Below are 72089 nucleotides of genomic sequence, written 5' to 3' on the forward strand. Positions count from 1 at the left end.
TTTATTTTCATTTAAATTCAAGTTAGTTAACATATAGTGTAGTACTGGTTTCAGGAATAGAATCTGATGACTCGTCACTTACATAAATACCCAGTACCAACAAGTACCCTCCTTCCTGCCCATCACTCTGTTACCACACCCCCTCAGTTTGTCCTCTATACTTAAGACTCACTTATGGTTTGCCTCCCTCTCTGTTTTTATATTATTTTATTTTTCCTTCCCTTCCCCTATGTTCATCTGTTTTTCCTTGAACTCTGTTTTCATCCCCTAGCACACCTTCACATCACTTCTAACAGGCCCTCCACAAAACCAAACAGACGGGTGGGAAGGGGAGGAAAGAGTCATATGAACTTGGGCACCACAGGGCCTCTGAAATCTGATCCCATTTCTGTCACTAGCGGTGAGACCCTAAAAAAGTCCCTCCATGTCCCTGAGCGCCAGTGACCACCAGAAGGCTTAGTGGCCAGAATCTGAGGTAGGGGCTCTATGAGCAAGGAAATCTCTCTTGACTCAGGATCCACTGGCTCCTTGAAGGATCTTCTCTCTCACCTTGTGGAATAAAAGGCTCTGTGGGGTTGAGTGGGGCTGAACCTGCACTTTTCTCAAAGTTGGCCAGAGAGGCCCTGGTGAGGGGCCCTGGTCAGACTGCCCTTCTTGGGGCTAGGCAGTAAGCACTGACCCTGAGTGCCCAAAAACTAGGCATCCTGGACCCGTTTGGTGTGTCCTCCCCTCCCAGGCTTCCCATTCCACCTTCTTTGGACCTCGAAAATCAGATAGATAGATAGAGAGAGAGAGACAGACAGACAGAAAGAAAGAAGATAGGGAATGATTCCACCCAGTGCAGAAGAAGGTGAATCTACCCCAGCCCCAGCCACTAAAATCCTCAGGGCTGAGCAGTGCTGAGGTCCAAAAGCTGATGTTAAGATGCTGAGAATCCCACATACCTTCCTGACTTCTCAGCGAGCTGTGAACTCATTGATTCAATCACCTGCTTGCACATTAAAGGCATCTCAAGTTTTGCCTAAACAAAACTGAAGTCCTCATTTTCACACCCACCTTCCCCTGATCAAGTAATTCCCCTCCCAGTTTTCTACCTTGGTAAGCCACATGGTGTCACCCAAAAACACAGAGTCACCTGTGATTCCTCAGCCCCGCCATCCACCCTTGCCTCCATCCAGCCCCCTCAGCAAAGCCAGAGGGATATTTAAAAAACCACCTCAAACTCGAGTTCTCTCAGTGGGCCCCACACCCTATTACACCTGCCCTTGCCTGTCTCGTCACCTGGCTGCACAGAGCAGTCTCAGGAAGTGTGCAGGGACCGTGAGGAGCGAGCCCGGCAGGGTGGGAGGGGCCTCAGGGGTGGAGGGCAGGGAGCAGTGTTGGAGCCCTGATGGCACAGGCATCCTGCCCATTTGCCACTTCCAGGCTGTGATCCCAGCCTCCACGTTGCTGTCTCCTCTCACCCCTCAGTCAGATCTCCCTTGCTCTCATTCAGTTTGCGGGATGCCCGGCACGCTCCTTTCCTCACCATTCCCCATGGAACTGAGGGCAGCGGCAGCTGCAGGGACTTCAATCTGAAGGAACAATCAGAGTTTAGTGTGTGTCCCGGAGACTCAGTCCCTGAGACCGTGTGTAGAGACACTGCCACCAAAAGAGGTTACTTCATGGGATGGGATTCTGGGGGACTGTGTGGTGTATCTTCTGTCGCCCTCCAGAAGTCTTTTGTCTGCCCCGGGGTCCGATGCTGGGCCAGCACTGCTATCTACATCGCCAGCGGGAAATGAAGATGTTGAGAGAGGTAGGCTCAGGATTCCATTCCCTGGAACCTTCAGACCGGGTCAGTCCTGGTTTCTGAAGGTTGTAGCTCTGTCCAGGGGTACCCCCTGAAGTGACTGTTCCCTCTCCCTGCTCAGAGGTTGGCGACCCTTTGTCCTGCCTGCGCCTTTGTAAGGAGTCTCCTTATTAACTTCTTCTGAAAGGATGCTCACGTGAGCATGCCATCTGTTCTCTGCTGGGACCCCGATCGCTACACTTACTTCCCCGTTTTCAGATTCCGTTTTCCCATGATGTCTGCATTCTGTCTAACAAGCCCGGGTTACTGTTTAGTACAAGTCAACTGCAAAGATAATGAACAAGGAAAGGCAGCATTCGGGCTGCTGCACGGTCAGGGGCTGCTCCCTGGTCAGGGGCTGCTCCCTGGCTTGGCTCCCTCGGGGCCGAGTTTCAACCCCAACAGGGACACAGAGCTGACCCCGCCCCGGCATCTGTGCATAAAACTACTCAGAGGTGAATTCTAACTCAGTAGTTAGGATGACACCAAAAGGATTTGCTGAGCATGACTCGATCCCCACTCCCAAGTGAGATGTTTAAACTGTAGTCTGCGTTACTTCTACAGTTAGACCTGGGCAGACCTGAGTTACAGGCAGACTTGGCCTGTGTGACCCCAGACAGGTCACCTAAACTCTCCATGTCCCAACCTTGTCATTGACAAAAGTATTGCCCTGTGGAGAGAAATAAATGAGATAATGTATTTAAAATGTTTAGCATAATAAGCAACCAAGAAGTGCTAAAAATTCAGAGATAATTTTCATTGTAATTATAAATGCTACTCTATAGAGAGAGCAATAAATGAGCCCAGAAAGGAGGTTATGGTATGCCCACTCCAGTTTCTTTTTCACAGGGCAAGTGTGCCCAGGGGGGCTTTGTGTCGCAGGCTGGCCTGGGCTCTTCTCATGGTCTTCAGGGTTTATTGTGTCCATCCTCTCCTGTGTGGCCCAGGCTGCCTGAGGCCCCACTTGCTCTGCCTTGGGGTAGTGAAGGCCTCTTACCCAGGTCCTTGTCTCTGTTCACAGAAAATCTGGAGTCTGGGGATCTGCAGTCAAATTTCACCCCACGTACAGAGACATTACCACTTGATGTCTGAGGAAGAAAGATCCCTTCTTGGGTCCCCAGGGTATCAGTTTCCAGCCTGGGGCAGGGGGTCCATGTGGGACAAGCATCTTGCTGTAGGTCACCTGAGGGCCCTGTGACTGGCTCAGGGTGGTGTTGGGACCCTTTTAAATGCTTGCTATTCAGGATGAATCTTTTCTTGAATGAGATTCAGCCCCTTCCATTGGGCCCCTACATGGACAATTGCCCCATGATAGTACTTTGTTCTTGCTGCCCACCTAACCACTCTGTCCACCACCGGAGACTCTACTAAAGCCTTTGTGAGTCCCCACAGTGAGGTGGACACCCCAGGAAGGGCACCAACAGATATGAAGGTAGGAAAGTGCCAGAAGCTATATGTGCCCTGGCGTGAAAGACCGAAGACAAACATCGTCCATCCCAGACGGGCCAGGAGCGAACGCTTGCAGGGGAGGCTTTCAGGACAAGACCCGAGGGACAGCTGGAGCACCTCAGACTTTGCCCCCTCTCGCATCCGTCCACTCTCTTCTGCTCACGGGCAACCCAAGTCCACAGGAAAAGCAAGAAGATCACATTTGCAGCATCTGTGTAGCTCAGGCTCAGTTCCATGGTATCTACTACATGGCCCCAGCTCTAGCTACATGACGTGTGATGAACAACAGGGTTCCCGAAGGCATCACATCTTCTACCCAGCCCCGCTGGGTGGTCAAGAGCTCCTGCCAGCTCGTTTGATCTTTAAAACATAAATTCTTTCAAACCTTTTTCCCCAAGTAAAATTCTCCGTGTGTGTGTGTATGTGTGTGTGTGTATGTGTGTCCAGAGCCCACAGGCCCAAGGAGTTCTGCCTCTGGTTACCTTCCAGTGGTCACCCAAACCACTTTCTCCCCATTTCGTGCCATCCAGCCTCCCCAGCATCTTCTGTGTTCCTTGGCCAAGCCCAGCTTGCTCCTGCCTCAGGACGTTTGCATTGACTGTCTCCTTTGCCTGGAGCACTTTCCCCTCATCTTCCCACAGCTGCCCCCTCTTCATCCTCAACTTAAGGAAACCCCCTCAGAGAGGTCTTCCGGATCACACCAGGCAGACTACCTTCTCCAGGTCCAGCCCTTTCCCCATACCGTTTAGGCAATTTGCGTGCAAAGGCATTTCTTTGATAATTTGGTTTTTTTTTAATTCATTGTCTGTTTGTGGACATAAATGTATAAGGACAGAGCCTTATCATTTTCCATTGGTGTCACAAGGGCCCTAGAACACCAGTGCAGAGCACATAGTAGGTATGTCATGAATGTGTGAGGTCTGGATGAATGAATGATTGCCCAGTGTAGAGATGCGGGGTCCTAGCTCCAGGACAGAGGAGCCGGAAGGCCACGCCACCATGTTACCCAGTGGACAGCTCATAGAGACAGAAATGCCCGCACAGCCTCCTGTCAAGTGCAGGCCCAGGGTCTGAAAGCCACACATGCTCAGAAGCATTCAGGTGTGGGGAGCATGGGGGAGGCACCGGCACTGAGGAATACAGCAGGCCTGGGATCAAGGAGAAGAGGCTGGGCTTGACACCAACTGGTGGGACCTTGGACTTTGGAGCTAGGCGGCTTGTCCAGGCCACAGCTGGCTGGGCTCTGCCGGGCCTCCCCAGGGAAGGAGAGCTGTATAAACAGGAAGTCCACTGTCTTTGATAAGCCCTAAGTCCTTGTAGGTCTCTTTGTCCCAACATTACTCTCTACTAGTTTGAAGCCTCAGTTCTGATACAGGAAAATGAATTTCATACTTGCCTCCTTCCTGACTCAGTCACCATGCAGGAGAGGGGCAGGAGAAGAGACCGAAAGAGATACAGCAGAAAGGGGAGGAACAGAAATATAAAAGAGAAAAAGGTAAGAAATGGAACAAAAGGAGAGGGACGGGAAGGAGAGGGTGACACGTAGAAGAAGAAACAAAGAACTGAGTGATTATAAAATTCTCTAAAGTCAACCAACTATGCAAGAATGGAACTTTTGAAATCTAGAGGTATTTTGAAGGCACTAACCAATAAAGTTTCATAATTTGGAACTTCTGTGCACTCCTTGCTTGCAAAATGCCCAAGTCAGAAACACTGTCCTTCTGATGAAACAGGTCTAATCAGAAATTCCCTCTTCTACCACATGCTATCCTCCCAGGAAGGTGGCCAGAGCTTGGAGCACTGGGAGGGTGGTCAGGGAATGTCGTGTCCCTTGTACTCCAGGAACCAGCACATGGTCCTCTGGGCATCCACAGCAGCCCACCCTGGGCCCTCAGAACACAGAGACCAGGTTAGGAGTTTCCGCCACGCTGGGCCAGTCATGCTGTGGTTCACGTGGGGCCTGGCAACCCTGTTCTCTGAGGGAAGGCAGTGTTGAAGAACAGAAATGAGACCACGCTGTGAGCAGCTAGCCACGTGGCCTCCAGCAGGGCCTTCGGTATTTCAAACCCCAGTTTTTCCATCTGTAAAATGGGGAGAATGAGGGTATCAACCTCTCAGGGTTATTGACAAATCTCAGGAAGAACAAGACAAAGGCAAGTTATCTGTGAGCGGAATGCACAGGCCCATGGGGAAATCAGACAACACAGCTGTGTACCTTACCTGGCAATGGTAAGTGGGCAGGTGGGTAAGGTCAAGGCTAGTAGGTCTAAGGAAACCTGCGTGCTCCCCGCACAGACTTCCCACTTGTTCCAAGCACCCAGCACAGGGCAAAGATGTACCTTCCACTTTTCTGAGACAGATTTGTTGAACATAAATGAGGCATTTGCTAGCACATGCTGGGGCCTGAGCTGCGTGCAGGGGCTTGCTGAGATGAGTAACAACAGCCATTGATTATCAACCACTTGCTTTATACATCTGCCTCCTTTATTCTTCCCACAGTCCCTCATGGTCAGTGTTATTCCCATTTTACAGATGGAGCACCTGAGGCTCAGTGAAGTTGAGTCAAGTCCAAAGGCCATTTAGTCCTTAGATGGCAGAGCTCACTAGCATCTGCTGATGCGCCAGCCTTTGCCCATAACCACCATGCAAAGCTGCCTCACAGTAAGGACTTGCCCTTTACTTTGAGGACTTTGGGGAAGGAGTAGAAAACAGACACGAAAAGGAGCAAGATGTTGTGCAATGAAACTGTGGGAGTAGGAGAAGAGCATAGTGTCCCGCCTGCACAACCACTCATGCCATGGGAAAGCCCCATGGAGGCTTGACCACTGGGGGAGAGAGGTTCAAGGAGCAAGGGAGGGACAGCCCTGGCTCTTTTCGGGAGAGACAGAGAATTCGAAGTGGCAGAAGTGGGATTCATAAAAAGTGGTGCTGGGGAGATAGGCCAACCTGTGCACCGAAGTATCCCCCACTTACTGACCTTAGGGACCCCTCAAATGACCCTACATTAGTGCATGCACAGCTGTAATCCAGTATATTGGCAACTCCCCCCACATCTCCACTAGGATGATGGGAGCGAACGAAGCCTGCTCATGCTTGTCCAGTACAGACGTGTGTCAGCACTTGTCTCAGCACTTTACCGAGTAGCCCTTTCCATTGTCCCAACAACTGTAGGAAGAGGGTTCGATTATTAGTCCCTTTCGCATACAAGGAAATGGAAATTGTGATTGTTAATTTTAGTTGTTAACCTGATGGTCCCCATTTGTTTGGTCCCCATTTGTTGCTGTGAAAGTATTTTTGGGGTGTGATTAACGTTTAAATCAGTAAACTAAATAGAACACATTATTCTCCATAATGTGGGTGGGTCTTATCTAATCAGTTGAAGAACTTTAAGAGAAAAGATTGAGGTCCTCTGAAGAGGAAAGCGTCTGTCTCCAGGTTGTCTTTGAACTCAAGACTGCCACACCAACTCCTATGGGAATTTCCATTCTGCCGGCCCGTCTTGTATATTTTGGACTTGCCAGCCCCAATTATGCTCGCCAGAACAAACTTCCCTTCCCACGGGCCCTAAGAAGAAAGCTGGTTACATTTGCCATGGATCAGGAAAATAACCCAGAAGCTTCTTCCTCTGGGGAGCTGAGAGCTGGCCCTCACTCAGCTGTGATGCAGAACCCTCAGGTGAGGTGTCTGGTGGAGGGGTATTTGCCACTGGTCCAGGCTCCCTAGGGAGACCACAGAAACCCTCCTCTACTCGGGGTCAGAGGCTGCAGGGCCTGTGTCCTAGGTCTGTGACTCTCTCTTCCCCTCTGCCCAGGTCACGAAGCTTCCAGGGTGCCCAGGGGATGTCCTGGGTCCTAGCAGCCCACCCAGGACGACCAGCTTTCTGGGGAGGACAATACTGATCTCTACGCGGCATTTGCATGACTGACTTGGTCTTGCAGAATGACTCAGAGGTTGGCAGAGGCTGGGGGTTCTATAAGAAGGGAATCAGAAAGACACTGAGTGAATGAGGCCATGGCATTTGTCAAATCATGCCTCAATGAATTTAAAAGATCTGCTTGAACATGACTGCCTCCCAGGAGCACAGACTTTCCTTGTGGATTCTCTAGAAGGCTCACATACTGCTTCCCAAAAGCTCAGACTGCTTCAGGTCTTCCTGGAGGCCTCAGTGCCTGGGCCACTGAGGGCCTTTGATCCTTGGCTCCACCCAGGGTCCTGGGTGCCTATGAAGACCTCCTTGGATATTCTCAGTGAATGTTGCTGTTTTCAGATATCCTGGCATCATTCCCCCTTCCTAAAAGCACAGAGACCCTGTTTGGCAGGATCTTCTCTCTCCTTCCCTGATCCCACCTGTGGCATCTTTACTGGGGTCGGGGTTGGGAGGGTGGGAGGTCTAGGAATTGAGGGCTTCCTTCCCAAGCTGGGCCAAGGGACACCCTATGGGAGATGTGACCTTCAGGTGCAGAGAGGCAAGGACGGAAAATGTAATGGGACAGGACTCCTTCTGGTGCAGCTAGTATCTAGAAGAGAAAGCGGGGAGCTGCTGAACCAATGCTGCTCCTTGTTCTGCTTTTTTTTTTTTTTTTTTTGGTCCTGAACTGTTCTCCATTGCTCTTTCCAGCTATACATCTAACACAAACAGTTTTGGTCGATGTGCCCGTTGCCTGAGCAGGGTGGAGAGGGGTGGGGATAGAGGATACACGTTTCTAGTTGGAGTCCTGAATGACTTTGAACATGGATACTAACAGAACCTCGAAGTCAACCAATATATACGCCGGGGATTACATGCATTTAAACACACAGGTGTGTTTTGTTTAAAAATTAAGAAAATTATTTAATTAAAATAATTAAGATAATTACTTTGGCGGCTTCCAAGCAGGGAAACGTGTGTGGGCCATGGCTGGATAGACAGCTTAGAGCTGCCGAGACTGAGGGTGTTTGCAGAGGAGATCCTCCCAGGAGGGCCCGTTCAGCCCACTGGGCCAACTGAGAGTGGCTGCTGGCCCGCAGAGCAGGGCGCTGTCCTGTCCCTTCACGGAGCTGCACGTGAAGCTGGAGAAGAGAATAAAGGGTTTAGTCCCAACCTTGACTGTCTCTGCAGCCCTCTTCTCCCTCCTCCCTCCTCTTTCCACCTTTCAGGGCTCAGCTACTGCATTCAGTCCACGTGTGTCTCTTAAATCTGCTCTCTGGCCCCATTTCACTTCCAGTATCCCGTCTTACATTTTCTACTGCCACCTCGAGCCCCATCCCCCGTGACACCGCAGACTTACTAAAATCTGGCCTTTGTTCACTGAGCCATCTACAGAGATAGAGAGGAATGGATCAAAGGTCAGAAACAAGAAAATTGCTTTGGAGAAGCACTGTTTTGTTTCTGCGGCATACCCCGGTCTCCCTACCCATCACTTGGTTCTTGGCATGCAGGAGGCGCTCAGTGGCTACTTGCCCACAGAATGAGTTGACCACAGACGGCACCCCCCACCTGCTGGCCATCACGTGGCTGTGAAGCCAGGAGCCCCAGCTCCACCATCCTGCCTGCTCTCCCTGCCGCCCTACCTGAGCCTCACCTTCCTTGGACCACATCTACTGTAGTAGCTTCATTGTCCCCCCTTCAGTCTTTCCCTTCAGTTCCCCTTTGCCTGTTAAATCTTTCTCAACTCTGAAAAACAACCTGAGGGTTTTGAAGGGGCAGGGGGTGGGAGGTTGGGGGAACCAGGTGGTGGGTATTATGGAGGGCACGCATTGCATGGAGCACTGGGTGTGGTGCAAAAACAATGAATTCTGGTACGCTGAAAAGAAATAAATTTTTTTAAAAAGATGCAAAGTATGCAAAAATTTAAAAAAAAAAGTTAAAAAAAAATCTTTCCCAAGCCAAGGTTTTCTATTATTTGACAGGTACACACAGGTCCTACTGTGTGTGCCTGGTCTGGTGCTTATGTGAGAATGCCCCCACCGCCTCCCAGAAAACCCTTACATGCACCTCACACACATCAGCTCATGTGCTGTTCCAGGTCACCAAGGGAGGCAGGGACTCTTCCCTCCCCCACCCCCCACTCCATCCCCTCCCCCCACCCCAGGCTGCAGACCGGGGAAGCGGGAGGCAGGGAGCAGATGCCCAATCACTGTTCTGTTCTCTTGGACTCTCCCCTAAACGCTATTAATTGCTCCCCAAACCGGAAAACATAATGACAGGTCCTTTGATCCGACATTCTAGGACTTTCCCAGTCGGTGCACAGTCCTCTCTCCAGGTGGATCTACCCCTTGTCTTGTGGTTTGAGTCTTCCCAGTGTCAGTCCCACAGGCTCCCCTTTGCTCTTCCCCCAACTGAGGAGTGATTTCTCCACGCGTTCAAATCCCATTGTTGAGGGCCCAGGTCATGTAATACTTGAACCTCTTTTTGAAAACACCACCATGTGCTTTCATTGTGCGCCCAGTACTCAGCCCTTGCCCAGAGAGCAGCATTCCTGGAGAAGCCCCTCTGGCAGCACCAGGGAGCCTCAGCCAGGCCTGTGGCTGCTTTTGCTGGGGGGGGGGGGGGCGCTTTGCAGAGAGGAATATCCACCCTCCTCCTGTGATCCAATTGCAGGAGACCTCCAGCAACTCCCCCCTCTCACCCTGTGCCCCCATTCCCACTGCCTTCCCCCCAGCATCCAGATCAATGTCTAAAAGACAAATCTTCCTCAGACCTCACTATGAACATTCCTTAAAAGAGAAGGGTCTTTAGGGAGAAGAGCACACCTCACCAGCCCCTGTCCCGAGGTCCCGAGGGCCAAGATCTTTTTCATAAGAAACCCAGAGCAGAAATCAATAATTGCCTTTCGAATGTGCACTGTGCCTTTATTCCCAGTTAAGCAATTTTGGTATTTTCAAACCTTGGATCCATTACCTTAGCTCATTAAAAATAATCGTGAGTTTCAACATTCAATACAATAAGTAAGAGTTCACAGGCAGGTTCCTGCCATTTCCTTTAAGTCCCTGAAATCCAAGTTCCCTCCTTCCCCGGTTTATTGAAATGTGAAAGCATGTCCTGTTCTGTCAGGTTCCAGGTGACTCTGTGTTAAAAAGCCAGTTTTTCAACCCAGAAGGTAGATAGGTGGTATGCATCTGACTCTAAGAATGATTGATTCATTACAAAAAAAAAAAAAAAAGAAGGGTTGGACATGTGTTTTTTAATCATTGAGAGTGCTCCCACCCCCTCCAAAAAAACTGTTAGGATTCTTTCCCCTAAGAGCCCCAGAGACAACTCAACAATGTGTAGGAAATTCAGAGGAATCGGTGTTAGTTCGGTGTTTCTGAGCCCTCCCTTGAAGGAAAAAAAAGTCAGAAAGTTAAATGCAAAAACAAAAAAAAACTTAAAAAAAAAAACCCGAAACAAAAAATAAAACCCAAAAACAAGTTATGCCCTAAAACTGAGCTAATAGCTAAGACAGGAGAGATGGTAGGTCTGACTGGGAAGCTAGGTCTGGGCAGCTCTTATGCCTGGGTGCACGCCCTTGGGCTCAGGCTGCCCTGTTCCCCTCCACTGGGACCTACCGTCCCTGTGGGTGTGGAAGTGCTGGTCCCTGAGCAGCGTGGAGGAGAACCCACATGCATTTACAGGCCTACAGTGGATCTACATACCCCAGGTTCTCAGAACCTTCCAGGCAACCCTCAGAGGCATGGTTGATGGATACCTAAGGCTTTCAAGTTCTCTCTAATCTCCTCCGCAGGAGGGGCTGGGAGCCAGGTTCAATCCCAAGGTCTTCTCTTTGCATTTTCATTTTGTTAAATTCTTCCCATTTTTCTGGGTCAGTGGAGTTAATTTGGGGATCTTGGTTCTGTCACCCAAGGCATTTGAAATTCCTCCCAGCTTTATGCACTCAACATCTCGATCAGAGTATCTACGCCCTTTCCACAGCTTGCCCTTCTGCCTATCTTAGCAAATGGCACCAAGAGTCCAGTCTGGACCAGAACTTGGGTCTCTGTGATCCACCCAGAGAAAAAAGTAGAGTCAGGGTTCCCCTTCCTGAAATCCATTTGACAGTCACCCCTGCTTCTCTCAGCTGGATTGTGACTCGTTTATGCCCAACTAGAAAGGAGCATTACTTTGCCTACTGCATTTTTTCAATTATTTCATTGAAGTTTTCATATGTTAGATACACCAAGATTGTAATGACAGTTTTCTAAGCGCATTTCCTAGAAACACTTAAAGAGAGGGCCTAGGTGAACCCTTCTGTGTCAGAATTTAGAGAGCCAGGTTTTCTATCCGTACCCTCCCTTTCTTTCCGTAAAGGTTCTTTACACCAGCCCGGACAGTAGGAACTGGGAAACAAACAGCCTCTTGCATTTTCTTTCCTTCCTACAGAAATGCATTTCCCTCCAAAGCAATCTTATTATTTTTATACGTTCCCAGTGTCCTTCATTACAGGTGGGCTCTGGGCCAGCTCAGGGCTGACTGTGAAATTCACAAGAGAGCCCTAGTAGAGGGAAAGAATCCCTCACTAACTCCAATAATTATGACATCTCTTTCTTTTCATTAATAGAGCAACACACAGCATGTTCTCTGCTGAGTTATTTATCACATAAAGATTCTATAGACTTTCCCTAATTGGATCCTTTAAGCTTTAAACTGATCCATCCTACAGACCTGGTTTGTGGAGGGTTCAACAGCGCATAAGCAAATGAGATGAGGGGGACTGGGGAGTTAATGCTTGACAATTGAGATCTCTTGGGATGGTTCAGAGAAGGCTGGATTTCTGAGTAAGAAAAATAAAGAAAGATGAAACAGGAGGAGATGAGAAGCCTTAGGATTCAGTTTAGTGAGGACTGTTTGGGGAGCTGTGGCTTTCAGCAATACGAACAAAATCCCCCCTTAGCTAATTTGAGGGTTACATCAGAATTTTCCTCCTAAAGATTTTAGTATTCCAGTTATGTGTTACTCTCTAGCAATCAACCCCAAAATGCAGTGATATGAAACCCACCCCCATTTTGCTATCTCATACATTACATAGGTTGTGTTTGAACAGGGCAAAAGGGAGTCACTTTTCTCCCCTTCATGATCTCTGGAGCCACAGCCTAGAAGACCTGAAGCTGGGGGCTAGATTGGGCTCATCTGGAGGTGCCTTCACTCAATGTCTGACCCCTGAGCTGGGTTACTGACAGGCAGGATCTGCTGTGCCAGCTGACCACGGTGCCTCGTCGTCACCATGTGGTTTGGGTGGCTTGCAGCAGGGAAGCTGGATCGCAGGAGAGAGTGCCTGTGATGGTTAATTTTATGTGTCAACCTGACTAAGCCACCATGCACAGATATTTTGTCAAATGCTAATCTAGATGTCACTGAATGGTGGGTTTTTTTTTTCCTTTAGATGAGATTAACATTTAAATCAGTAAACTGAATAAAGCAAAGTACCCTCCATAATGTGGGTGGGTCACATCTCATCGGTTGAAGGTCTCGAGAGGAAAAAAAAAGAATGACCCTTCCCCACCCCCACACACACACCCACAAAGAAGGAATTCTGCCTTCTAACTGCCCTGAAACTCAAGAGTGCAACATCAATTCTTCCCTGGGTCTTCAGCCTGCTAGTCTACTCTGATTTTGGATTTGCCAGCCTTTGCAATAGTGTGAGCCAGTTCCTTAACATTACATCTCTCTCTATATATATATATTTATGTGTCTACATATATGTCTATATATCTAGTCCTTTTTCTCTAGAAAATCCTAATATGTAGGGACCAGAGAAGGATAACCTTAAGGGAGTTTACTGGAAGAGATGAAGGCTAAAGTTCCAGACCTTCTTTGGCTGAGCCCCAGAAGTCAGAGGGCATCACTTCCCTGCTCGATGGTCAGATCCAGATTCATGGTGGGAGGTGTCAAGAAGTATGGGCCCATGTCCTGCAACTGCACACTGTGAAATCTGTGATGGCACTTTGAGAAGTAGGATCACAGACAGGGTAGTTTCCTGACAATTGTCTAGGAACCTGGATGAAGAAGCACATCTGTGCCCAGAGCCCTGATACCATGGCACTGCCTCTGCAGACATTTCCCTCCTAGAGATAAGACGGGCACAGTCAAGGTCATGTTTGTCCTAGGTCTCCAGTAGGACCAACTGCCAAATGAACTGCTGCCTTGCCCTGAGCTTAAGAGAAGCCTGGAGCACGTGGACCATGGATCTAAACATCTGGTCAACCCAGGCAATTTGGAAGAGCACATATGGGCAAACCCTGAAATTCTAATGTGGGTATGATTGGTGGGATGGTCAAGCCCATCAGCCACAGGATGACTCCTTTCAGTGTGTTTACTGTATGCTGGGTCATACTCAAAATTCTTTCTTTGTCTCCTTTAACTTTTAAAATAAGCACATAAAGTAGTCATCTGCTGTCGCTGCACAAATCCCTCTAAACCTAGGGGCATGAAGCAACGCCAGTCATTGCATCACTCATTCTTGTGGTGCTGGGAGCCCAGGCACAGCTAAGAGGGTAGGAGTCACCTTGAGGGTCACTGTCCGGCTATTGATGAGGGACTGGATAGGACCTCAGCTGAGCTGTCAGTTGGAACATCTGTATTGGCTTGCTCATGAAAGGTGGCTGGATTCCAAGAGAAAACCTCCCACGAGAACCCGGCAGAAGCTGTATGGCCTCTCATGACATCATTTCGGAACCATGTAGCATCATTTCCACTGTATTCAATTTGCTACAAGTGGGGTACTGAGACCAGACCATATACCTATAAGAGGTGTGTCAGCACATTTTCAGGCAGGTCTAGAAACCACTGCACACTGTATTTCTTTTTCTCATCCTACAAATGAGGAACCCAAGGCCTTCATAGGCTGAGCTGACCACAGTGGTTCACACAGATAGTGGGTAGCAGAAGAGAGACTTGAACACAGCTTAGCCAGCGTCCAAAGCCTGTGCATTCAATCAGCGTGCCACCCAGCCTCTGTGGGAGCCTACATTCTAGCAGGGCACAAGAGACAGGATATGTAGGGACAGAAGTTTTACAAGTGCCAGAAAAAAGGGGCTGATAGGCTATTCCAAAAGCAAGGAAGGAATGAACATGTCCTGCTGAGAGGGCTTTCTGGAGCAGGTGGACTGGGGTGGATCTGTGTAAGATGAGAGTGGACAGAGACGGGCACCTGGCTGGCTCAGTCAGCTGAGCGTTCGATTCTTGATTTTGGCTCAGGTCATGATCTCAGGGTCCTGGAGGAAGGTGGAGGGGTAGAGGCATTCCTGGCAGGCACAGGACGAGTGGATATGCAGGCAGCCCCGATTAACAGCAGCTGAATGTGCAGAAAGAGATGCTTGGAAGAAATGCGGGAGACATGGACAGCCCCCTAATTAAGAGTATGCTCAAATGTCAGGTGGAGGCCATTTGCTTTCACTTAGAGTCATGCTTTGCAAAGGGCATTCTCTGGTCCCATAGCATGGAAGGCATCAGCATAACCTGGGAACTTACAAGAAATACAAATTCTTCTTCCCACCCCAGCCTTACTGAATCAGAAACTCTGGGCATGGGGCCCAGCAACCTGTGTTTTAACAAGCCCGGTAGGCGATTCCAGGGCAGGCTTGGGTTTGAGACCCTCCCAGCTCTCTGGGATTCTCGAGGCAGGTTTGAGCGGAGTGTGCTATGATCTGTGCTGCTCTTAGAATGGATCACCCCGGTTGTGGTATCCTGAGCAGGCTGGAATGAGAGAGCAGACACTTGTCTCCAGGACGGAGGTAATGCACACCAGGATTAGGGTAGGAGGAGAGCTCTCCCTCACAGCCTCCCCTACAGACCTCACAGGCACAGTTAGTGACTTAGAATTTCTGTAAATATTTGAACCACGTGGCCCAAGAATCTGAGTACAAACCGAGGACCCAGGGGTTAAGTTACAGACGCGGTTTCCTGTTACGCAATCAAGCTACTCTCCACAGTTTGCCGAAGGAAGAGCATTGCTTGGTCAAGCATTTTCTCTTGGCTTCCCATGCTTCATTACAAGGTCTCTTGGCTCTGCCTGAAGCCCGTTGATTTTTCTAAACCACCTCTGCCGAGGGATTTAATAATATGATGTATCACATATGGTTGAACCCTAAATGAGATAATTCCTGCATGCTCAAATATATTAGCTATTTTTATTATTATCATCCTTGTTAGCACCAGCATCATTTTAAATCCTGAATTTAGTCAAGATACATCTACTGTGTACCTACCACATAGAGGGCAGTGAGAACACAGCGGTGAGTTAGACAATCGCTGGCTCCTCTCTATCCTCCACTGTCCATTTGTCTCTGAGACAGACCAGAACATGGAGCTCAGCATTTAAAGAATTGGCTTTGAGCTCTAAGGTTCAGGAAGCATTCACTCGATCATCTTGGAAAAACTACATCTCTAGGCCTGTTTATTTGTCTGCAAATGCAATGAAGAGACTACTCTGGCCTCACCAGATGGTGTGAAGATCAAATGAGGAAAAGGATGGGAAGACTTTTCTTGACTCTTTGTGACTAGTAAAGGCTAGTATCCTCGGGCACTAAGAAACAAATGCCTCTCCCTCCTTCCTACCCTGCTCTCTCCTGGCGCTGCTCTCTCCTATCTCTAGGCCCCACTCCCCACTGCAGCCTTGCAGATCTCTTGGTCTCTTTCTTTGGGCTGCGCCTAGCTTCTCCTCCACTGCAGGAAAAGCCAGTTACATAATGAATCAATTTTCCTCATGACTAATTCAGTGAACATATCAAACACAGATTTGTCAGCAATGTGTTCCTTTGGGCTCTTGATAGTGTGTTTGGCAGTTCTTACAGCACGTGATGATTTTATCAGTTTATCAATAGCATCAGGGATGTTCCATTTGTGCCACGGTGGGGATCCTGGAGGGGACTGTGGTGCGGAGCAAATCTCCAACGGAGGAATATGAAGGGATGCTCAGCACATGGTCCCACCACATGACTCACAGAGGGAAGGACTGGAGGTAGCAGGAAAGTATGGAGACCCTGGGTCCCTGGAGCCCCAACTCCTACATCCCCTTTAGGCCCTGCCCATCCATCCAATATAAGTCACTGAAGGCTTCAGTAAATAATTTTTTTTAAAGCTTTTGGTAAATCTGCAAGTTGGTCATTGAAAACTAAGCTGTTCTAGTACCAAATGATCCAGGCACCAATCAGCATGAAGTCCTATGGCCTTTAAGGACTCATTGAGGCCCAGAAAGACCCTTCCAAGTGGATTCCCAACCACTTAGGCAGAGCCTGGTCTTTAATGCACTGTGATCAGAGTCATCTCTGACAGCTGCCGCCCTGTGACCTGAACTGGAAGCCCCACACATTTACTAGGGTCCCACACAGGCCACCAAGTGAATCGGACAAGAGCTGCTTTCCAGAATCCCAGGTATGAGACTCTGTGCCGCCTGAAAGGGTCTGGCCTGGAAACGTCTTAGGTAACATCTCTATTTTTTCTCTCTAACCTTCCTCAAAGTTACCATTTTCCCTACCCATTTCAAAAATTTTTCTTTTCTGAGCCAAGAATGAAGGTCAAAGAACTTTCCCCATTAGCAGTTGTCCTCTGCATATGCTTAGCTTCCAGGGGGGCCAGAGTGGCGGGATGGTTGACCTTCCCCTCCTTTCTCCGCTGTGCACCTGTGGCTGAGCTAGCCATCCCCAGAGGCCTGCACCTGCATGGTGCTTCAGCTGAGGGTCCCCCGAGCATGCATGCCCTGGTGCTGGGGCATCCCTCCACCGGGAAGAAGGTGGGGTTCCCAGAGCGGAAGTGACCACCATCGCATCCTCCCCCTGCACTTCCTTAGAAGAGAGGGAAGTTCCCTGCTGGGGTTCTGTCCTCACATTCCACAGGCTAACTCTGTGTTGGGACCCTGCTCTCTCAGAGTTGTGGGCCATGAAGGCAACACCTCCTGGTTCTGTTAGGAGGAACTTGCCTAAGGCGCCCGTCAGGAAGAGACAAAGCTGGAAGCGGAGCCCTTCCTGTGGGATTCTGAACCGCTCCACTCTGTGGGCGGCAGCTGGGTCTCTCTGTTGGGTCTCTCTAGGCCCATTGCCCCAGCAGGGGAATCGGCTGAAACTCAAACCAGCTCAGATGTCTCGGGCCCCACATCCCATTCCAGAATCCCTGTCCCGAAGACAATTCCCAAAGTCCCCAGTTTTGCACATATGGCCTTCATTATTGGAGTTCTGCCTGTGTCTAATGCCTAACCACCTACTCTGGTATTTCACTAAACCACAACACCACGTGCATGCTCTCTTACAGGCTGGGGACCTTGGACAAATGGCCTTTCTCTTGTCTTGGGGCTGCCTCTCTCCAAGAGCATGAGGACTGCCATAACAAAACACCATGGTCTGGGGCGGAGGCTTAAACAAGAGATATATTTATTGTCTCACAGTTCTGAAGGCTGGAAAGACCGAGATCGAGGGGTGGGCAAGGTTGGGTCCCTCAGAGAGCTGTGAGGAGAGAGTCTGTCCCAGGTCTCTGTGCTTGGCTTCGAGATGGCTGCCTTCTCCCAGTGTCATCACATGTGGTCTCCTGCGTGTGTACTGTGTCCCGACCTCCTTGTCTTATAAGGACACTGGTCATTTTGGCCTAGGGTCTAACCCTAAGAACCTTACTTCGGTTATTTCTTTAAAGACCTTATCTCTAACACAACCACATTCTAAGGTACTGGGAGCTAGAAGTTCAATGTAGGAATTTAGGGGGACACAATTCAGTCCATAACACCAAGCCCCAAGTAGGGAGAGTCATTGTCCTGGTTTGAAGGTGTCTGAGGGTTTTCTCCACAATGTGGGACTTGGGATGCTAAAGCTGGGTCAATACTGAGCCAACACAGACAGTTGGTCCCGTGGCCTGAAGCCCCTGCAGGCTTCGGTATGACAGTGTGATTCCATGGCGCCCTCTGCCCCCTGTTCTCCTGAGTCTCTGCCTGCTTTGTAGGAACTCCTTGAATGGAGGGGCCATTGCTCACTTATCTCCACATGCACCTAGCATTTATTAGGTGCTCGTATATGCAAAGGAATGAATAAATATTCCCTGAGTATGTTCTGGATCCTTCCTCTCCTCGTGCCTCTTCCTGGAATGCCCTTCCCCCTTCCCTTTACTTGAAGTTTTTTATGTCTGACCCCCAACAAAAGCCCAGCTAGAACTCAGAAAACCATTCCAGATTCTTCCCCCAGAGCTGATAGGGAAGGTTTCTCCATCCCTTATGCCTGGCCCTCCTAACCCATTGTCCTCCGCCTAGGGCTTAGTAATGCGGGAGAAAACCGGTTTGGCTGAGATTGTGTCTCACCCTCTCATGAGGCTTGAGAGCAAGAAGCTCACACAGCCCTTCCCCAGGGAGACATGCTCACTTCAGTTAAATCAATGCCTCCCGAAAAGCTCTCCCTTGTCTTGGTTCACTTCAAGTACTCTCAGAATCCGAGTGTGAGGTCCAGAGCAGTCAGGGGGTGAAGACGAAGCAGGGAGGTTGTTTTTCGGGTTGCAAATCTGCCATGCTGGCTGGACTCCCCTGAGCACCGAGCCTGCCCGTGTCTGGCCCACCGGCTCCTCCTGCCTTGCGTCTTGCTTTCCCATGGGCACCCTGTGAAGCCCTTCCTAGCCCAGGGGCCACAGCGGGTGGGGTCGCCAGCGCCACTGTTCATTGTTCATGGTCTGGGCACAGTGCGGGCAAGATCTCCCTCGTGTCTCCTGGCTGATTTTGGTCACCTGCTCTGTGCCCGTCGGTGACAGGAAGTCACAGCAACTATTCCAAGAACAAGAGAACTGTAGGCTCTTGGACTATTGCTAAAGACCTTCACAGACAGCTCTAAATTGAAATTGTGTGCATCACGGTAATCACGACAGTTAATATTTCTTCTGTGCCAGATCGTTTTCAACAGACTACCATCCCGTCAGGCCAGTTCTCTTATCACAATGAAGAAACTGAGTCACATGGAAGGTTAGATTACCTCCTCAAAGACCAAGCATGCTGGATTCAAAGTGACACCCACATCACCTCTCCAGCTGGCTCACAGCAGATCTTAACATCTGAGTTCCACTCTAAACCAGAATTGGGATAGGAACCCTCCAACTGAGAGTTTACAAACACACACACCTCCAGGACAGGGCCACCTAAGCCTGTCCCGTGCAGGCGCCCTGGATGCGCCCGGCCAGGAGCTCGCACGGACGGAAAGTGTGGTGCAGATCAGGCACAGCTGAGCACGGCCACCCTCATGCCTCCCCTCAGCCTGCTCCCTGCCTGTCCTCCCTCCCCCTGCACGATCCCTCTATTCCGTGGTCATGCCGGCTGCCCTGGGGCCTGTCTTCACCACAGCTGTGGCCAGGGCCGTGGGATTTAGCAAGGAATTAGTCTCTAATTGTATCCTGTGAGTCATGAACATCTCCCGGCTAATAATAACTAGAGCTAACCCCTGCACAAGACCTCGCAAGTCTCAGAGCTCTTTTACCCGGGAAAACCCAATTGATCCTTCGCATGGCCTCATCGGGAAAGCAGGTGGTTTTGTGGATTCCCGTCTTTTGGTAATCCAAGGGCCAGCCAAAAGGACAGAGAGTGGTGGCTCCTTTGCGGGGTGACTGGAAACCCGGCCCCCATTCAGTGTGGGGCAGAGCCCCAGAATCTGAGTGCAGCAGCTGCCTCTGGGCTTTCCGAGAGAACACAGATGGGAAAGACGCTCACCCCAGAGCATGGGTTAGGGCAGAAGGGACAGAACGGAGTCCCTGGAAAAGAATCCATGAAGAGACAGAGGAAAGAGACAAAATGCAGAAAGTAGGCGGCACTCATCAGCGGGCACATGGAAGTGATTGGAGCCTTAGGGGATCACCTTACACCCCCCTCCTCCCCACGGGGAAATCAAGCAGGTGGTGGTGCTCTGGGCTCCAGCGGGGCTGAAAATAATTATCCCCGGTTTATTATTCAGAATGGCGTTGTTCATAGCTGAACAAGAAGAAAGTAAATCCCCCCTTTCTGATCTTTGGCCTCCTTGACAACACCAACATTAGGAGCCGGACTGTAACCTGGGTGGTGAAGGTAGCTGGATCAGACACTTGGGTCCAGGAGAAAGGCACGCATGCTGCAAGGAAGGCTGCAAATCTTTTTCCAAGAGAATCTCATAGCTGTGAGACAGCGCAAGAGTGTCTCAGGGTCTTAATTTGCCATATGCAGAATGGACATTTGAGACTCTGAGGGTTAGGAACTGGCTCCCAGTCATCACACAGATGTAGGGGCAGGGCTGGGCATGATACCTGGAGGCGGGCCTCCCAGCCCAGGACCCCTGCAGACTGCGAAGAACTCCTCATCTTGAAACGCCCTTGGGGCGGGGGCCGACTTGACCTTGAGCCTCTGAGCTCAGCCTTTCTTGGACAACCTGGCACACATCTTTCTCCCCAACCCAACCTGTGATCTGCCTGCATAATGCAGGACGTAAGAAAAGATTTTTTCCCTTTCTGAAGAACAACATCAGGCTTTGTTGATCTATTTTCCTTTTTCTCCTCCTTGTTTCTTTCTCTGTTTCTTCCCTTAAAACAGATCAGCAGCTGATTATGGAATGAATACAAGTTCAGTTGTAGGAAGTCTTGAAAATATAGAAAAGTGTAAAGTGGAAAATATAGAAAAGGGTAAAGCAGAAAATTAAATGTCTCTAAATTTCCACAATTTAGATAAATACATGTTAACATGAAAGCATATCTTCTTTTAATCGTTAGTAGAAGCATACTTTGTCGTGCATCCCTGGGAATTTCTTTAGGGCCCTTCCTAGAAAGCAAGAGAGTGGGGCAAAGGGCATAAGCTGCTTGGGGTTCCCTGTGCACCCTGCACCCCCAGACAGTCCCGAAGACATTGCAGGTGGATTTCTCTGACTCGCTCACTACTCTGTAGCTTGAGACCACTTTGGGCATGAGTACTTAGCAATCTCTGCCTCTGCATCATTAAAAATGTCATAAAATGATTAAAGGAAAGTGGAACAAAAACGTGGAATGCAAGGGAGGACAAAGGCAAAGAGCACCCATCCAGAGTCTGGCTTAAGGGCAATGAGCACTTTGTCAAAGCTGTGGTCCTCAAAGGACAGAGACAAGCAGGCACGCCCGGAGTGCCCCAGCGGCCACCTATGTACTCAGTGCCCCTAGAAGGTGGCCTGTCTCGCTGTAGCCTGCTCAGCTCAGTAAGCATTGAGTCGTGGCTCTCCACTGCTTGGAAAATGCCTATGGTTTTCACGCCCATCAGGTGCAAGTGCCAGTGTCTCAAACCTCCGGTCTGAGTTTATCTTTCAGGCATTATTTTTCACTTACCCGCTTGTGCAAGTTTCAGACTCCAGCTGAGAGAAATCTTTTTGTGATCTGTCCCCCACCCCTTTACCTTTCTGACCTTTGTGGGGCCAACTCCTTGCCCCTAGAAGGCCACTTCCTTCCAGAGTTCCGCTAACTTCCTCTGGCAGCTCGATTTTCTCCAAATCTGGGAGTTACTCAAGAGTTCTGGTTTTAAAAGCCTTACGTGGGGGCCTCTACCACGTCAAGAATCAATGGATCAGGGGAGCACCAAGCTGTCACACATCTAACCCATCCTCTAGTACCAGAAGAAAGGCACAAATAGAGAGCATCCTATGTCCCCGTTTCATTGAGAAGCGAACAAGGGGCAAGGATACCTCACACTGAAGGACTGAGCGGGATAAGTTAGCCTCACTTCACCTGGGCTTCTGTGTCCCAGGATGAAGCAAGGCCCACACCACAGACAGCTTCTCTTTCTTCTGATGAGAATGCACCTCAATACAGCTGAGAAACGAGACTTATAAGGAGTGACATTCAGCATTTGGATCTGGGTACCCCCACACTGCACTTTTGTCCAATCTGACCCAGTCCCACATGGCAGCAGCAGCACCCACAGAGAAGCCCACGCACTCTCGGACTTCTCTGAGCAGAGTGTGGAGAGCTGGAGGAAGCTAATTGGTTGAGCTGATTTCTTTCCTGTGGAGGAGGAGCCCTGGAAACCTGGGTCTAACAAGGGGTGACAGGCCGTGAAAGCTCAGGCCAGGCTGGGGAGCAGAGACTATTTGGACATTCTGACCAAAGTGTTCACCACAGAGCCGCATCCAGAAGGCAGGGGCCCAGCTCTATGCCAAAGAATAGATGCTGGGGAGAAAAGATCAGAGCAGAAGTTTCAAATGGGAATAGGGAGAGTTAGTGGAGGGGCAATGGGGTGGGGAATCCCAGAGATGTCAGGGAACCTGGAGCTAGCTTGCTTATTCCTTTGCATATTTTAAGGGAAAAGTTCAAAGCAAAGGTCTAAAAATCGAAAAGTAAACACATTCCTATGATCCAAGATTAACAACTGTTTTCAATATTCTTTTGTTTTTAAGGAGAGCAGATATTCTCAAATAAACTATTGTTTTAAAGATTTATTATTTTAGAGAGAGAGAAAGAGAGAGAGCACAGGGAGACGGTCAGAGGGAGAGAGAGAATTTCAAGCAGACTCCCCGCTGAGTGGGGAGCCCAACTTAGGGCTCGATCTCAAGACGCTGAGATCATGACCTGAGCCAAAACCGAGTCAGATGCTCAACCGACTGCACCACCCAGGTGCCCCCTAAACTAAAATATTTTTTAACCACTCATCTCTGTCTTACTTCTTTACCCTTTGTCGGTGGCAACCATTGCTATGAGCGTGGTGTGTTTTCCAGTCATTGCTTTTTATATTCTTACAAACATATAGCTTCATGACCAATATATACTATTGGGGTCTCTATGTGTGGGTAATTTAAACAATATTGTTCCGTAAGCTTTATTCTTCCTCTCGCCTGTTGTCTCAGAAATATTTTTGAGATCTATCCATATGGACACATATGGGGTAGTTCATTTCACTTAATATCTGTGTCTAAGTTCTATCATAGAATGTCACACATAGATTTATAAAGTGATTTATACGAATTTATACTCCTACCAGTAGTGAAAGAGATGCCAAGTTGTTCCACATTCTATCCAACCTCTGGTACGTATATCTCACTGTGGTTTTTATTTGCACTTGTCTGGTGGCTAATGCTGTTGACAGTTTGTGTATGTTTGTCATTTGGATATTCTCTTTTGTGAAGTATCTGTTCAAGTTTTATGCCCTTTTTTGGTGTGTTCTATCCTTATTTCTTACTAATTTGTATATACTGATATGAGCCTTTTTCTGTTTTGTTTTATGGCCAACTATCTGCTTCTGTTCCATGATTTGCCCTTTCATTTTCCTAATTGTACGTTGCAATGAGCAGGCATTCTTAAATTGCATGAGGTCCTATTTATCATACCAGTCTTTTACTTTATGACTGGTACTTTTAGCTCCCATTTAAGGAATATTTGCATCTCCAAAATTATGTGATATTATCTTTTCTTATCACCTGAAGACTTTATTTCTTATATCTATAGCCATAATCCACCTGGGAAGTATTTGTGTGTGTGTGTGTTTGTGTGTTTGTGTGTGTGTGTCTATGATCTAAGGTAGGGATCAAGGTTTGTTTCGCCCCCCAAAGGACCTGCCAGTAGATCTGGCACCATTACATGAAAAGGCATTCTTTTTTTTATTTTTTTAAGATTTTACTTATTTATTTGACAGACAGAGATCACAAGTAGGCAGAGAGACATGCAGAGAGAGAGAGAGAGAGAGAGAGAGGAAGCAGGCTCCCTGCTAAGCAGAGAGCCCAATGCAGGGCTTGATCCCAGGACCCTGGGACTGTGACCTGAGCTTTAACCCACTGAGACACCCAGGCGCCCCTGAAAAGGCATTCTTTACCATTGCTCCGCAACTCCACTTTATCATAAATTAAGTACCCATATTTACTTGAGTCTATTTGTGAACTATTTTTCCATTTATCTTTTGTATATTATCCCCTAATATGACAAATTCTTACTTACTGAAGTTTTGTAAGACGTGATACTTAGGGATTCCTCCCACTTGGTTCTTGTATTAAAATTACCTTGGCTACTCTTGGCCTTCTTGCATTTTCATATAAATTTTCTTTCAACTTGTGAATTTCCATCAGAAACCCTACTTGGTTTTTGTAGATTGTCTTAAATTGTAGGTCAATTCAAAAGAGAAGTAGAATCTTTATGATACGAGTCTTCTAATCCATGAACAAGGTAGAACTTTCCATTTATTTACATGTTATGTAAATTTCTCCCTGTAACATTTTAGGGATTTTTGCATAGAGGTTTTGTACATCTTTTATTAGAATTATTACCAGACTTGTGGCATATATTGGTTAAATGGTTTGTTTTTATATTTAATTATCAAACTTTATTGTTACACATAGATATATAATTATTTTTTAATCTTAGCTATTTCAGGACATCTGGGTGGCTCAGTTGGTTAAGCATCTGCCTTTGGCTCAGGTCATGATCCCAAGGTCCTAGAATTAAGCCCCACATCGGGCTCCCTGCTGAGTGGGGAGCCTGCTTCTCTCCCTCTCACTGCTGCTTGTACTCTCTCTCTCTCTGTCAAATAAATAAATAAAATCTTAAAAAAAAAATCTTAACTGTTTGTCTTTTATCATGTCAACACCACTGTATTTGTTTCCTAGGTTTGTCATAACAAAATACCATAGACTGAGGGGCTTAAACTACTGAGATTTATTTTCTCATAGTTCTGGAGGCTACAGATCCAAGATCAAGGTTAAGCAGGTTTGGTTTCTCCTGACACATTTCTCCTTGACTTATAGATGACTACGTACTTGCTGTGTCTTTGCATGGCATCTCCTCTGTGTGCACACATCCCTAGTGTCTCTTCATGTGTGTCCAGTTTCCTCTTCTTGTAATGAAACCAGTCAGGTTTTAAGGACAACAATCAGATTATTCTTCTTGTAAGGAGACCATTCTAACAGTCTCATCTTAACTTAATCACCTCTTTATAGGCTCTATCTATAAATACAGTTCAAGTACTAAGAGTTTAGGACTTCAACATAGGAATTTGGGAGGACACAATTCAGTCCATAATAACCACATTTTTGTAATTATTATAGCTTTATAATATGAATTTTACATGTTTAACACATTGCTTCCTTTTCTTCTTCCTTTTTAGAATCATTTAAGCTAGTCATTTAGTTTTACTCTTTCAACAGAAAGGGAAACAGAAAGAAGAAAGGAATATGGGGATAGTTGAAAGCAAAACCTGGAGGAATTCCATGAAGTGCCAGAGAAGTAGTACTCAAGGCCAAGGATAGAGCTGTTAAGCATTCTGAGTTCCTAATCTAGCTCTCTTTCAACCTCTTATTGCAGGTAAAACAGAACAATGAGTCACTTGGGTCCAGTGGATGGAAGACCCTACCATTTTCTGGAGCAATCTGAATGTGGAACAGGGTTCCTATTTCCTTTCATCTGAGTCATACTCTTCCTGGTGGACCAAGTGGTAGAGTTTACTGTAGCTTCCTCATGGGTCTTGTGCCTCTTTCACTCTACTACTGTTAATAATAGCTATCATTTAATAATATTAAATTAGTACCTAATTTAATCCTCTTAATAACCCTGTGAATTACAAATTCTCCATATTACAGATGAGGAAACTGAAGTTTATGGAAACTAAGTAACTGTCCCAACATGTCATTAACTAGTAATAGAGCTGAAAAATTAATCCAGGGCTAATCTGACTCCAGATCTCATCTTGCCTCCTGGCTTTTATCCTCTTATGGCTAATTAAGAGTCCTACAGTACTGGGTCTATTGTCTTAGGTACAGATCTGAAGAGGACTCGCCTAAAGGCTTTGATACACGGAGCAAGAGAGTAATTCCAAGGATTTTGTAACCAAGACTTTTGTTAGGCCAAGAGGTACAGTATGAGAAAAGTGGATATCAAGGCACAAATTTTGGGAACCCAAGTAATAGTCATATTGGTAAGAAGTGAATGCAAGGGAGGCCAATCTGGATGTTCTCTGATTTCTTTCCTATTCTAATTTCCCTCCAGAATCATATCTACCTGGAACCTCAGAATGTGAACTTATTTGGAAATGAAGATGTGATTAATTAAGATAAGGTTATAATGAATTAGGGTGGGTCTTAAATCCAAAATGATTGGTATCCTTACAAGAAGAGGAGAGAACACACAGAGGTGTACATAGAGAAGAAGGCCATGTGAAGACAGAGATAGAAATTGTTCTGCCATAAGCCAAGGAATGTCAAGGATTGATGGCAACCACCAGAAGCTGGAAGAGGTAAGGAAGGATCCTCCTCTAGAGGTTTTGGAGGGGATGTGGCTCTGTGGACACCTTGATTTTTGACCCTGGACTCCTGAAACTTGAGAAAATACATATCTGCTATTTTAAGCTACACAATTAGGGGTACTTTGTTATGACAGCTGTAGGAAACTAGTACACATACTTAGAAGTGGGAAAAGATATCTCTGAGGAGATAATTGAGGTGACAGCACAATACTCCTAATTTATTATTCGTTTGCGTTCCTGACTTGCAGGATTATCTCTGCTCCTTGGCATGTGAGATACAAATGGAACAAAACCCGGGAGGAGCTGGGGCTGCTTCTTGATATCTTCATTTTAGGCTGTGATAGACTTATCAAAATGAACATTGTCTGGCATCCAGTAGACTCTGCATATAAATGTTTGTTGGATGAATGAATACATTTATGAATGATGGGCCTGGGAGATGATTACACCTCTTTGCAGAAATCAGGCTCCTTCATATTTTTCTTTGATCCAATTGTCTATTGGGGACAGTCTGGTCTGGTGTATTATAGGGAGTGGGCTGGAGAGTCAGACGTACCTAGGTCACCTTCTGTGTAACTTTAAGCCAATCACTTAGCCTCACCGAGCCTTGTTTCCTAGCTTGTGAATGAAGAATACAATGACAGCCTCCAAGGGCCACTTATCAGGGCCCCGTCTACCATATGAGCATACATGGTCACAAGTGCTGGGATGCTGATCCAGCCCCACTCCTCTTCTCACGTAGGAGGTGCATAATGGTAACAGTTGTAACAGCCTTCTGAAAACAGGAACCTGATTGCACACATTATGTGATGCAGATCTGTGTAATGTGTGTGTTTTTAGGTGTAAGGTGTATACAACGTAGTGTGTGGACGTCAAAAGTCTATGCGTAGATAAACGTGAAAAACTAAGTGACACGGTTTGAATCTCTATAACAATTTCCTCATTCATCCCAGGACTGTCAACACAGCTCTTACCCAGCTTAGGTGTAGACAGCTTTCTAAACAGAGTGGTAAGTCCATTGGTTCTGGTCTAATACACACAGTATTAGATGTTTTCCAGTTTTGGCTACTGTATTCAATAAATCATCTTCTTTGGAGGAAATACAAAAGGGAATTTTAAAAAGAGGGAGAAGACAAAGATATCCATCTTAGATAATGATCCCAGGCATTTTTCTCCCAGGGAAGAGTTTGGTAAGAGTGAGGGGACCTAGTCCTATCGGTGGACACAATTAAGCTATTCCAAGATTGATATGTCAGCACCCCAACACTAGGCTGTGACCCTGGGAACATGCTCCCAAGATATTTGTAAGAAAGCAGTGGGAAGTCTGACTGCTGAAGGCAGCAGCTCCAGGTACCTTGGAAGCAGATGTTGGCAAACAATTACTCTGCACGGCCTGGTCTCCAGCCAATTTCTTAAGCTTCACCAGATCCTAAAACCAGAGCAAAGTGGCTTCAAGGTCCCCCTTGGTGGATTTTAAATCCAGACACAAAACCAAACTATTAGATAACATTGCCTTGGTGTTTTTATGGCTTTGTAAATCCATTCTTTGTCTAATGCCTTAGACACCTTGAGTAACTATTTGGGTGGCTGGGAGGAGGGGACAGCCAGAAATCCCCAAAACAAGGCAGCACTGGCGTGGAAGCTAGGTCTGACTCCCGTGCACTGCCTTGGAGGAGGCAGATGCTCAAAATCTGGCCTCAGCTCCTCTCTTTGGTCTCATTTCCCATAAATCTACACTTGCCTTCCTGGTCTCCAGCCACACCAAATTCCTCGCCTTTCATGGATGCACATTAGCGCTCACATCAATGTCTTTGCACTTACTTCCTTCGATCTGAACACTCTGCTTAGAATAGCTTTTACTCTCTCGGATGCCTGCCAAATTTCTAAATAAGGGCAGCCACTTCTGAAAAGTTTTCTCCCGCTCCCGTTTCCTCTGTCTTAGCTTTTCATAGTTCTTTTTTCAATAACACGTGTTCTTGAGTCTCTCATTGCTCCCCGGGATGCCTTCCTCACCAGACTACCACATTCACCTCTGCAGCTCCTGGTTTGGGAGCACTTCTGGGCTCTGGTGGCATTTGACAGGGATCGTTTAATGAATGAGGGAAGTAATGAATGGACAAATCCAATGAAAAATCTCTGTGAGAGTCCCCAAATCCCTTAGGATGAGGTAAGCTGTTATCATCGCGTATCACACCCATCATTACATAGCATCCTAAATAAACCATGAATGAGCCAGATCTCCCCGAAACAGACTTCATGCTTCTTTCTGAGCTGGCAGAAGTCCTGGTTTGTTTTTAAATTAATTAGCAGAAATAATCAGCATTGCAGTCATCTGCTGATAGAGCCAATTATCTCATATATTCAAGTAGGGAGATCAACTACTAATTCAACTATTGGCTTAGCATGTACTTTGAGCAAGTATCCATTGTTCTTTAATCTCCCCAATCAGACATGAGAGATAAAGACTTTGATCTTAAATTCAAGGACTAATGAGATTGAGTGTGTGGAGGCTCTGAGCATCTTGGGGGAAAACACTCGCCACAGGGCTTGTGATCGAGCATTCTCATATCATGTGGGGCATAGAAGTGGGTTGTCAAAGTTGTCACCATTCATCTCCCCCAACTAAGGCAGATAATCTGGATTCAAAACATCACTATGGGAAAGGTTGCAGTTAAGATAGACATTTCTGGCTAAGAAAGAGAAGAATTAGCATTCTGGGAATTTTCACCAGCTTGAGGTACAAAATGAAGCCAGCACAGCTTTATAGAGCTAAATTTGGAGCACCCATCTTGAAAAAATGTGGGAAATTCTATCTTCCCTCTTGGATATCTCCCTCCCACTATAAATTGGGGAAATTCCTTCTTGGCCCCTAAAAGTTGTTCCCGGTGATTATTGTCATCCAGAGGTTCCATTGCTTTAGGCACTGCGTTCTGTCAAAGGTTCCTCATGCTGAAGGGTGGAAAGACCCATACGCCCAATTATGGAGCTCTACTCCAGGGAAGCCTGGGGCTTGGATGCTGTGATTTTGCCTTAATCAAATGCAGTGTCTGGAATGAGTCTTTCCCACAGAAAAAGCTCATGATATTTACATGGCAGCTTCTCTCAATTAAAAAAAAAAAAGAAATGAAACCCCACAACTATAAATGAAGATGGGATCCTAAACTATTGTTCGAGTAACCCAAAGAAAGGCAAGTAGAAATAAACAAAGGAACGGAAAATAGAGAAAACAACAAAATGATATATTTAAGTCCTGCCACAGCAATGATTATCTTAAATGCAAATGATCTAAATACTGATCGAAAGATAGCAATTGACAGAGTGGATTTAACAATATGGTCAAAAATATGTTGTCGTAAGACATACACAAATACAATGACTACAAACATCAAATCCAATGACCTAAATAGGTTGAAAATAAAAAGATAAATAAAGATATATCATGAAAACAATTAATAAAGAAACCAGGGATGGCTATATTAATATTGAGTAAGGTAGACTTCAGAGGAAAACAAAGAATAGAGACAAAAAAGGACATTGTTTAGTGATAACGACATTTACCCACCAGGAGGTCATAATGATCCTAAATGTTCATGCAACCAACAACAGAGCCCCAGAATACATGAACCAAAAACTGTTGGAGCTGAAAGGAGAAACAGACAAGTCCACAATTATAGCTGGAGACTTAACCCTTCTCTCTCAGCAACTGATAGAACCACTAGACAGAAAACCAGAATGGAACACCACCAACAACAGACAGGATTTGCCTGACATTTATAGAGCATTCTATTCAATCTAACAGCAGAATACACATTCCTGGACACATAAAGTGTCCATTGAACTTTAACCAAGACAGAGTCATAAACAAACCTTACGAATTTCAAAGAATTAGAATCATACTGAGTACATTCTCTGAGCACAATGAAAATCAAACTAGAAACCAATTAACAGAAAAGAAGAAAATTTTCAACAACTTGAAAATTAAACAACACACTTGTAAATAACCCATGGGACAAAAAAAAATGTCTCAGAGGAAATTTTTAAAAATACATAGTATTGGGGGCACTTGGGTGTCTCGGATGGTTAAGCATCTGCCTTCAGCTCAGGTCATGATCTCCATGTCCTGGGATCAAGCCCCTATCTGGCCCCCCACTCAGTGGGAAATCTATTTTTCCCTCTGCCTCTGCCTCTCCCCCTGCTTGTCTCTCTCTCTCAAATAAATAAATAAAATCCCTAACAATAAATAAATAAATAAATAATACATAGCATTGAATCAAAGTAAAAATACAACACATCAAAATACATGGGATATAGTTAATGCAGTGCATAGAGGGAAATTTGTAGTCTGAAATTTTGAGTTTAGCAAAGAGGAAAAACCTCAAATTAATAATTTAACCTCCTACCTCAAATAACTTGAAAATAAAGCAAAATAAACCCAGAGCAAGCAGAATAAAAGTAATAACAAAGAGCAGAAATTCATTAAATCTAAGACCGGAAAACAAGAGAAAAATCAGTGGAACAACAAAAAAGTTTCTTCAGAAAAAAATCAATAAAATTGATAAGCCTCTAGCAAGGCTGACAAAGAAAAAAGACACAAATCACTAATATAGGTAATGAAACAGAGGATGTCATTACAGATCCTGAAGCCATTAAAAGGATAAGAATGAAATACCATAAACAGCTTTATTCTCATAAATTCAATAACTTAGAAGAAATGGACCAGTTCCTCGAAACCAGAAGCTAGCAAAATTCAATGAGGATAAAACAGACAATCTGAATACTCCTATAACCATGGAATAAATTGAGTTTATAATTTAAAAACTCCCAGAAGAGAATCTCCAGACTCAGATGGATTCCCTAGAGAATTCTACCAAACGTGTAAAGAGGAATTAACATCAACTTTACACAACCGCTTCCAGAAAACAGGGGAGGAGAGAATACCTCCCAACCGATTATACCAGGCTAGTATTACAGTGATACAAAACCAAAACCGTACCAGAAAAGGAAAGAAAGGAAGCTACAGATGAATACCCTTTTTTTGAAACAACAACAACAAAAAAACTCAACAAAATATTAGCGAAGAAAATCCAGTAATGTATAAAATGAATTATAAACCATGACTAAGTGGGATTTATTCCAGGTATGCAAAGCTGGTTTAACATTTGAAAATCATCAGTGTAATCCACCATATCAGCTGGCTGAGGAAGAAAAGCCATATGAACATATAAATTGATGCAAAAAAAAAAAAAAGGCAAAAAAACAGAAAGTGAAATTCCATTTCACCAGAAAACAAGTGTGTGTTGTACTTGTCTTGTCCAGCTGTGGCAAAGGTGGAGATGAACAAGCTTTGTCCCTCTGGCCTTGGAGAATCAGGAAATCTGGGATGGAGTAGACATACAGAGAAGGGTAGAGATAGAGCCCTTGCACTATTGGCTCAGGAGACTAAGTCCTTGGCTTTATGTCATACGGGCAAAAATTGAGAATCAGATTGTTTGACAGCAAATCCAGAGATGTCCACACAAGTCTACTCTGGAATTATACTCTTGATCAAATTCCTTCCTAAAATTACACACACGTACACACACAAGTGCAAGCACATTACCATAGAGATGAAAACAACATGTCTCAGGACAGGATCGTAAACACCGCAACGTGAAATCCTTGTAACAATTTCAACTAATGACTTTCATTCTTATAATATTTTAGAGAGATCATTGGCATCGCAGAACTCTTTCAGATGCCTAGGTTTTCCAGGCTGAAATTGAAGTTCAAAGCAGTAAGGCTTGCTGAAGCCACAAAGCTACTTAAAGTCACGGAGCAAACTAGATCTAGTTTACTGTCTGGTGGAAAATGCTTTTTAAGTTGATTTTATGCAGTTCACTAAAATGTTGGTTATGAATGTACTATGTGTATTAATTATATAGAGAACCTTATAGCCTTCAAAAAATGTTAATGCTATGTAAAAATCCAGCCTCGCTCTATCATTAATTGGAATTATAAATCTGGCTTTTAATATAAACTGTCTCAAACTCTTCTAAAATTATGTGGGAAAGACTTCATAAACATGTAGAATTAGATCTCAAGTATTTGGTCTCTAAAATGAATATTTCAACAAATAGGGTAAATATCCATAAATATTTTAATAACAAAATCTGTTTAGAGGATGTGGAAGGGATTGGTTTGGAGGGATTGCCTATGTTATTTACAAAAGCTGTTCATAAAAATGGGAACAATGTATTATTTTTTCCCTAGTACATCTCCTCAAAGCAAACAGCTGTTCAGAATCCTTCCATGAACTGTTCTTTTCACAGGGATTTTGAGCATTTAGAGGAGAAGCCATTTTTAAAATCATATCTCATTAACATTAATGATGGTTTTGTGCCAGCCACAATTCTAGGCCTTTCTACATATTTTTTAAAAATCCTCAACAACACTTTTCCAAGGTAAGTATTACTGATGGCAATATTATTCTAATTTTACAGGCGAGTAAACTGCTTGGCTAACCCAGCATCAAGGCAGGCAGCTGGGGGAGCTGGGACCAGATCCCAAGCAGTTCTGATACAGAAGACTTGGCCCTTTCTCTCTCCCACAGCCCCTCCCACTATGCTCCCCTCTCACCTCCAGTGGTGGAAGTCAGTGTGAAGTTACCTTCCAGGATACTATGGAGGGAAAGTCTGAAGGCACTGCCCAGAAGGAGGGGAAGTTCAGGGCAGTCTGCAGAGATCACATTTTTAAGCTGATGTAAATGCCCAGGATTTTGAAGAAAACTCAGAAACAGCTAGAAGCCAGAATGGTAAGGGCTGATCATGACCTCAGAGTACAACTGAAATTGTGTCCAGTACCAAGCAGACCAATGCCGCTTCGCTGGCCAGACCTCCCGTGGAAGTTAAGTCCATGTTAAAAGAATGGCTGCTTTGGCAGTCATGATGGCCCCACCAAGCACCCCCCCCCCCCCCAGCTGCATCCAGTTTTGGATCAATCCTCAACTGACATCCATTCTTTCTCTTCCTATTTTCCGAAAGTTAGGGAGAAGTTAGAACTAGACCTAAGAGGAACAATTATGTGATTAAAAGAAAAATAAAATAGCTCATCGAGGGAAAGGTTAAAGGAGGTGGGTGGATTGGTGGGAAAATCACACAGCCGAGTGTTAATATCAATCATGGAGGAAAATCACTGTTGATCTAACTTTGGATCAGAGGCTATGGTTCTGAACAAAAGTGGTGGTACAGAAATGAATCCCATTGGATTAATCCCACTTTGCAGGTGACCCTAGGGAAGTCACCTTACACTTGTGGTGCTCGATCACCCCTGACCTGAAGGAGCTTGAGAGAATGAAGAGTGACAATGGACCAAAAGCACTTCATGAATCATAACAACTTATGTCTATCGAGGATCATTGAAAGATCAGGGCTACCTCCTATTTCTTTTTAAGAAGAGAGGTGACCCCACTCAGAAAAATGAGTTTTTGTTCAGAAAACAGGAAACCAGACAGGCATTGAGGCATGTGCTCTCCTGCCTCTGGAGGAAATGCTGTCAGCTTGGCACTCGCCCACCAGGGAGTCAATGGATATATGGACTGCCGGGACACAGGGTGGTTCTGCGGCCAGAATGTGGAGCCCAGCAGTAATCGTGAGAGTTTCCATAGAAAAGCCTCCTATGCTGGAGAAGCCACAGCTCTGAGCAAGGGCAGTCAGAGTGGGGAGGCTGACATTGGATCCAGACTCAGCTGAATGGTGCTGGAGAGCAGATCTGTGGAGGAAAGCAAGGCTGAGGAGCGGGCTGCAAGATTTGTACCAAGACTCCAGGCTTTCTCTGTAGCTTTGCAGCTTTGGGGTTCCTGGTGTCAATCCAGCCACACTTTGCTTAGAACCTTCCAAAGTGCATTTCTCTGCTTACAGTAGGGATAACTTTGGCCATCTTGGTAATGGGAACCCCTAGGGTTAGGAAAAAAGAGAAAGAAAACCTGTGTTATTGTGCACTTGTCCAGACCTGTAGATGCACGACACCAAGAGAGAACTCCAGTGTTAACCATGGACTTTGGGTGATACTGATGTGTCACCATAGGTTCATTGATCATAAGAAATGTACCACCCTGGGGCACCTGGGTGGCTCAGTGGGTTAATGCCTCTGCCTTCGGCTCAGGTTATGATCCCAGGGTCCTGGGATCAAGCCCCACATCAGGCTCCCTGCTCAGCAGGGAGACTGCTCCCCGCCCCCCCCCGCCTGCCTCTCTGCCTACTTGTGATCTCTCTCTCTCTCAAATAAATAAATAAATCTTAAAAAAAAAAAAAAGAAATGTACCACCCTCATGGGGATGTTAATGGTGGGGGAAACTGTGTCTGTGTAGGAGCAAGGGATGTATGGGAAATCTTTATAATTGCCACTCAATTTTGCTGTGATTCTGAAATCGCTCTAGAAAAAAAGGTTTTTTGTTTGTTTGTTTTTTTAATTAACTGTTCACAGGGTAAATGTTTCCTCATGCATGAACTAAAATGCATGATGCCTCTCATCAAGGCAGCAGAGTTTGGATGGGGCAGGATCTATTCTCATGTATTGTCTCAGGGTACATTTTGTGACTGAAATCAGCAACTAAAGTGCTAGTGAAGTGGACAGAAACCATATTTTACCAAAACGGAGGCTGCCACCTCAGGGGTGACAGCAAAGGCAAGCTGAGGTCTCAACATACACACAGCGGGCTGTGCTGGAAGGGGGGGCATGCAGCTCTGCAGCTCCTGCCATTGGCTCAGCAGGAATGACCCTGCCCCACTCCGCTCAGGAGACAGAGGAGGTGGAGTTTCTAGAAGGACAGTCCATATTCATGGCAAAGTTTAGCCTCTGAACCTGAATAATAAACTTTCCAGGACCTGGGGGAGGTGGGAGGAAGAAGAGTTTGTTTGTTTGTTTTTAATTTTTTATTTATTTTTAAAATTTCTTTTCAGTGTTCCAGAATTCATTGTTTATGTACCACGCCCAGTGCTCCATGCAATATGTGCCCTCCATAATACCCACCACCGGGAAGAGTTTTCTAACGTGATCAAAGATCCTTCTCTGGGAAACTCGTTTTATGTTGGACTTACCAATATTCAGGTAACCTTGGTAACCTCCATATCATACCTCACTTGTGGTAACAGAAGGAAGCCGTGTCATGTACAAGGGAAACTCCACCTGGGGACAATTGCATAACCATGGAGGTCACAACATTTGCACTCCTTCGGCAGGATAGTGTAAGCCTGACATTTCAGGAATGAGAACTCTGCTCACCAGCCATAAACAGTCATCAGATTGAAAAAGGATCTTTTCTTAGCTGATCACGACCAGATCTTCCTTAAAAAGTGAGCAGAAATTTCAACCTTAACACAGTATGGAATTTAGTGACACTGAAAAATAATCAACATATTTTTAGTAATAGTTTTATTGATATATAAATCACGTATCATAAAATTCACCCTTTTTAAAATGTACGATTGAGGAGTTCTTAGTATATTCATAAGGTTGTACAATCATCACCACTATCTAATTCCAGAATATTTCATCACTCTCAAAAGAAAACCCATGCCCATTAACAGTCATTCCGCATCCCCACCTTCAACCAACTCCACTCTTGGCAAGGATTTTCTATCTCTATGGATTTATCTATTCTGAAAAAAAATGCATCATTCATATATATATACATATATATATATATATATATACATATACACACACACACATATATGTATGTGTGTGTGTGTGTGTGTGGTATCTTGTGTCTGGCTTCTTTTACTTGGTATGTTTTCAAGATCCATCCGTGTTGTAGTGGACATCAGTATTTCATTACTTTTCATTGCCAAGTTCTATTCCATTGCCTGTATATACCATGTTTTGTTTATCCATTCACCAGTTAATGGACAGTTGGGTTGTTCTCAATTTCTAGCTGTTATTAACAATGCTATTATGAACATTCAAGTACAATTTTTGTTTGGGTGTGTTTTAAATTCTCTTGGACATATATCCAATTGTGGAATTGCTGGGTCAATGGTAACTGTTATGTTTCTCTTTTTCAGAAATGGCCGAACTGTTCGCTGAAGGAGCTGCACCATTTCACATTCTTACCAACAATATATGTAAGGGCTCCAGTTTCTCCACATCCTTGTTAACATTTGTTATTGCCCATATTTTTTATTATAGTCATCCCAGTGAGAGTGAAGTGTTTTTTGTTGCATTTCTCAAATGATGTTGAACATACTTTCATGAGTTCATTGGCCATTCATGTGGTCTGTTTAATAATCAATCAGTCAATCAATCAATCAGTCTCTGCCCACTTTTTACTGGGTTATTTGTCTGGATACCAGGTCCTTATTTGATATATGATCTGTAAATAAGGTCTCCCATACTAGCTGTCTTTTCACTCTTTTGATAGCGTCCTTTGATGCACAAGTTTTTAATTTTTATGAAGTCTAACATTAATTTTTTTCTTTTGTTACATCTGTTTTTGTTGTCATATCTAAGAATTCATTGATAAATCCAAGGTGATCCAAGATTAACTCTATACATTAATCTAAGAATTTTATAGTTTTAATGCTTACAAAGAAATGTATAGCTTTGATTTTTACAAAGATACATTTGTATCTTTGATCTGTTTTGAGTTAATTTTTCTATATGGTATGAGGTAAGAGTTAAACTTCATTCTTTCACATATGGATATCCAGTTGTTTTGGCTCCAGGTGTTGAGAAGATTATGCCTTACCCTGCTGAGCGGCCTTGACACCCATCAGTTAATAGTAAGTGTGAGGATTTACGTACAGACTCTCAGTTCTAGATCTTTGACCTCTTTGTCTACCTTTTGTTTTTCTTTCTCAAGATATTTCCAACTATTCAGAGCTCCTTGCAATTCCATATAAATATGAGGATGAGCCTATTCATTTCTTCAAAAAGGAAGTTATGATTTTGATAAGAATTGCATTAATCTGTAATTATTGGAAGTATTGCCATCTTAACCATGTTAAGTCTTCCAACCCATGAATATGGGAAATAGGGAAAGTCTTTCCAGTTATTTAATTTAATTCTTTATTTCGATGATATCTTGTAGTTGTCAGTGTGCACGTCTTGCATTTCTTTTGTAAAATTTATTCCTAAGTATGTTATCCTTTTTGATGTTATTAAAATGGAATTATTTAATTTTATTTTCAGATTTTCATTGCTTGTGAATAGAGATACAATTGATTTTTGCATATTGATCTTGAATATAGAAACTTTGCTGAATTCATTTCTAATAGTTTTAATAGTGTTTAGCAGATCCTTTAGGACTTTCTGTATACACGTCATAACATCTGCATATAGTTAAATTCCTTTCTTCCCATCTGAATCCTTTTTATTTCCTTTTCTTGCCTAATGCCATCCTGCTAGAACCTCCAGTACAACGTTCAAAAACGTGGCAAGTGCAGACATCCTCGCCTTGTTCCTGATCTTAGGGAAAAAATACCTAGTATTTTATCACTAAGTATGATGTTACTGTGGGCTTTTCATGGGTGTCCTTTAACAAGTTATATAGTTAGCTTTGTATGTGGTTCCGACAACTAGTCACATTCATTTTTAGCCATCACATACCTCAGGAGCCGTCTGAAGCCTTACTGGTGTCATCAGAGTTTCAGATGACAGCTCCTCCTATTGTATCTATGTAATATATTACCACCTTAGCAACAGGCAAACATGTTCTCTTTGTTACATTCTGGAAAAGATGAAATAGCTTACACCAAACCTACCACGTTCTTGTTTGGAAAGGTACCTGCCTGGGCTTAGCATGAATTATCCCCTCTATAACATGGAGGGAAATTGCCTTCACTTTGACTTTCTAACCAGGGAAATAAATGGCAAGTGAGAAAAATGGGTATGAAAATGCAAGGTGATCTTAGGGCACTGTGCGTCTGTCTCAGAGGGTGATGACGTTAATGAGGATGGCAGAGCAGGTAGGAAACACAGAGGTCCAGTTTGCCCCAGCCTGGAGCTCTGCTCTCAATTTACGGTTTTCATATTCCAGCTGCAGCATCACCGTGACCAACAGCACCATGAACTGAAGCGGGACATCAAGTATGAGAAATGATGCCTAGAACGGGCAGTGATCTCAGGCGCAGAAGACAACATGGATAACACGACAACGCTACAATAATGAGAAGGGGGAAGAGAGGGACCCATAGGTTTTCTCCCCTTTACCCCACAGTATCCATGACAACATGTCCTGCGGCTGCAGCTTCAAAGGAAAGCGGAGCGGAAGCACTTCTTTGACTCAAGACACGGAGGGTGCCTGACTCAGAGGGCACAGAAACAGACCCTGAGAGAAACAGTGCTTGTCCTCCAGCCTGCCTGTCTCAGGGTGGCCACGTGGTGCTCAGCAGCAGTTCATCTTGTGAGCGGGAAGTTTACCAAGAGCTTTCCTGACCTTGGTGTTTCCTGGAATGAACCCTCTCTTTGGGGTGATTATGCATGATGGGACCCAAATGTAGCATTTTCTACTAAACGATTTGATGATAAAATGATAAACTCAAGTTATAACTGAAAAAATATTTTTTAAGAGTAAATCTGGAAGTTGTCAGAGGCATGTCACTCCAGTTACAACACTCGCAGTTGCCAGGGGCACCTGAGTGGCTTCGTGGGTTAAGCGACCGACTCTTGATTTCAGCCTCGCTCACCATCTCAGGGTCATGAGACCGAGCCCCGTGTCAGGCTCGGTGCTGAGTGTGGAGCTTGCTTAAAATTCTCTCTCTCCCTCTCCCTCTGACCCTCTCTCTCGCTCAAAAAATTAATTAATTAATTAAAATAAATTACAAATGGAGCCGGCAAAATTCTTAAAACAATAACCAAAAGTGAAATATATAAGAGTCTTGGCACAGTAATAGCCAACAGCCTCAGAAAACAAGAGACTCACTTTTCATTGTCCATCCTCGGAGCACCGGGTCCTGGTGCAATGTCCCCTGTGACATCCCTGGTGACCAAGGCACCAGCGGGATGCAGGATGGGACACATATTGGCTGGTAGCCTCACCCTGGCCCTAGATCCAGTCCAAAGTAAAGCACTGATCTGTGTCTTTGAGTGTGCAGCAAAGTGAAAAACACCAGACAAAACCCAAATTCAGTCTGTTGATCTCTGAACCTGAGTTAGCAGAGCACTATTGCTGCAGAGGAGAGGGTCTTTGTTGTGAAAGAGGAGGCTCCCAGGGAGTTATTTGGAAAGAGCAAAAGGAAGAGATAGCTAAAAGATGTTGTCTAGGAAATCAAAGAGGATGTGGATGTGGAGGAGGCGAGCAATGAGCGTGGATGCTTCTTAGAGGGGGAGAAGAGGAATGAGGGGAGAGTCACATGGACCACTTAGGAGAAATGTGTTCAGTAAGAAATTCCCGGAGGCATGAGGTGGCTGCATACTTTGAAACACAGGCTGTGTACATTCAGTTTTATATGTTTACTATATGCTACTGGCATTTCACTACCCACTCCTCCCAGCCTCTCAAACTTTTAAGGGTCAGCTAAGCCCTTATTTACTTTTGAGGTGGTCTGGGGAACACAGCTATGGGCAGCAAAGTATTCCATCTCCATTTAGGGGCCATGATCCCAGGCAGCAGTGTCCAAAAAAGAGGTCAGAAGTCCTACGAGGCCCTAAAGTCACCAGCTGCAAATCGCTGTGGGAGTGCACAGAGCAGCGAGCTCCTGCTGGGGGCATGGGCCAATGCTGATGGACAGGGCCAAGGATGGTTGAAGGGGCGAGGGCAGGGGGTGGTGGGAGCCAGTGATGGTGGGAGGGGCTGGTGGGAGAAGCACCTGTCAATTGACTGGTCAGGAGCAGTTTTAAGGCTAATCTTACTTGTCTCCCCACAGAAGGAAGTAGATCGATGATTATTTCCTGGAATGCATGAAAGGAAGTTCTGGGATATACACTGACTCCCAGCATTCCCTGAATTATCTGTGGGGCCAGGATTAGACCAACCTATTTTGGGGTTAGAAGAGGGTCTGTAAATCAGGGTGTCAAAGGACCAAGGTCTGGACAAGCCCTCATGCAGAGATGCCTTTTCCCATTCCAGAACCCAAATGTTACCGTTAGCCTTCCATTTAAAGCCTTCTATGGTGCTCATTTCACAGCTCATGATGACGATTTCCTCAGCTGGTGTTCTAGACCTTCTTGGTTCCACCTTTCCTGCCCCTCCCCTTTCCTTCCACTCCAGGCATCCTGAGGTCCTCTCATACTTCCCAGAGGCCTTGAGGGTTGTACTCCTGCTACCCGGGGGGTTCTTACTGCCTGGAAAACTCAGGCTCATGCTTTACCACCGTGTGTGTGTGTGTGTGTGTGCATGTGTGTGTGTGTTTTCCTGTCCTGCCTCCAGATTATGACAGTGTTTACTGTCTTTACTGTGCTAGGCACTTTGCTGAGCATTTGATGTACTGAAATGTATTCCCATTTCATCCTACAAACAAGTCACCCAGATTAAAATGCAAGAAATTAAGAAATTGGCCTAAAGTCAAACAGCCAGTAAGTGGCAGAGCTGAGACCAACCAGATTCATCCACGTGCCCTCCAGCGTCGTTTTAAAGTTTGAAAAAACCTAGAAGTCTTTTTAAGCAAATTGTAGAGACTAAATTGAGGGAGCTATGAGGGGCAGGGAACGTGTGCGAGCTGAACTGCCATGTGACTTGGCACCGGAGCCTCAGTTTCTTCTATCTATAAAATGGGGATAATCCTTTTCCACAACGCTTTTGTATGGATTAGGTAAGTTAATGTAAGTAGGTCCTTAATGACCCTCCTGGTCAGGGCTGGAACTCAGGTGAGTTCCCCATAGGGCACAACATTTAAGAAGGTGTAGGCTCAGAAGAGCCCACCTCCAACCAGAATGACCTTGAACATGAACTTATGCCCCCCTTTACCCCAGTCCTGGCTCTGCTTCCCACACTTGGGCAGCAAGGAATCATTACCAGTCCCTCTCCATCTTCTTAACCCCGCTGAGTTTTCTTCTAGCTATGTGAGGCGCTGTTTCCACGAATCATCTCTCCCACTTTGTAATCGTACATACCTCAGTATTATTACCGTTCTTATTAGGAACCCCTGCCCCCTACCAAACTTCATGCAGTTTCCACACACAGTGGGAGTGATTGGCTGTGAGTCTGGTTATCCGGTTTTCTGCAGTAGTTTCAAGGGGACCCTTGGGCAAATGCAGCAACACGCACAGTCTCTCCAGGAGACACGCAATCCTTTCTACTTCTAGAACCATTCGGCTTTCCCCAGCACTGGGATCCTTCCCAAGGCTTTGGCAGAAACCACACTGGGCTACAGACGCCAAACTCCTGCCCTAGGTCCTGTACTGACTCCCTCGTCACTGTTGGACAGTCAGGTGACTCTGGGGCCATATGCGAAGGGCTGACCAGGCCCTGATCCCCATGAAGCGCTTCGTGACACATGGCATTGGGAGGGCGGGGAGTGGAATTTGCTGCAGGGCGGGGCTGTAATGGAGTGGCTGCTGGCTGCTTAGTGGGGAAGGTTGCAGAGAGGAGTGACAGGGGTCTACATGTTTCTGAAATGTTGATAGTGAAAAAATCCTGACAAAAGACTGAGGAAACTAAGTCATGAGGATAAGGCTCCCTTCTGATTTGGGGAGAAATATTTCCTTGGGCATTACTTCCTTTGCTGCCTTCCTTACCATGAAAACAACAAAGCAGAGGTGGGATCCAGACACCCGCTCTCCATCAGCACCGTCCGGTGGCGGCAGAGCAAGAGCCCCACGTGTGAGCCCTGTCCGCCATGTTCAGTTGTCTAGTCGCCGCGACAAACAGAGTAAAAACCGAAGTGGATGAATGTTTTATGACCTATTTGCTTTAACGCAATACATCCAAACTCTCACTTCAACCTATTATCAATATAAAAGATTATTCAAGAGACAGTTTCCATTTACACAAAATGCACTCTGCATTTCATACTCGCAATACATTTGAATTTGGACTGGTCACATGTCACAGACTCCATGGCCACTTGTGGTTCCCACGTGGGGCATTGAACTAGTTCTAGGCTCTCTGTGTCGGTGCACTCAGGATCACCGTGCTGGAGCCACCGGCAGGAGAATGTAATGGATTCAGACAGACCTGGCTTACCAGCTGTCACATCATGGTGTGTTCATCTCGGTGAGAGATGTGAGTGCAACAGACCTCAGACTTTCCCAACTATAAATGAGAATGGTATATCTACCTCCTAGGCTGATTGTAAAAATGAAGAAAATTGCTGACTTCGAAGTCACAAACATAAGCAAGGAACGCTCATTATTATTCCAGTACCAGTAGGAATAGCGGAACTATTAAAAGCAGCCATTACAAATTACAGGTGTCAGACACGATGGGTCTGTACTGTGAGTGATCGTCTACATACACTGCAGAAGACGTAGGAGGGATATCCCAGCCATTCATCGTATAAGCAAGAAAACTGAGACCCAGAGAGTGATAGTGATTCTCCAATGTCACACAGCAGGATAGAGCAGACTCTTGATTTCTGGTCACAGATTCTCAGACACATTTCTGCCTCTCCACAGTCACATTTTGGGCCTCAACTACCACTTTAAGATATTTAAAGGTGAGATAAAATTCTGACTTTGATATGTATGTAATATTATAGTACATAGTATAAAATATATATAAAATAGTAACCATCTTGCATAAGGTCCTTGGCATAGATATCACACACATAACACACATATTTGGGCACAGACCAAATAGATGGGTGTTAAGTTGTGCTAAAAACAAAAGGGTTAAGAAGGAATAATAGTGTGAAATCAGTGCAGGACAATTTATGACTAATATCAGGAAGTCCTTGTTAAGAATGCCATCTATTATTAGACTAAAATAGCCTCCCTGGGGACACCTGGGAGGCGCTGTGCCTTGAGACATTTCAGCCAAGACCAGGCACTGCTAAGCATAGGACAGAAATAAAGCACCCTCCTCCCAGGGTTGCTCTCAGGGACAAAGCTTCAGTGCTAGCCTGCTTTCTGGGTCAAGGGCATAAAACAGAAGTTTGAACCAGAACGTGACCATGCCTCTGGATGCGGCAGCAAGACCTCAGTGTCCAGCCCGGTCAGCCGAGCAATAAGCTAGCCCCTAGTAGGAGCCACTTAAAGGAAATATGTCAAAAACTCCACAGCAGAGCAAGGAAACATGAACGCACTTTCTAGGGTCCATTTGGGATGTGGTGGGCTCGTTGTCTCTGGATTTTCATGAGGCATGTGACAAGGTGGCATGTGGAAGCTTTTTGATCAATCTAAAGACGACGGGACATCCTCATGGGCCCCGCATAAAAGCCTTGGTAGCTGATTGAACATCTTTCACAAAGGGGTGTGATGAATGCAGCCCCAGGGGAGCTCTCTGGGAGCTGTGCAGCCTCTTTAAATAATTAAGATGGATCATGGTATTCAGAAGCACTAAGACGTAGAAAGGTTGCCTGCCACCCTCGTCAAACTGATCTGGAAGGTGTTACAGATATACTGGATATGGAAAACCAATCCACATCTCAAACAATCTTGGCACATGAGAATTGTGGACATAATAAACCAGGAAGAGATTTAATACAGAAATTGTGAACATGTACCAAGACTGAATGATGGTGGTAGCAACTGCTGGCACATGGTGGGAGTTACATGTTTGCTAGCCACTCTGGAAAACAGTATGGAGGTTACTCAAAAAGATAAAAATAGAACCACCCTAAGACCCAGAGACTGCACTACTAGGTATTTATCCAAAGGATACAAACATAGTGATCCAAAGGGGCAGCTGCACCACAATGTTCATAGCAGCAATGTCCACGATAAGGACAAATTACGGAAAGATCCCAGATGTCCAGCGACAGATGAATGGATAAAGAAGATGTAAGATAGATATAGATATATAGATATGGATACACACACATACATACACAATGGGTTATTACTCAGCCATGAAAAAGAAACATATCTTTCTGCAATGATGTGGATGGAACTAGAGGGTATTACACTAAATGAAATATATCAGTCAGAGAAAGACAAATACCTTACGATTTCACTCATATGTGGAATCCAAGAGACAAAAGAGATGAACGTAGGGGAAGGGAAGGAAAAATAAAATAAGATGAAAACAGAGAGGGAGACAAACCATAAGAGACTCTTAACTCTAGGAAACAAACTGAGGGCTGCTGGAGAGAGGTGGGTGGGGGGTTGGTGTAACTGGGTGATGGGCATTAAGAAGGGCACTTGATGTAATGAGCCCTGGGTGTTCTATGCAACTGATGGATCACTAAATTCTACCCCTGGAACTTATTTAAAAAAAAAAAAAAAAGAAAGAAAAAGAAAAATGTTTGCTGGCTAGTTTTATGGGTGGGATTAATTAACAGCATATATAAAAGTGAATTAAATTTGAACATAAACTCAAATGGTATCAGAAATGGAAGGGTTGTGAGGTGAGGGGCTGCCTGGGTGGCTTAGTCAGTTGAGCATCCGACTGTGGATTTCGGGTCAGGTCATGATCTCAGGGTCGTGAGATCAGGTCCATGTCAGGGTCCACGCTCAGCGGGGAGTCTGCTTGAGATTCTCTCTCTCCCTCTGCTCCTCTCCCCACCTAACCTCCCCCATCTTAAAAAAAAGAAGTACACAGGTTGTGTCACATTAACTGTTGTGACCCGCCCCCCAACCTGGGTGTTCTGCGTCCAGTCACCAGACCCGAGAACTGACCATGTTGTGCACTGGTCAGACTCTACTTATAGGGGGTTTGAGGAGTGGATTGTGTCCAGAAGGGAGGGAAACCAGCTGGTGAAATGACCTCACATTGAGATGGCAGGAGGACTTAGGAGAGTTTAGAAAGAGGGGAAGGAAGGACTGGAATTAGCTGATGGTTGGGTTCAAATTCCTGAAGGGTGGACACGAGAAGCAGAACCGTGCTCGCTCGGGATGACTTGAGAGGACAGCGTTAGGACTAGTCCAATGAGCAATATAGGGCAGGTCTTGGCTCAATGTAAAGAAGATTATTTCCAATGGTCTGAGTTGACAACAATGGAATGGACTGCTAATGAGTTTCCTGTCACTGCAAGTGTTCAAGCAGAGGCAGGACGGTTTCTTCCCATGTTTGGCACAAGGCAAGACGCGTGCATGGGGTGAGGCATCAGTGGTTTGTGCTCTCCCCAGCTTCGGGTCTTGAGAAAAGCAGCCAGCTTGCTGGCCAGACGGGAGACGCCATGGCCAGCAGAGGGCGCTCTTACAGGTGAACGGAGAGCCGGCTGCCAGGGCGCTGGCGGGTGGTGTAAGGGGAAGCGATCAGGCAGTAGCTTGATCCCTAGAAAAGGATTTGTAAGGGAGAAGAAATGTGTTCGCCTGAGAGAGGGCCCCACTGTTTCCACCACTGGCATAAACGTGAAGGCCTGCAGCTGAAGTCAGTGGGGAAAGTGGCTAGAAGGTGCCATGGGGAGAGCTTGGGGCCCACGCCGCTTCTCCCCCCTCTCCCTGCCTCACCCGGCAGGTGTGCTGGCTACAGTCCTTGCACTGCTCACTTTCGTACTTTGTTTGGGGGGTTTTCTCTGACACCTCCCTGAGGGTCGTTTCTCTATTCAGGCTGGCCTTTCCCCTCCCGAAGGGGCCCCGTGCACCCACTACACTCCTGGTCTCGTGGTGAGCACCAACAGGCAGTGGGTGCCCACAGGCCTCTCTCTCCCTCGCCCTCCGGGAATCAGCTACTCAGAAACAAACCTTCTGGGGCGCCTAGTGCTAAGAGGCTGAAGAGAAGCCACTTGCCCCCTGAGGCAGAAAACATCTTTCTGGTACCACCCTCTCTGGTTTCCTTAGTGGCTTTTCACCTTGACATGCCATGAGGTGAACATTCCTCTGCAGGTTTTCACAGGGGGTGAACTTGGTTGACTCACACCTGAATCACACTGTGTCTTGCTTCGCATGGATTCAGCCAAGTCCACAATCTCTAGTGTCTTCCCCGCAGGAGAAAAAGAGATGAAAGGAAGAGAGTCCCAAACCCAATCTACCAGGGCCAAGTTTCCAGTCTTTCCTAGTCACACTAGGCAGCCAACTTTTTACAGAGACGTCTGGACCTTTCATAAAGCTGAAACATGGATGCTTCCCCCTGTCCCCAGGCCAGCCATCCCTGAGCATGTCACCACTCGGCAGCATCGGTGGTACCTGTACTGAAGCTCCCGCCTGTGGGCTTTCATCTGGACAGAGCGTTCCCCCTCCATACCTCTGTGTCACCCAGAATCATCTGTGAATTGTTCATCCCACACGGAGTGAGGGCAGCTTTATCTGGGGCCAGGAGGCCGAATGGGGAGGTGAAGAGCTGACCCAACTCCATGCACACACATCAGCTCACAGGAAGCCAACTGGCGCCCTCCCACTCTCCCTCCTTCTCTCCTTCCCCCTCTCTGTTGCATCTAAAACCATATGGATTATTCATCTAAAAGTTCTCTGATTCTCTGGCCCATGTGATGTTTTCAGCGGATAAACGGTCTGGTTATGATTAAAAGAGGCCACAGTTCATTAGACTTTGCTTGTTACAAACTGATTTGATTTCACTTTTCCTAGGCAGCCAGCTGTCCCCAAGGGAGCAGCACCAGAGCGCCCTGTGTACCTGACCGACACGCATGGTCGTTTCCGGTGCACCCTTAAACTTCCCAATGGCAGGCCACGGAAACCAGACAGTGGGCCAGAAAAGGGGACATGAGAGCCAACGTTGAGGGGAGCCAGGGCAGGCCTCCAAAGCAAGTCTCCTACAGCCTCGGGTGGGGGAGTGGGACATTCATCAAAATCTAAATCGACCACACGGCTTCCATCATAACAAGCAAACTCTGGATGTAACACTTGATTCTCAGAGGGAAAAAAGTAAACAAATCGCCCAGCTGCAAAACTATACTTTTTAACAAATTATTAAGTAAACAATTTGGAAGATTTCTGCCAACCATTCACTGGGAAAAATGAAAAGGACTAGTAGGTTCCAGATTTTTTCTTTTTCTTTTTTAAATTTTTATTTTTTTTTAAATATTTTATTTATTTATTTAACACAGAGAGAGATCACAAGTAGGCAGAGAGGCAGGCAGAGAGAGAGGGGGAAGCAGGCTTCACGCTGAGCAGAAAGCCCTATGTAGGGCTTGATCCCAGGACCCAGCAGAGGCTTAACCCACTGAGCCACCCAGGCACCCCAGATTTTTTCTTTAAAGGCAGAGGACTCTTTTACTTATTCAGGCTATGAAGATGTCACCAAGCTAGGTTAGGGCCCAAAGCAAAGGCTGTCACTCTGCTTCTCTTTTCCAGGAGTGAGGCCCTCACTCGGTATCATCGCTATTTCTTTTTTTTTTTTTTTTTCATCGCTATTTCTTATTTCTAGGCTTTTAGCGATGACCTTCCTGCAAATGATTGATTGAAGCAACATGAGAGCACGCAGATAAAACATCAGATGGGACTCTGCAGCTTTCATGGGGACCACTGTTTAGAGGTCCCAAAATGCATCCTCTACTCATCCAGGGCTTGGGAAGGCTTGGGAGCAGAACTTAGCTCATGCATAGCAAAAGCACAAAAAAGTTGATAGATAGCCAAAGTAGCAATTTTTGAGATGGTATGTCGTGAACTCTCCTGGGTGGCGTGGGTGTGTTCTCTTCTTCGGAGCGAATTAAAGTCAAACCAGAAGGTTGCTTGCTCTGCAAGGCCCCGGGCCAGAAGAATCACTCATCCTGCGCGCCTAGGATGGGCGGCCTGCTAGATGGGCCCTGTGTGTGGTTCTGGCTCAGAGGCAGAGAGGCTGATTATGGGAAATGCTGGGCAAATAAACAGAAGGTTGTTATCACCAACCCATCTATGATGGTTAAAGGGCTAAGGTCTTTGTGGGCCTCTACCTGGTGTGGTGATATCTAGCAATGGTTACTTTCTTTTTAATATTATTTTACTGACGTAGGCAATGGACACTCGTTGTGTTTGAACAGAAGAAAACCATTTTAAAAGATATATTAACCATGTCTTTTGTTTTTCTTTACTCTGATGCTTGGATATCTTAGGGCCTTGCTGGCCTGGAGGGCCTATCCCTCCTAGGGTTAACCACTTCCCACTCCATTTAACAGCTCCCATCCTCTGGGCCCCTACCCGTGTGCCCTGATCACTCCAGAGCCAAGTACTAGACAACTGGGGACAACCCCTCTGCCCCCATCCTGCTGAAATTATTCAACCTGCCCAATCCTCCCGACAGAAACCACAAGAAGGGCTCCTACCCCCCCCCCCTTTTCCCCTTCCTCATCAACCCTGGCCCTATGCTGAGTGGCCCTGTGTGGGTGTCCTCCCCTCTGGGAATAGCAAGTAACGAACTATCTTGTCAATGGCCGGCATTCCCTCATCTGGTGGCCTTACTCTACCTAAAAATAATGAAAATAGATAATAATGAAATAGACATTTTAAAACAAGGAGGTATGAGCAATGATGTTCCTGGGAGTCAAAAATGGCAAGCATAATATTTACAGTATCCTGAGGGGTTTCTCCTTAAAATTTTCTCTAGGAGAAGACAGGACATATTTCTGTCCTAGAAGTATAGCAAATTGGTTCTAGGTCATTTTTTAAATTAAAGTAATACACATCCATAATTAACGAATCAAATATTAAGACAGGCTTATAATACCAAGTGGCCATTTTTCACGGAGACCTGGAGTTATGCCAAGCCAGAATCAACCCGAAGAGATTTTTCACTTTCCCTTGGTAATTGCTCTGAGGGCACCGCGGTAACTCTACCTCCCGGGCTTCGCCTCCACTGGTCTCCATCCATCTTTGTGCCTTACCCGGCTGCCCCTGCACACTCTGCTGGAGACCTGCAGAATTTGGTTCCCCTACAAGCAACCCCTTCTCTCCTCTGCTCCTCAAAACGTGTAGCGTTGTAACATTACTTCTGGTGCATCTGTTGATAACCGTGCACCTGTAACACACCCATGCTGTAGCTGGCTCTATTCACTTTACACAGACTCTGTTGCCAGTGCGCTTTGTAAAGGGAGGGTGTTCGTTTCTACGCTTCTTCTCCCTCTCCCCACTCTTCAGGTCAGCTCAGCCATCCTGCCTTCTGTGGGTTATACTTGAACTGGAGCTGACTCATTCCCACACCAATGTCTGTGTGCGGGTCTCGAGAAGGGCAAGGGGGCCATTTGTGCTGGTGCCTCTCTGCTCTCCTGAGCCAGCCAGCTGATCTCCTGAAACCTCGGAGGCCTCACACGATTTCTTTTAGAAGTTTAAAATGAGCTGAAGTGAGATCAAATGAGATCCCACAGGGGAAACAAGGTATAAACCTCCCACCCCACCCCGTGCAGGTCACATGGAGGTGGGGGATTATTGTTGTCTGTCCTCCAGGGTGCTCAGTGACTGGGTGGATGACCCTCTTGTCCCTGGGCGTCTCCTGGGCATGGATTGATGTCTTAAGGGCCTGAGGTTGGGAAGGGAACCCTTTCCGGGGTACTCTTCCATGTCAAATCCCACCACTCCAGTCTCCTAAGTGCTCTTGCTCTCATGGTTTCTGATGTGTCTGTTTGAACTCTGGTCCTATTTCATGACTTTTAAAGGGGCAGAGGGAGTGATTTCACCATTACCCACCCCTCCAGGGTAAAATGTTCTAATTTACCGATAATAAAATTCAATCCCCTCTTTTCCTTAATATCCTTAGTAGTCCCGCTTGAATCCCTTTACTGGTCTTGCAGTAAAACCTTGACTGTCCCAGAAATGTTATTTATACGTGGCCTTGACTCACACGATAAACCCCAGAAAGGATTGTTCTGTACCTTGATCTGTTCATACATAGTACCTACCCTCTTTCTGTCTAACTTTATTTTTCTCTGTTTGAGATTGCTCTCTATTTTTGAACTCTAATCCCAAAATGTTCAAGTAGTTTTTTTATTGTCTTTCAAATATTTGTAGCCAATAAACAAAGCTGCCTTGGGCATATGACGCTTTATGTCACCTCACCGTTCAAAGAATGACCATGTCAGGGCAGTAATGACAGTGCTTCTGCCAGCAGCCAGCCTGGTGGAATGCCCGCAGACGTGGCAAGATGCTCTGTGAAGGGATCTGTACCCATCCACTCCTAAAACCCACCCTCTTATTCTCACTTTACAGATGCTGAACCAAGAGATTCAACTTCTTGAGGTAACTGTTTTGCTCAAGGTCACCTCACAGTTCTGGTGGGAGGCCCCTTCCCTCTCCTCTGCTGGGTCCCCAGGTGGGGTGGGGTGGATGCCCAACGGGCAGAGCCCCTGGCCTGGAATCAGTTATGGGGTCACACTTGGCTTCCTGTGCCTTGCTAGCACTGCATCCACAGGTAGAAGAAACGCCCATGCTGTCTGGGGAAGGCAGTGGAAGCACTTCACAGATCAATTAACCGCTCTTCACACATGATCACGCTGGCAGATAACCCAGTGTGTTCCCGTCTACGACCTCCTCAGACAAACTCTAGCCTCACAGCAGGAGAGACCCCTGGGTCCTGGCTTTGACGGGAGTGGGAGACAAGCTGGACAGGGGAGAGAACACCTAGTAATTTAAATATCTTTATTTCTTGACTTTCCAATTTATTTGATAACAGTAACAAAGACAGAGAGCTCCAGTCACGCCAAGCACTCCTGTGTCATGCGATATAGGTATTTTTGTCCTAGGACACTTTCTGATGCCATGTTCCCCTTGATAAGCTATGTTTTTTTTTTAAATATTTTATTTATTTATTTGACAGAGAGAGAGATCATAAGTAGGCAGAGAGGCAGGCAGAGAGAGAGGGGGAAGCAGGCTCCCTGCAGAGCAGAGAGCCCGATGCGGGGCTCAATCTCAGGACCCTGAGATCATGACCTGAGCCGAAGGCAGCGGCTTAATCCACTGAGCCACCCAGGCGCCCCCTTGATACGCTATGTTGAAAGAATTTGTAACCGAGTACATTGTAAGCGCATGGAGTGCTTTGATCTGGAAGGATCCCCAGTACCCACAGATGAAGGCACTGAGCACCTTTCCAGCAACGGCTATCCCTTACCTTTCTCTGCCACCCACCCCACCGTCAACAGAGATTTTCCTTATAGCCTGTCTTAAACATTGACAATGATCTTGGCCTACACTGGCATAGATCTTATTTTTTCCTTCTTGAGGCTATCAAAAAAAAATCTGGGAGGGACCCTTCTTTCAAGCATCACCACCCATTTGCGCTTGCTACTCTGTCCAAGAATCTCGAAATATTCCAGGTTCTCAACTTTTCTCTCTCTTTTCATTATCCAAGCCTCGACTCCCCATGCTGGCTTCTGGCTACCAGCTCTGCCTGCTTCACTGAGCTGGCCCCAGCCTCCCCTGCACATGGCTCAGGGCCAACAGATTTCTGACACCAGGAGATTAATTAGTTCCAGGGAAGCCGGAAGCAGGTGGCTGTGAGTGACTTGGCCATTCTTTGGCTGCTCTTTCTCTATGATAGAATGCAAGCCTTCCCTCCCCTCCCAACACATATTCCTAATATCATCATGACCATCACAATCCATAAGACCATGGCCACAGGGATCTCAACTCCACTAATGATGGGGGGTTAGTGTAGCCACAGCTCATGTAAAGAAGTACAAGTCATTAAACCAGCCCTGGAAAATCAAAACCATTGACCACACATCATCCCAGGGAGAGGATCATCACAGGCTCCAGCCCGAAGGCATGTCTGTCACTAAGACCGGCCAGATGCTGAGGCATTTAGAAACCAGCAATTAGGCATCTTCTCCTCAAGGAAAAAGTAGCCAGACAAATACCTGGTGAAGTAGGCCAGTATTCACAGCACGAGCAGTGATAACTGATTTACAGAGGCATCACTAGCTCTAAAAATAGCTCTGTGTGTTTCTGTATTTACGTATTCATTCATGCATTCACTCAATAGACAGTTTTAGGCTCAAAGGTGAATGAAACCCCATGCTGGGTCCTGTGCTACAGAGGTGACCATGGTCATCAGGGAACTCCGTGTCCGGGCATGATTTAAATGCAAGGATTCACAACCTGTGGTGAAAATGACAGAAGTTAGACCATGTGACCTGGGAACAGGGTGGGGACGGGGCTGAAGACTACTTCCAGATGAGTTCCTTCATGCCCGTTCTTCCCTCTACCTCACTTACTCCCTTGACTTCCAGCAAGGCTGAATTGCCTCACTCTACCAAACACCAGCAACCTTCCAGAAACTAAAAGACGTAAGACCCTGGCCTTCGTTCTCTCAGGCAGTTCAGGTCAGGCATGTGTTCAGGGAAGGAAGTGGACATGCAGCTGGGGCACAGACGGGCCTGCAAAGAGCCTCCCACTCGGGAGGAACTCTGCCTACAGCACCCCTCTCAGATCTAGAGGATGGACCTCTACGGGTGGATGGCAGAGAGAAATTACTTTAGCAAAACCCCGCAATATAAGCAGACCCAATGAACAGAACATTTCTCTTTTTTTTTTAATATTTTATTTATTTATTTGACAGAGAGAGAGAGAGAGATCACAAGTAGTCAGAGAGGCAGGCAGAGAGAGAGGAGGAAGCAGGCTCCCCACTGAGCAGAGAGCCTGATGCGGGGCTCGATCCCAGGATCCTGAGATCATGACCTGAGCAGAAGGCAGAGGCTTAACCAACTGAGCCACCCAGGCGCCCCAGAACATTTCTCTTTATACAATATACATACAGGTACAGTATACATGTATACACACACACACATAATATATATAGTAAGTAATGTGAGTACATAGTTGTATAATGTGGCACATAAAACAATCTTTTGGGATGAATTTGAATATCCCAGTTGGGGCATCTGGGTGGCTCAGTGCGTTGAGGGGCTGACTCTTGATTTAGTCTCAGGTCATGATCTCAGGGTTCTGGGATCCTGCCGATCACAGAGCCCCACATGGAGCCCCATGTCTGGCTCCACGTTCAGCGAGGAGTCTGCTTAGAGAGTGTCTCTCTCTGCCCCTCCCCCTGCTCTCTCTCTCTCTCAAAATAAATAAATAAATCTGTCACCCTGCCATTACATGAAAGATTTTACCCTGAATGTCTAAGGCGCTGGACCTCAAAGAGTGAGATTGTTATGAAGCATGCTTCAGGGGTCCTCTCCAAGGTGCCAGGCTTCTCTGGGAAAAGACTCCCCGTGTGGGTCAGCTCTGTGGGCACAGGCCACCAGATCTGTGCCAGCATGGTGTGGGCTCAGGCAGTGCTCCTGCCCTCTCCACTCATGGACTCCTGCTCGGTACCCCCCCATCACGCCATGGTTCTACGGTGGGGGGTGGGCGGTGCATGCTGGTGCCAAGGACTGCCCACCCTTTGTTTTAACACTTCCCTCAAATTAGAGAATTGGCACATGCCCACTTTGGAAAATTGAGGAACTATATACAAAGTGAAAGGGAGAAAATAACACTTTTTCTAAATCCCCCCACCCAGAGAAAATTTCAGTTAATATTTTAGTGATTTCTTTAAAAATCCATATTGTATATAGAGGGCAATTTCCAGGGGAGAGAGGTGGCTAGAGATCATATTCTACATCCAATTTGTCTTTCTATTTTATGTTAACATGAATAAGTATTTCCTTCTATCAATAGGAGTGTGTCGAAATTGAAATATTAACATCTGAGGTCATATGTTTCTAGATAGAGCCACACACATCTCATTTTTTCATTGTATTATGCATGCTATCCTTTAATCAGATTTTTTACTCAATAATCATTATGGATAGATTTTCATGTTAATAAATATAGATGTGTATCATAGGTAATTTTCTGTGTGATATTTTATAGAACAGAGGTTCCCTCATACCCTTAATCCTGTATCAATAGGCACCTAAAATATGTCCTTTTCTTTTCCAGTGAAGAAAAAGAGTACCATGGTGGTTTCCTGAGTTATTTCTTTGAAGAGTTTCCTGAAGCTGGAGTTTCCAGAGTCCGGGAAATGTGCTTTGAATTCCTGCCCATGACCCTGCAGGTAGGTTGTAATGCTGTTCCCAGCAGAGGTTTATAGGCAAAATGGCCAGAGTTCTTGTTAACATTTAAGATTCTTTTTTAAACTGTGCTGATTTGGGGCTATTAATTCAATCTCACTAAGGCATTTTCATATTTATTGGTCATTTGCATTTCATTTTATTCTATTCAAATTGCCTGTTTGTATTCTCTCTCCACTTTTAAAGATCGCTGTTTACCTTTTTCTTAATATTTTATATGAGTTTTTCATGTAATAACTATAGTAATCTTTTTATATGTATTGAACAATTCCCTTCCTGCCTGTCCCTTCCCCCTAGTTTTCCTTATCTCTTAACTTTGTATCTGGCAGGTTTTTGTTTTATTTCAGCATACATTTTGATTTTTTTATATATGAACGTGTATTGATCTTTTCCTACATTTATTTCAGATTTGGGTTTGCATCCTTGGAAAGAACTTTCACACCCAGAGATTTTCGTACAACATTCTACTCTATTTTCTTCTATTGCCTTCATGATTTCTTCCTTTTTAAAACATTAAAATATTTAGCCCATCTGGAATTCATTTCGGTATGAAGTATGAATTTAGCACTATTTTCCCCTGAAATGGTTCATAGGTTGTCACAACACATTCCCTCGCTAATCCTTCCTTTTCCGGTACATTTAAGGAGACATCTTTACACGTATGTGTCTTTGCGTGTGCTTCCGTGGCGTTTCTCTAGAGCATCTCCACACACTGATGGGCGTTACGGCGTGATGAGGGAGGGTGAAATCTGTTCAGATAACCCGTCTGCTCCTGGACCCTTAGCTCAGCATTTGTGTTGCTAATTTGGACAGTTATTCTTCTAGATGAAAACTCGGAATGACATAGTGTAGGGATGTTAACTGGCCTTTGGTTATATTCACAGATTACTTTCCAGAGAACCATGAGAGTCTTACCTAAATATAATAAGCATTTTGGGTTTTTTTTCCTTTCCCATACTTGTTTGATTTCCTTATTTCTCCTTCCTTTTGTGACTAGTTAGAAATGCGAGGCCATGGCAATACTAAGACTTGATACTGAATGTGGACATCCTTACTTTAGTCCCAACTTAGCCACAGGTCCCTAGCAGGTAAATGTGGTATAAGCAGGGTATTTCTACCAGGCACTCTCTATAATGTGGGGAAAACACAGGAGCAGTTTTTGAATTTTATTATCTGCCACTTAAGCAATAAATGAGATAATTTGGGGATTTTTTCCTTTAACGAATGGTTGTTATAAATTATGTTAACATATTTCAAGCTAATAAAATATTTCCACACCCCTTAGAATAAATCTGGCTAGTTCATGGTACTTTGTTCTTTGAATATTTCCTGGGACTAATGCAAAAATGTTTCATTAATAAATGTTACATCTGTATTCATAAAAACAATTGCTCTAAGGATACTTTCTATTGTTATCACTGTTAAGTTCAGTTATCACTGTTAAGTTCAGGCTTCAATGTGATGCTGGCCTTCTATAATTAATTAAGACAATTTACAAAAACTTTCTATGCTTTGGAAACTTTTTTTTTAAAGATTTTATTTATTTATTTGAGCTAGAGAGCAAGAACAGGGAGCAGAGGAAGAAGCAGGCTCCCCAGTGAGCAGGGAACCCTGTGTGGGGCTGGATCCCAGGACACTGGGATCATAACCTGAGCCGAAGGCAGAGGCTTAACCCACTGAGCCACCCAGGCATCCCTATGCTTTGGAAACTTTTTAATAGCCTCACATTTACATATCCCATCAAGGTCCAATAAAATCAACTATGACTTATATTATTGATAAGGGATCTGGAGGAGGAGGACAGTAATTTATATTTTTAAAAAATTCTCCTTGTCTGGGGTTGGGGTCCTTTGATAGAGTAGTTTTAAATTACCATGTAACTAAATATTTTTGTCATCCTTTGTCTTTACTTGCTAATTTTATTATGTTGTGGTCAGAAAATAAGGCTGGTGGAATTTCTGCTTTATTTAAATAGAGCTGTGTAAGTTCTTGAACCTAGTTCATGACAAATGTTTATAACTATTGCACGAACATATTAATACTTTTTTAAAAATGTGTTTTATCTCTTTGTGGCTTTACAAGACTTTCTTTGTAACTAGTATGTCAAGTTTGTTAATTATATTACCAGTAATATAAATATCCTTATTTCTATCTCTTTGATTTGCAAAATTTTGTGCAATGTATTATAACTGTTTCTACTGTGTTATGTATTTTTGTGTAATTTCTTCAATATTTGAAACCAGTACTAAAACCAGCATTTGGAAATGCAAATATTCATGACTATAATGTCTTAATTTGGGATTATGAATACAAATATATTTTCCTATTTATCATCTTTAGGCTTTTCCCCCTATATCTGATATAAAATATATCTATTAGATCCTTGCATATTTCCTAAGTGTCAAAGTGTCAACCTTTCTGTGTCATTTTGCTTTAGGTACATAAGAATTTGCCTTTTGAAGCACTCTTAGGTATTTGGTGTTTGCATAGATAAGTTTAGCCTACTTATTTTTTTTTAATGTAGTCTGAAAACTGATAAGTTTGGTCCTATACTTATTTTGTGTTTTGTATTTATCATGTTTCTAGTATTCCTGTTTTATCTTCTTTTATTTCAGTGGGCTGATTCCAGTAATATTTTCCGCCTCTGATTGTTCAGAATTTGGCAAGTTACATATCCAATTTCTCCTTTCCAGTGGTTACTTTTCAGACTGTAAAAATAAAATACAACACAAAAACAACCTTGATCTTATATTTCACTATAATTGTAAGAAATGAAATGGTTTCCATCAAACAGGCTTTGGAAGAGAAAGACAGATCTTATAATTCTCTCCCTCCTTCTCACTTTCCCTATCAGATCTGGATGTCCCATGCCTGGAAAGACAGCCAGGGAGGAGTTTGAATTTGCTCTTGCTTGGGGGAAAATTATTTTAATGTGTCTTTGCCTATGCCACAGAGTTCATATTCAAGAAAGAAAAATGATGAACTGACAACATAATATCATAAAAGGCTACTATGGGGGATTGAACATGCTCAAATCATGTATTTTGTTCCTGTACTGGTACTGGCCTTTCTTGGGTGCCTGGTGATTCCTGGTATCTACTCATCTTTGAATTTGGTATTCTTGTATGCTAGGACCTATTTGTTGGGACCTAACAGCAGAGACCTAGGATCAGGCATCAGGCCAAGTGTCCACTCATTATTACCCATTATTCTTCTGCACATTTCCAGACACTCAGGTCACTACTCTGACTCATGGGCTCGGGTATACAACTCGGCACGGTCACCTGATGGAGAGAGCAGGGAGTGGGGAAGGGGGGGCAGAGTCTGCAGCCCTGGCTGCTCCTATTTTGCCCTACTGATCTGCCTGTTCGTCTCCCAGACTCCCTTCCTGCTCCCACATTCACTGCCTTTGGGCTTCAAACACCTGGGGAACTGCACCCACCTTTGGTAAAAGTCTTCTCCTGTGTAAATTGGACCCATAGTGTTCTTCTTCAGACTCATCCCATTTACTCTTACTGTTTTGTTGTTGTTGTTGTTGTTGTTTTTAGAGAGAGCATATGTTGGGGGGAGGAGGGGAGGGAGAAGGAGGGAGAAAGACTCTCAAGCAGACTCTGTGCTGAGCATGGAGCCCAAGCAGGGTTCAATCTCATGACCCTGAGATCATGACCCGAGCCAAAACCGAGAGTCAGATTCTCCACCGACTGAGCCACCCAGGTGCCCCTACTTTTAGTTTTTTAAGGATTCTTCATAGTTTCTGTCTACTATAAAGATATGTCTTTGTTTTCTCACTCTGTTATTGATTTTGTAAGATACCTTTTGTGCAACTTTTCAAGATTTTGGAGTGGGAGGTAGAAATAAAATGAGACTATATGAGTTCACCATCTTTACCAAATTTCCCTTGTATTTGTCTCTCAAGATTAATTTTTAGTTAATAGAATCTGCTGAGTTTGTTTTTGCTGTCTCCATTCTGCTCTTAGTTACTTTATCAATTTATCAGGGTGCTGTCACTGACAATTTTCAGTTTAACAATGAGGATGTGTCTGTAACGGTTCTCTTTTCTTTCCCTCAGATTGCTTGCTGTGTAAGACAGCCGCATCAGTTGCTAGACTGGTCCTTACATATTTATAAATTAAAGTAGACTGAAGGAATGTGGATCTTATCTACACTGGCAAAGGCAAGTCAAATTCAAACCCCCATTTGTGGAACTGGACCAAATGGAAATAGCACTGAGGAAGGTACAAGTGTGGTTGGCAGGGCACAGGTGAAACAAGGACTCATTGACGTATTCGGGTGGGTACAGAAAGCCCATACCCAGACCTTAACTTCAGTCTATTCAGGGACACAAGGCTTAATGATTCCTTAAGGACCATGACTAAACATGAGCTGACTTCCCACAGAATACAGGTTTAGAAAAGTGGGTTGCATAGTGGTTAAAGGCTTAATCTCCAGACATCAATTCTCGAACTTCTGCGTGTGCCAGGATCACCTGGAAGGCTTATTCTTAAGACAGACTTTTGTCCCCCCGTAGAATTCCTGATTCCATAGGTCAGGGTAAGGCTTGAATAGTTGCATTTCTAACTCATTCCCAGGTAATGCTAATGCTGCTAGTCAGGGACACTTTGAGAATCATGGATCCAGAGTCTGACAAACTCAGGACAGAGATCTTTCTTTATCACAAGGGGTTGGTCGTCTGAGCCTCACTGTGCTTCACCAAGGTCCTAATAGACCAGAATAGTAGCATTTCCCTCACTGGTTTGGCATAAAGATCAATTGAGATTAAGTGAATGCTAAGCTCTGAATATGCACCCAGGTTACAACAAACTCAAAATCTAGACATAATCATGATTTGCTTTGACAGTTAAGGATTAAACTTTTGAGTTTTTAAAAATGCAATTTCTCCTTGTGTATGCTCCTAACTTGTATTTCGGAAACTTGTCACAGGGTGTTCAAGCCTGGGTAGCCACTGCCAATCTCCAGTGTTAACACCTAATGCCAACCCAATTCATGGAAAAGTCCATTAACTGTATGTCTAATTGGTATGATATTTTGTTTATAGCTACATATGAAGGTAAAGCAGAGACATAGATTACCAGAATATACTAGGCCAACATTTATGTTTAATATGATAACATGTAAAAATCTACTGGAAACTGACAAAAATCAAACAAGGATGCCAAGCCCAAACTTAGAATCCATATTTAAAAAGTCTAGTTTTTCTTAAATACGTTGTTTCCTTGGAGCTGGTTCTCCAAGTTAGATCCCTGATAACATCAGCATCACCTGGGAACTTGTTAAAAACCCTAGTTCTCAGGGCACCTGGGTGGTTCAGTGGGTTAAGCCACTGCCTTCAGCTTATGTCATGATCTCAGGGTCCTGGGATCGAGCCACATTGGACTCTCTGTTCAGTGGAGAGCCTGCTTCACCCTCTCTCTCTGCCTACCTGTGATCTCCCTCTCTGTCAAATAAATAAAATCCTTAAAAAAAAAAAAAAAACAGTTCTCAAGACCTACTTTGTGTGAACTGAACCAGTAGCTCTGAGGATGGGGGCCCTGGTGACCCACGGGTGCCTGACTTTGAGAACCACGGCTCTGGAATGCCCGCATAAAGAGCAGGAATGGATGCAGCCCACCTCCCTGATTCTCCAGGTGGGGAAACGAACATCTGGAAGGAAAAAGGTTCACGTCAGGTCACAGGGCAGACTGGCAGCTGAGCTGAGCTGAGGTGTCCCCCCTCCTGAACTTGTTGGCTGTCCCAGCCTGGGTGCCTAGGCAGACCTGAGTCACTCAAGCCCCCTGAGGAAACAAAGCCTCCCCCGGAAGCAAGGAGCCGCCCTCGGAAATGTGGCTGCAGCTTCCTTTGTTTCTGGTGACAAGGTGTTATCACAGGCAGAGCAGCTGAGCAGGGCCCTCCCAGAATCAAAGGCGCCAGGAAGACAGACGTCCTCTGGAGGCCGGGAGGAGCGGCCGCCCTGCAAGGAGGCCCTGCTGCAGGCGGAAGGCCCGGCTCCCGGAAGCTCGGCGGGGGACGAGCGGCTGAGGGCGGAAGCCTGCTCTGGAAAGCCTGCTCTGGCTTCCTGCTGCCTGTGGGCCCCTGCAGAAATGCAGTATTTGGGGGGTTTATTTTAGTTTGCTGAGAAGACTCAGCTCCTCCAAGACATGAGCCAGCCCTGGCAGAGTGAGAGGAAGCTGGGCTTACCCAGAAATAACTTGATTGTCTCAACATGTCTCCCTGTCCCTCCTTCTACTCTTCCTTGTCTGGGAGGTGGGGGAGAGCCCACATCTGTGTCCCAGGCATGTGAGTGGCCGTGGGCTATGGATGCTTCTCCTGGTTGTTACATTGCCGAGCAGACAGCTCCCAACGCCACAGAACAAGACAAACGTCTTTGCCTTCTCCTCTACCATCCAGCCTCTCCTCCCACCTCAACACCTGTGGGAGTGTATCTACTCTTTGAAATATATATATATATATATACACACAGGTAAAATATAATATAAACAATATATAACACATATATGCTACAATGCAAAGATACATATGTATCTTAACGTTATAACACGTATGTGTTGTATATCATATACATGTGTTTATACATATAGTAAGTTGTGGGATCCAGGCGGAGACCCATTTCTGTTTGACTCCAAAGACTGTCCCATCTCATGTTCCTTAATAAAGTCCTTAAGCATACAGACCCAGCCACTTGTAGCTAGGAGATCTCAGGCAAGTCAGCTTCATTTTGGTGTCATGATTTCTTCATCTGTAAAGTGGGGATAGGAGACGGTTAACTATCCATTGTGAGGTTTAACTTTGTCATGTGTGCAAAGAACTTAGAACCAGGTGTGCGTCAAGCACTCTAGCGATTTAATGATTGTTAGTGTTTTCCTCTCTAAGACCCCAGATGATGAATGTCCATCCATGTCCTCTGCTTCCTGCTTACTTCCAGAGGCCCTCAGAGCCTCCCTATGTGGTCTGTGTGCTGCCGGGTAGGCCCTAGCTCACCTCTGAGCTGCTGGGTTCTGTCCACAGAGTGGCCTCCTGTATTGTGGCTGCCTGCTGCTCTCTAACGAGGCCCCTGGATGGAGTTTAAAAATGGATAGGGAAGAGTGGGCTCCTTTAATGCTCCTCTGTGGCAGGGAGAGCAGAAGGTAGTAGAGAAAAGAAGTGAGAGAAAAGGGAACAGAGCATTGATGGTGCCTGCATCCTGGAGAGGAGGGAGCTGAGGGGTGTCATGAATGGATAGCATGTATCTTATCCATGCCTGAAATTCCAACCTGGTTCTTGACTGAGACGCATCCCAACAGAGTCCTTTTAGGGACAGAGGTCCCAGAGGTGAGACACCTTTATCACCTCAGCCACCCCTGTGACCTGCAAAGTGTAAGCCTAGCTCCTCATGGCACCTGTGTATGAGTGAGGCTCTTCTGGAGTCAGGTGTTGTTTGTGTCAGTCCTCTGTGATGGGGAGGAGGAAGAAGGGCTGTGAGAACCACAGAGGAACGAGCTATAGCAGAGACATCTGGCTCCTGCTTCAACCACTGCCTGAAACACAGAATTTAATTGAGTGAACTGGAAGATCTAATCAATTTATTAAGCAATTCATGAATTGGGCAGCATTTCAATTCCATTCCAATTCCAGATCCTGAGTGTTGTACAAAATGGAAGGTTTTTATAGGAAGGAAGATGGGGCGAGAGGTTTTTAGCAAAGGGTTGTTTAGGCAAGATTGTTTTGGAGGGAGTGAAAGGCAAGGTATATATCAGCTTGACCTCACTAGTGCTGATCAGGAAATTTCAGATTGACTTTTGAAAGGGATTCCTGGGTTGGATTGAATCTGTAATTAAGTCTTGGGGGAAAGTGACTCCAATTTGGACTTGTTTTTCTTTTTTAACAGAAACCACTTAGCAAAATCTGAGTAATCTTATCACTAGACCCAGGGAAGCATTTTCCTCTCTTCCTACTTCTCCAGTTGGCAACATGGAGCACTGCTATCCACTTCCTTCCTTCGCCTCACTGTCCATTCTCCTACCCCTTCCACCATGCCATCCTGCTTTGCCTCTGAAAAAAGAGGTGCTATGTTTTAGATTAGACATAAGGCCCAGAGAACTTTCTAAGGGACTTCATTGCCCAGCCATGCAGGGGTCTCGATTACGCATCTGGGCTTCCTTGGAGCCAGTGCATGGGCCTGCCTCATAGGAGAATCCTGGGCTTTCATGGCCCACCTGGCCTGGGCTCCTAGGTTGCAATGAGTGGTTTCTATTGTTCACTCACAGATGTTCATGGAAAAAAGAAATAGGGAAATTAACATTCGCCAACTCTAGGTCATGTGTACAAAGCATAAACTGCAAGTCTTTGTAATTTCTGTCAGTAGGTTCTTGATGAGGCAGTAGGTACATGAAGGAGAATTTTCAAGGAGTCAGTTATCAGTGGGGCTTGAGAAAATACATGTTTTCAGGTGGCTTCCCCATCACTGCATCATGTAATAAGATCCATTTCCATGTTGTTCAGAAGGACCCTCTCCAATGATGCACTTTGCCAGCCCTTGGAAGCCCTGCCATTTTACTCATCAATGTGCTCTTGGTTATGAAGCAGGCAATATTCTACCCCTATTGTTTCCAAAAGCCACAGCTCAGCATGTTTTCCATAAATCACTTTAATAAAAGACACATGAAAAATTAAAAATGCTCTTTAGCATGTGTGAAATGAAATTAAAAAACAGTTACAAAAATACCAAAGAATCTGGTGGGTGAATCCCCAATCAAGGGAAAAAAGAGGAAATCTATGCCCAATTCCTAGGTGAGATATCAGTTTCCTACCAGGGACAGAGTGAAGGCTGCTTTCCAGAAAGATTCGTTATAGAGGGGAAGCAAAGGATGCCAAGAAAAACAACACAGCTTGGTTTAATTAACTTAGCTGAATGCATGTTTTCCTTCTGTTATGGCAGCCTGCTAAGGGTTTCTGGCCTGAGTCACTCAACCCTTACACCTTTTACTCTTCTTTGTCTTCATTCCGCCCTGAACTCCTATAGTCCCCTTCGGAAGATCCTCCATCCAGTGAGTAGTCCTGGTATCCTGATGGTCTTGTCTGCTTTGGACAACTTCCTAAGTCTTGATTTTGGTTCCCAAAGTTCTGAGCAGGCTAGTTTGAGTCTTCCTTACATACTACCAATGGAGCTATAAACAGGTATAAACTTTATGGAGGGAAATGTCATCAAATCTGTTACACTCTTAGACCAAGAAATTCCACTTTTATGAATTTGTAATACAGAAACATGAACATAGGAATGTAAAGATATATGTATAGAGGCTATATTTGCAGACTTGTTTGCAAAAACCCAATTTTCATTGAGAGGGACTTATTCAATGCTATAACAGAGAACCAAATTAATATATGCCATTGGAAAAACTAAGACAGGAAAAAATAAAACTAAAACATGGATATACATGGAAGGACCCAATAGGATCTTAAATGAAAAACTGAATTGTAATACAGTATGTATAATAAGTATTATCTGCTTAAAACATAGAGTATACATAGTAACACAATCTGAAAGAACCTACCCCAAATGCTGATGATGGTTTTGAGAATAAGGGAAGAGTGTGGTAGGAGCATGGCTTTCCACCATTCCCATCCATGTTAATGGAGAGTGTTTAATTCTTGCTGTTACCTGGATGATTCGTCAAGATATTTCCTTTCAAGTCTGCTCAGCTGCTTCCATTGGACCTTGTAACCAAGTGCAGAAAAACTCTACTGTCTTTTTTTTCACCTGTCTTATCACATCTTTTTGCTGATGAAATACATACGCTTGAATGGGGAGTTGGTAAAACTGCAGGGGAAGGTAATTTGCATACGAATTTACATTGTTAACTATAATGTTTTGGTTATTTTTATAAGACCTGACCATAAAGATTTAACAATACCAAAAAATAGGAAAAGGACAAAAATCAGCTATCTAATGTACTGATCATATGAACACAGCCATTTTGAGTCTTGTTCTTGGAAGCCTTTCGAGGAGGAAGTACAGCCCAAGATTCTGCAGATCTGCTCTGCTGTCATTCGGACCCAGCTGCATTGAGAAGGCACTTTCAAGATGTCACAGACATTGAGATGAGTCATAGCCAGCCTCATGGAGCAATGATGCAAAGGCAGGAAACCTGAACAGGAGGGCCGGGAGGGGGCCCCAAAACTGCATCTCTCAGACACCCCGTCAGAGCAGCAGAGCTGAGGCCCTCACAGTCTGTGCTTTGCTACTGCAGAACCCACGGGTAGGAGGTGCAGGTGCAGAACCATTGTCGGGGTGTTGGGACAGCATGATCCGCAGAGATGAGGCACTCCAGGGACTCCTCCAGGGTCTCCCCCAAGCCCTGCCCCCAGGATCTTCACACGTCCCTGTGTCACCTTCCCGCTGTGACATATAGGCTCCTCTAGGCCCCTCAGCTCTGCCTCTGCCATGTAGGACCAGCCCACCAGGTCTCAAGGAGGTCTGAGCTCCCAGACAATCTCAGTGTTAAGATCTCAGGGTTAACTTTCCCTTTCTGGGCTCCATGTGTGGAAGAGACACATCCGAGGTGAGGATTGTTTTAAATTCTCTCTGTAATCATTCCTTTTCCCTGTGAATTTTTGAAAGTTCTTTCTCTGAAAGTCTTATTTAGGCCCATCACCTGATATCCTGCTGAGTAACTGCTTGTCACGTGTGGTCTGAGGCTTTGGTTCCCCAAGTGCCTTTGCCTTCCGTTCAATGCCAGATGGATTCCATCAGTGTTTCTCTGGGCAAAAGAGGTTCTCTCCACTTTTCCAGGTTCTCTCCAGTTTTCTTGGACAGAAGATCATCATTCTGATACTTTAGACCAATTATGGTATTTCAGCACTAGCTTGGAGTCCTAATCCTAACCTTAACATTAACTTCAACCCAAACCTTGCCCCTCTTTCTTTCTCAAGGCATCCTACAAAGAAATGTCGTTAGCTGGGCAAGAATTCCAAGCTAGGATAGAAAGAAGTCCCAGATACACTGTTAATTCACAACAGAGCTGGAGGACAGCATGTTTGGAAGGATCTCATTTCCTCAGTCTCATGCAGGTCCCACTCTTGGGTGTCTTGCTTTCCAGGCTGGTTGTCCTTCCTACCTACCATCAATGGAACAATCTAACTCATGTCTCAGCTCTCCTCGCTGTTTCTCCGTGGGCTCAGGAAACTCCAGAGATGCAGGGGGTGGCCCTACCTTCCTCCACCAACCTGAGACAGTGACAGTGATCAGAGGTCTCTGCAGGTAAGGAATGACACGGGATTCTGGCAGAAGATAGTCACCCCTTACGCAAGATGATTTCTCCTTCTGATTCTTGTCTTTAATGCACAAAGATATTAAGAGTCCCAAAGAATAGGCTACACGGGGCATCAGGGACAGGAGAACTCCTGTTCTGCACAGAGATGTGAGAGGCATTCTCCCCAGCAGGAACAGCTCCCTCCAGGCCTGAACTGGGAGATTGAATAAACATCCTCTTGGCAAACCCTCTTCTCTTGGGAGGCCTGACCATCTTATTTGCTACCATGACCTTCATCACCAACGATAACAGTTATGTTAACAGACACCATGGAGACACGGCACAGGAAGTGGTCCTGACTTGCCCCTTGGGCTCTGAGGCCCTCCGGGGTCTCCATTCCAATTCCCCCCACCCCTGTCCCTAGGCGGTCTACACAGGCTCCCATGCCCATCCACCCAGCCCCACGCCGGCCGCCAGCCACGGCTGAAATGAAGTGAAACTGAACTGTGAGCTGCTGTGGAGAGGCGAAACCTCCAGGGATTTGTACTAAATCCAGTCAGGATCTGTGGCTTATTTATGAACTCATGTGGCTTTTTGACTTCTCTGACTTTTGCCAGATTGCTGACATGTTTTTAAATGATCCAGTTTTTGTTTTTCCTTCGTCTCTGCTTCTCGGGAAGATAAAGCCTCAGGCATGTGGTCCTCGTCTGTTCCCTACAGTGATGGTTTTCTGGGCCATTGCCTCCCGCCCAGACCGCCATTCATGGTGGTTATCATTCCAACCCAGGCCTCGGAGGCGCTCAGCCCTTCGGAGCACAGGAAGCAGGCAGTGAAGAGGGAGGAGCTACAGTGCAAAGGTGTATTTGTTTTTTTCATTTCATCTATGTAGCCTTATAATGGGAAATTTTGTGGGAATTCAAGAAATTGCCAGGCACCGTGTGTACTTTTACCCAGCGATTGCCAATGATTCAAGCAAATCCAGAAAACTCCCTGTTGCTTCAAGGACTGACATGATGGCAAATATCGAAGACGTTTCACCCAAAGCCACAAGTTGTTTTATAGCAGAGAAACAGGGTGTAGCTTTGGGGACAGCTGGCTTTGTCCTGCTGAAAGAGCCCCAGAAGATTTGGTCTGTGGGCTGTTATCTGAACTCTGCCCCAGTCCTCCTCACCCCGCCCTATCTGGAAAAGCTGCGATGCTAAGGCTCCCCAAATTCAGCACTCCTGCAAGGTTCGAACTGGGGCTGATTAACACATTGTAACTTTCAAATTAAAGACAGGAATTCTCCATCCTCATCTGGGTTCTACATAATTGCTCTACAGAAGGCTCACAAGAGGACATCAAAAGAGAAAAAATTTAAGCACCAACCTCCCACATCGCAGTTGGGATTGTCACTTCCTAAAAGAAAACTCTCACTTGCCTTACCTAAGCCTGTGACGTCATCCTGCATGAGTTCACATGGCCAGTGTTCATCTCTGTGTTGGATGCATCAGCACGGCCCCACTTACACTCACTGTCGGTCTGTGGTGCTTTGAAATATGTTCACAAATTCTTGGACGCTCCCTTCAAACAGCAAACCCCTCCCCTTGAGCTCTGTGGCCTTGGTGACTCACCACTGACAAACAGAAAGATGGCAGAAGTGATAGCAGAAGTAAAACTTCAGAGAATAGGTGTAGTCATTTTTTATTGGCATGTAACAAATGACCATGAATTTGTCTTAATTAACACAACTTTATTATCTCACAGTTCTATAGGTCTTCTGCATGGGGCCTCACAAGGCTGAAATCTGGCGTGGCCAGGACTGAGATTTCATCTAAAGCTTTAGGTCCTTATCCAAGCTTACACAGCCTATTGCCAGAATTCAGTTCCTTGCTGTTGCAGGACTGAAGTCTCCATAATCGGGCTGACTGTTGGCTGGAGACCGCTGTCAGCTCCTAGAAGCTGCTCTTGGAGCCTTGACCCATGGATCCCTCTTTGCTCCTTCCAAGGCCATCAGGAAAATCCCAGGCTTCAGATGTCTGTGATCCATTTTAAGGGGCCACCTCATTAGATCAGATCCACCTGGGATAATCTGCTTTGTCATTAACTCCAAGTCAGCTTGTTAGGGGTCTTAACTGCAATGTCCCTTCTGTCACATAATGTGGCAGAGTGACTGGGATGAGATCCCATCCTAATTATAGGTCCTGCTGACCCCCAAAAGCAGGATGTTACACAGAGCCTGTGCACCAGGGGGCAGAATCTGGGGGCCATCCCAGAATTCTGCCTGTCGCTCTGAGTCAGAAAAGCTCCTGTGTCTTCCTGTTTGTCTTGCTGCCTCTCTCTGGGATCTCTCACTTTGGAGAAAGCAAATGGCCATATAGTGAGGGTACTCAAGCAGCCGTGTAGAGAGGCCCACCAGGTGGAAATGAGACCTTCTGCTAGCATCAGTAGGGAACCAAGGCCTCCAGATGACAGCCGTGGGAAGAGACTTCATGGAAACAGAACCTCTAGGCTCAGCCCAGCCTTCAGGTGACAGCAGCCCCCGCCAACATCACAACTTCAACCTCTCTCTGCAGACCCTGGGCCAAAACTGCCCAGCTGAGCAGTTCCCAGATTCCTGAACCTCAAAATTTGTGTGCTATAATAAATATTTGCTGTTTTAAGACCCTATATTTTCAGGCAACTTGTTACATAGCTGTAAATAACGAATACACAGACTTTTACTAAGAGGGCAATTAAAAACAGTAGGAAAATGTTGCATTAGAAAAGGAGAATAAAGGAGCACCTGGGTGACTCAGGTGTTAAACATCTGCCTTCAGCTCAGGTTATGGTCCCAGGGTCCAGGGATCAAATCCCACATCAGGTTCCCTGCTCAGCAGGAAGCCTGCTTCTCCTTTTCCCAATCCCCCTGCTTAAGTTCCTTCTCTTCCTGTCTCTCTCTCTCTATCAAATAAATAAATAAATAAATAAATAAATAAATAAATCTTTTTAAAAAAAGAAGAAGAAAAATCCCAACAAAACTGCTTTCAATTTTCAAAGACAGAGCTTTTGCCAGCCAAAGACTCTGAGTTACACTGTGCTCACCACTGGGTCCCCTCCCTTCTCTGTGGGGGAGGGGGGTACAGGACAGAGCCACAGAGCCAAACCACTGGTCCCATTTCCCAGGGTTCTGGTGCCTCCTAGGTTCATTCTAACTAAGTTCATCTCCCAAATTTTCCTTGTTTTGCATTAATACCTTGCTCCGTTCTGAGTACCAGACTGGTCACCCTAGTGTCCTTGACCCTACTGTGCATCGCAGCTTTGGGAGGGGGCTGGGGGAGCAGAAGGCGGAGCTTGGGTGGCCAGGAAGAGGGCGCATGTGGGCTTCCCACACCCTGGCTTCAAGCCATGGTTGACTTAAGCTATTTCATGGTGGGAAGCGACACTCTCAAGTCGGGGTTGTTTTCCTCCCAAGCTGTGAACTCGGCACGAGATGACAAATCACAGCATCTCGTCCTCCTGACTGTACGGCCACCCGCTGCGTGCTGCATCCACCCCTACAGTGATGGGGAATTCAAGGGTCTGCAGGGGACAAACACCCAGGCTTTGCCTTGAGCTCAGATGAGTGTAAAGGGCAAGGTAGGCTTCAGTCTCCCCGTTCTTGCCACTTGTGGGAATCCGCTACCAGCCCAGCCTAGACAGAGGAGGGGCAGATGGACCTGAGTGCCACATCTTTTGCTATAGGCAGGGACAGAGAGGATGAGAAAAACCATTTCTCAAGTAGCAGCAGATCTGAGCCAAGTGCCAATTCCAGGCCCAGCAAAGCTGAGGCTGCAACTAGTCATATTTCAGGTCAGTTCACCTTGAGCTTGAAGGAGCAGTCAGTCACCAGCAGGCCCGGTGTGACCCAGTGCAGACCCCTCCCCCACCCCTGCCGGTGGTGAGTAATTGGCACTAAACATGGGATGTGTCTGGATTTAATCTAACCTGGGCTCAATTACTGACTCGTCTGATGGAAAGCTGCCAGGGCTCCAGTGTTTAAGCGAAGAGGGCTCTGAGATCTTCTGATCCCTGCATCGGGGGTCCTGCCTAACCCCCCCCCACAAGGCTGGCAGCCATCTACACCCACTCTGGGCCTGCAGTCGGCTATCCACGTGCTTCCCCGGCGGATACCCCATCTGATCCCCAAGACAGAAGTGGTGTGCGGGGAGGGGTGGGGTTTAGATGCTGCACCCCTGTCATGACGCTGAGAAGATGGAGGCTCTGGGTCAGTCACCTGCCCCAGCGATGAAGCAGAAATAGCTGAGACGAAAGAGAAAACCATAGTTGCGAGTCCCTTCCCACAATGCTTTGACTGAATGGGGCTTGGACTCCCAGCACCCCCAGAGAAGGAGACTAGCCAACAGAGGACAGCTGAGAGCGACCTGGGCCCTGGCTCTGAGTCACCCCATTGCACCTCCAGGGCACATCTGGGTGCTGCTGGTGGCTCTGGTCCCTGAGCAGCCCCTCTCTCCCTCTCGAGCATCGTCCTGTCACTTGCAGGCAGTGGGTGTTCGCAGGCTTGTGAGCCATCGGGGAGAACAGACTTCTCTTCACTTTACCTCATAGAAAAGCACGTCTCCCCTGTGCTGCAACCACAAAGCCGCCTGGCCCACGCTAGGCTTGGGGCAAGCAGAGTCCTGGCAGGAGCTCTCATGCAAGAGGTGGGAAATGTCCAGCTAGAACATGCTTCTGTTTGCTTCTGGGCTAAGTAGGCACACCCAGGGGGTAATCAGGCTGCCAACTTGGAATCCCGCCCAGACTTCCCTCCGGATGCCCCAAAGGGCCACCCTACAGACCCCTACTCTGAGTTGGAGAGAATTAAAGGGACATGCAGTTGGAGAGCAATCAAATCCTCTCTCACTTTTTCTCTCTTAAAACTCTGACTCCCAAGCGAAGATGTTGTCACTGGGAGAAACAGAATAAGTGTGTATCTCAGACATAATTTAAATGAAAAGTTGAAGCAATTGGTAACCACTAAAAGGCCATAAGACAGTTGTTCAACATGATTTGGACCAAAGTTAAAGTCCCTGGGTTTGAATCCTGGCTCTGCCATCAAAGAGCTGTTCCTCAGTTTCCTCATCTGCAAGATGCGGACCATGCCAGCACTTGCATGGTTGGAGCACCGTGAAGATTGAGTGAACATAGGGAAGTTGCTTAGAACAGAGCCCAGCCGCCACTGTGCCCTCAGTACATGTACTAACACAGGACGCGTGTCCTGTGGAGGCTGAGGGAGAGCCGGGAGTTGGAGGCAGAGGTCGAGGTGATGGACCAGAAGATAGAACTGACTGTCAGGACTCTTCTTTGGGAAACAGAAGGAGAAAAGGCTGCCCTGGGACACAGGCTCAGAAGGGGGTGAGAAGGAAGGCCTGGACCTGCAGAGCATGGAGACAAAGACATTGTTTAGGTCCCAGGCTGAAGGCCCACAGCTGCTCAGGCCATGTGCTCATCGTGAGGAGGTCAGAGAGAGAAACAGAACGAGGGCCTGGGTCACAGAAAGGGATGAGGAAGACCAGCAGGGAAGGAAGCCAACGTGTTTTTTGGGGACCAGTTGCACACATTTCAGAGGTGGGACACATACCCTGTTCCTGCAAAATCAGTGAAAATTAGGAACATTTTTTCTCAGGGAATTGATAACTTTGTATTTGGATTTGAGTTTCCCAGCCTAGATAAGTAAGGGACAACCACCCTTCTCCATTACGAATGTTCTCTTCCTGGGGCTGCATTGCCTAATGTTGAGTCATGAGCCAGACCCACTATTGGCCCATGGATACAGCAAGGCTTTTTCAAAGTAGGGAGATTTGTGGGTCCCACTCCAATAATCCCAAGTCAGCCATTCTGGAGCAGTAAGCACGGGCATCTACAGTTGTAACAAGCACCCCAGGGACTGATGTGCAGGAGGAAGGACACTATGAGAGTCACAGGCTGGGGCCTCACACCTTGGTAGGAACTGGTTACAAACTCACTAACAGCAAGAGCAGGACTCAAAGACCAAGAAATAAAACACTTCTTTCCCAGATCTCAAGTGAAAACAGTTCAAGCAAGGAGCCCATACGTTCTTTTTATTTAGAACGTTCTACAGCAACACACTTCAAAGGAACTTTCTGCAGTGATGAAATGTTCTAAATCTACAACACCTGATATTGTAGCCACTAGCCACATGTAGCTACAGAACACTTAAAATTTTTAATTTCATATGTTTTTTAACCAATTTAAATATTTGTAGTCACATGAGGCTAGTGGCTACCACATTGGGCAGTGGAATTCTGCAGGAATGTGGATTAGACAGAGAGATTAGCACTGGCTGTAACTCAGTTCCACATCCATATGTTCACACACACACACACACACACACACACACACACACACACACCACCTAGCAAAGATAATCATATCAGAAGAGTTAACAAGTGAAAGAAATTTGTTCATAAATTGGTCCAATGGAAAGGAGAGAGAAATGCAAGATTTATATGTGGAGTACTGGGCCTTGGATCATGTCAGCTTCTCTCTCTTTTTT

The sequence above is a fragment of the Meles meles genome, chromosome 13 (assembly GCF_922984935.1).
Source record: "Meles meles chromosome 13, mMelMel3.1 paternal haplotype, whole genome shotgun sequence".
NCBI classification, from domain to species: domain Eukaryota; kingdom Metazoa; phylum Chordata; class Mammalia; order Carnivora; family Mustelidae; genus Meles; species Meles meles.